We start from the raw sequence: 72089 nt of genomic DNA, 5'->3' as shown, positions 1-72089 counted from the left end.
TTTTTAAGTGACAATTTGTATTATATATAATTGAATCTTTTTTCCCAGTGACAGCCTGTATAATAAATTGTATTAGTTGCATTTTTCGCTGGCCATTTGCATTACAAATTGTAGCATTTACAATGTCTACGTTATAAGTAATATTGATCCTATTTTACTGCTGCCATCTGCATTACAAATTGTATAATATCTACTTTCCAGTGATGATTTGCATAAAAAAAGATGGCCTCTAAGGCCCACTGGTTAAGGTCGCTGACTTTGAATCACTTCCTTCTCACTGACGTGTGTTTGAAACCTCTTTTGAGGCGTATATCGAATTCTTCATGCGAGGCTGCTATCAAGCTGGTTTACTGAATATAATGACTCTATCCACCAAGGGTGGCACATGGGGTCTTATTCCGCCGTCAAAAGCTAGAAGAGTTGCCGTATGACCTAAATTATGTCTCTGTGACATTTAACTTAACAACAATGTTTTATTAATTGTATAAAATCTATTTGCTATTGACAATCTTTATTTTGTATTACATAATGTCTTTTTTTCCAGTGACAATCTGTATAAGAAAGTGTATTCATTCTACGTTCCAGTGGCAGATTGTTTTAACAATTGTATACATATTATGTCTATTTTTACACTAGTAATTAGTGTATTGTTTCTATTTTCCAGTGACTATTTGTATTATAAATTGTTATGATACGTCTGGCGCTGCGTTCGTTCAGGTGTTTTTCACAGCGGCCAAACTTCTTGCTATTGGCATAATTATTATAGGGGGCTTCGTCAAACTTGGCCAAGGTAAAGTTTACCTTTATAGTAGAACAACTAATTGTTTGACATGTTTAAAACTTCTGGTAAAAAAAAGTAATTTGACTTCTCGAGCATTTGAGTCATGTTAAGATTCTACTAAAGTAATAACCTAGTGTCTAAGGAGTCGGCCTCTCAACCCTGAGGTCATGTGGTCGATCACCACTGGTTGACGACCATTGCTTGTCATATGAGATCATTGTCTTATTGTACATGTTATACTCTCAAACCCGAGGGCGTTGGCTCGCGCTCCTCTGGGGTAACGTTCAAACTCACCTGCGACACCAGCACTGTTTTCCTTGAAGCGGACTCGAGAGTGATTAAAAAAAGCTGCAGCTTTCATCACATTTGAGTAATTAAATCACCTAACTTAAATAACTAAATTTAAGATATTTACAATTTTTATTAACCTAGTTAAGATGGAATTTCAAAACTTGTTCCGAGGCTTGTAATGAATTTGATGATAGTCTGTGTACATTTTCAATTAATTTACTTAAACAGACATTTTGCAACATCTAATTAGAAGTACAATGTTGACGTGTATGCAGTTTTCTTCCAGTTTTTTTTTATCCGTATATCATTTTCATCATTTTCTTTTTTTGTACATACAGGAGGCGACAAGGAGTTGCAAGATGGGTTCAAAGGAACAACAGATTCACCATCAAAGATAGCACTTTCATTTTATGATGCAATGTGGGCATACGACGGCTGGCAAGTTGTTACATAATTTATTATTTTCTTATCTTGAACTTTTATGTAAACAAGGTTTTGTGCCTTCACTGTAAAGCAGCTAAGCATGGATGCTGACTTCGGACCATTTGCCATTCGTCGGTGTTTCTTGGATCAGATGTATTATGTGACGGTATTCAGAAGTTCGATAGCCTGTGGTGTTTTCTGCCCTTTGTGAAAAAGGCCCTCCTCGATATTACCTTAAATTCATCAACATCAAGCTAAACATTGATCCTGTATTACGGGTACATCGGTCTCGTGCGAACATCAATTGCTACACCACACAGACAGCGCATGGTACACATTTGAACAATCGTCGCTTCAGAGTTTTTTACGTCTACTTGATAACTCTGTATCATTTTCATGCTCATATCAATTTGACAAATCTTGATATTTTTAAACACGAAATACTAATCTTAGGTTTGACGATTTGTAAATTATAGGTTACGGTTAAGGTCGTTTTATCAGTTTTTCTTATTATAGTCTCCTTAAGTTCAAGGGCATCATATTTCATTCTTATGAATAATGCGATATTTTCTTCCTGGAACAGAAAACAAAATTTATGCGTCTTCGTTGCATTGTATTTGATTCAAGGCCGGCGGAGCGCATTGTGTGTTATTTATTTATCAGTGCGTCATGGCAATACAATGTCACTTTTAAAGTGACTTTTGCCTTGCCTTGTTATCTAAAATGTAAACAAAATCATGATAATGCATATTATTTAAGACAGTTATAGCTTCAAGACTACAGTGTACAAAATTGAAGAATAACCATCGTATGGAACGCAGGTGCATTATGGAAGGCCGGTGCGCCCAGGCTAATTGCGAAATGCTAAATGACAAATATTTAATGCTAAATGCCAATTACTTTATGCTAAATGTCATATATTTAATGCAGAATTGCTAAATGCTACTTACCAAATGCTCTACGCCATATACTTGATGATAAATGTCAAATGCTAAATGTCAGATAGCTAATGCTAATAATAAAATGATAAATGCTAATCATCACATTCTTTAACGTATTGACCTGAATCTCTTAAACTAATGACTGTAACTTTTAATTATGTCAAAACATATAATGTTCTACAAATCTAAATTGAAGCAATAACTTGTTCCACATATGGTGAGAACATGGGACCGAGACCTTTTACTCTAAAATATTTAGAAACAAGTTTTTAACAGATACAAAGTAATGTAACGAAGGTCAATGACTTCTAAATAATTCATTCATTCACTGATATATTTAGCTCTTTATTTGAATAAGCATTTAGCAATAAGTGTGTGTCATATATTGCTAAACAATTAGCATTTATCAGATGACAATTGCCGTTTGACAGTCAAAATTTGACATTAAGCATCAATGCTAATAGCATACTCATATACTTTACTGAGTAACATACTTAGAAACTAGAAAGAAGCTTAACAAAATGTTCATAACTGGGTCACGGTGAGGATGCGTACACCGGATATTGCCATTTAGTGATAAGGTATTTTTCGAAAACGTGTTTATTTTTCGTCAACAAGGTAAGTAAAACACCTATTTACTATTGTATTATACGGTTATGGAAGAAAAGAGCATTAATCTTTATAACTAGATTCTGTGCATATGCTCTCACAAGCGTAAAATGAGCCAATCTTATGAAGAAACGCTAAAATTTGTGATAAAATGGCAACTTTATCATCTGATAAATGCAGGTCGGGGACACATTTCTCCCGATATCGTCACTTATTGTCTTGTGATAAAAATTCTGAATCATATGATTTATTTAGTTACATACAAAGAAAACATGTGCAAAATTTCAGCTTTGTAAATGTTCAAATGACAGAGAAATCGATGATAAATGAGCGTCGTTGGTGTACTGTGTATTGCAAATATATGTACTGTGTATTGACCTGTATCACATTTTACTGTACTGTGTATTGTTTACATTATCGCTGAGTTTTATAGAATGAATCTTACAAAATGTACATTATCATTTCCTTTTCAAAGTACAAAACAGTAATTTCTTTAGCCCTGAAGACTCGTGATGTTTTACATTGATATTTATAGCGTTTACTCTGTTGTCATTCATGTAATAAGCTCTAAACGTAACTCACAGTCTACACCATACTGTAGTGCAACAGTGGGCAATATTTTTTGTTATGCTTACCAGTTGTAAATGTATAGATATATTCTATTCTTCCATTGAGCATTGTTTAAGTTGGTATTAAATGAATTATCTCAAAAACAGTGAAAGGTATATTTTAAAATTTTGCATTGGTATGCCACTTAGCCTTACTCTCAATATCTTGCTGAAAGCCCGGTCCTACTAATAAATACTATATTGTGATTTTTTTTTTCGTTGCAGATTCAACTTGTGTATGTGTGTTTATGACTGGCTCGACGAACAAATTTAAGGACATTGTATGTCATTTTGTTGAACACCACCCAGATGACGAGAATATATTCGTATGCTAACGACCAAAACCGCAAAAAAGTAAATTACAAGATAGCACCAGACATATGCAGAGAAAAAAAAAGCAGAAAAAAGTACTGTTGATTCAGAAAATATTAACATACATGTTTTAAAAAGGAACCCGATTACAAACGGGACCAATTTGCAACAGAAAGAAACCTTTGATTTGGGCAAATAGTGAGGAGCCTGTTCACTGACTGTAGTGGAAATGTATGCTACCTACCACGCCATCTAGCTCAATATTTACACAATGCTTCCAGTACAAAAATATAACCTAGAGACACATATACGGCGGTGTACATGGAACTTTCAATGTTACACAGGGTGCAATTCCTTGGACAGACAAGGTTTTCGGACAGTATTGTTACACAGTCTATGAAAGAATGTGACAAAATAGATGAATGAATAAATAGCCTTTAATCAGTTTGTTTGCCAAGAAACGTTTTCTTTAACTGATTTTATAGTTTCCTATATTTTTTGACGTCGCAAAATGTTTTCATCGACAACTTGGTTAATATGAGGTATAGTGAAGACTGCAAGTTGTTTTGAAGTACAGGCTTATAACTCTTCCAATGAAATTACAATTATACAACAGCTTGCATAACAGAGACCGCATTTCTGCCGCTAAATTAAGAGGAAAGAGAAAAGCAAACAGACAAATACTTATTGACATTAAAAGAAGTAGCTAGTAACTGCATAAATGTGATGAGTGTACATTACTTCCACATAAGACTGGGCATTGATACTGAAATAGGTTCTGTTGTAACAGATTTATTTTACCAAACATTATTCGACAAGCAATATTGTAAAAGCCATGTTTTACTTTGATAAAGAACAAATAGTCATGTACAATGAAATATTTATTAAACAAACTTGAAACCTGGACACACTTTCTTTCTAATCCTTTCCGCCAACTTTACTTGTAATGTTAGTATATAAATATAGTTATGTATATTGTTGGGAATAAATATGTTTAAACTAAAGATCACAAACATTTTACATTCAACAGTTTGAATACATTAAAAAAAACGAAATGATCTTCAAGTCAGTTCCCGATCGTTTGTTATAGTTCGAAGTTGACCTTGACAACAAATATACTATTTTGGTTAACAGGGAAGTTGATCACATAACAATGATAACGAACTGTTTGCATAGGAATGACATATATCTTGCAAATGAAGTGTGCAAGAATAACACATGGCACTGTTTCCTCCTACTTCTAAAACAAATTGCTCAGTGCATATGGCACCCATTTTGTTTCGTATGGAGCAAATGGTGAGCTAATTACCTTTCAGAACAATACAATGCATTTAAAGCAATAAAAATAGCTCTGACTATATTATTTTAATAACATTTCAAGTGAAACTAGTTCGAGGGTTCTACGTCAAATGAATCTAAGGTTATTGAGAAGAAACCACTTTAAAAGTTCAAAGCCCCTACGACCTTGACCTATTGACACCATAATCGATAAAGGTCGTCTATTGACCAAGGCTTGTGTCTCTTTGTAGTATGAAGGCAAAAGGATAACATATTTTCATGTTTGCTCTTCTTATAAGGAGAAAACTTTTCCACTCTTATCGTCATCATATCCTGATACATTATTATAAAACTTCACGGCTGAACTTGTGGCTGCGCCTTTTATCGGCAATGGCTAGTCTTTAGACAGTTTCTCGGAGTGACTATTGGCATGCCGCTGTAATTGTAAGTTGTAATATCAGTGTTCAAACTGGTGCTTGTTATTTTCGCTGTGAAGTCTAATGTCATCTGCAAACAGAAAAAGAAATTCCATCATTTGTGCCAATGGAATTACATGCTTTGTCTATCTCATGACCATAAATGCTGAAAATATGCACGTTTTTCAATATCAATACTCAGTACACCAAACTGCAATACACAGTACAAATATTACTTTGAAAACTCAATACACAGTACACCATCTACGATCATTTATCACCGATTTCTCCGTGATTTGAACATGTACAAAGCTGAAATTTTACACATTTTTTCTTTGTATGTAACTAAATAAATCGTACGATTCAGATTTTCCCCACAATGCAAATAGGTTATGGTATCGGGACAAATGTGTTTACGGCATGCATTTATCAAATGATAAACTTGTCATTTTATCACAAATTTTAGCATTTCTACTTATGACTGATTCATTTTACGCTTGTAAGAGCATATACACAGTATCTAGCTATGAAAAGTAATGCTCTTTTCTTCTGTAGTAGTATAATACAATAGTAAATCGGGGTTTTACTTACCTTGTTGACGAAAAATAATCACGTTTTCGGAAAATACCTTATCACTTAATGGCAATATCCGGTGTACGCATCCTCGCCGTGTGGGTGTGGGTGTTGGCGCGTTTGAGTATTCTGATATTGTTGTGGATTAGTAAATGGCAGAAGACAAAAAAAGAGCCGTAGTTTAACTGATCATACACATGTTTTCATCTTAAGCTGAAAGTATGTTACTTTCGGGCAATAAATATGTAAAAACGATTAAATAATGTTGACATATGATACAGTTAGATGGATGTCTTTGGCAACAATGGCTTTTGTTATTGTCATTTTGATGATGATCGTACCATTAGCCTTTTTTCATAAAATTCTGCATATTGTAACATTTTTATTCAGGGATACATGTGTAACTCTGCTGGATTAAAGGTCATGTCATGATGACTTTATATAAAAATAGATTGTTTCCTGCAAAGTTTTACCAGGTGATATAGATTTTCAAGCTATTGTATTACTTTTCAAAAAAAAAAACTTTACAAGCTTCAGTTTTCATCTGTATCGCTGTCCTAGTTATGTGCATATGACTGCACATATTTGAAAATCTTGAACTGAAGATCAAATTTGTCCCGCGTGTTTCTGTCTGGAGCATAAATAACTTAATTTCTTGCGCCTTGGTATTCCGTCACCGCTTCCGCACACAGCCCTCCCATCCCTCACCCATTGCTACCCCTCATCCCGACATACGCACAAAAAATCTTAAAATGTTACTTCCTCTTCTTCTAAAATAACAATAGAATAAAAACTTTGGGCGTTTATTGTCCCGCTCGAAATATTAATGTTTGAGGTATTTAACATTATACTTACTGTAAAGTTTTTATTTCGTGCATTGTAATATGATATATGGTGCATTTTGTAAACATGAATTCAAGTAAATATGGCTTAATACAATACAAATATTTATATATCTTCCTTAATAACATAATCACGTAAGTAATAGTTAATCGTAGTTTTCATCTTTGTTAAACAAACTGCCATGAGGTGTGTTTTTAATAAAAACAAATCATGTGTACATGTATATACCTAGAAATATTTTCAGTGACTTGATCTTTTTAAAAATTTCCTAAAACCACTCATATAGGGATAAAGCCAAACCGATTAAAATCATCATTTTTATAATAAAATTGAGTACAGATTAATCCTTCTTTGGCGGAAGATGTCGATCATAAAATTTCATGTTAATATGCGTCATCAAAGAAATTTAAGTAATCCTAAAAGATTTATCATATACATGTATAGAATTTATGATAAGTTAAGCATTCAATATATTTTTTATTAACTTGACGCTTACTGTAATAATCTGCACCTGCGCCAACAAGTACGTTATTAAATGCAAAAAATTAAGGCATTTCTATGGGAAAATGAACCAATAAAATTGCATATCATGTAAGTTAGGGTTTTTATAACTTAAATTAGGGCATTAATTTCTGTGTCATCTGAAATTGTAAGAATGAGATTATCTCCTAATAATATAACCAGATATAGTAATCTTGAGAGACAATAGAGTACATCTACTGCTTTTTGGGTTTGAAATGAAAAACACATCGTTGGATACAAATGGGAGACAAACTTAGCTACTTTTATACAACGAAGCGCAGCAGAATAAGTCTTCCTTGAATATTCATATACATGTATTCTCAGACGATAGCCATTTGATTAAATTTTATACATACGCCATAAAATCTGCCGCTCCGAGGAACCCATACAGTGATACGTTTTTGTTATATTTATATTGTAAACTTTTTACAATAGCTTTAGATGCATTGATAATACCATGTCATACATACCAAATACATTACCATTTCATTCTAAGGTGGACTCCAATATTCTGTGCCACACATGCAATTGAAGATCGAGGGTGGTTGGTCATATTTTAAATACAGGCCGGAAACTTTTACATTTTGGTTGAAGCTGTCATATTTGTTTCCAAGCATAATGAAGCCCACTGGTTTGAAAGGTCACCATTTCTACTTTTTTAAGTTTCCTTTGGTGAAGTCCCCAATAGCTGAACCGTTTTTACGCTAACCCCTGCTGCATCTGTTTCTAACGTTTTTATCACACTAGGCGTACGTTTAATTTTTGTACAGTTGACGTTTTGTCTCCATTTTGACATAAGCACGAAGATATCCTTTTCACTTTGAGTTCATTTCCTGTAAAACAAACTGGTGAAACAAGCATTTGAAATATATGTGCTTTCCTATTTTAGTTTATGACATAAAGTCCATGTATTATTTTACGAACACTGTGTTTCAGGAATACGTTGAACTATTTAACAGAAGAATTAAAAGATCCGTATAGGTAAGACCTTTAATGTTTTATGTTAAAGGTAATGAAATCTTGGATTTTTTGGTTTAATAATAATTTTGATGAACCAACTTTTACAAACAAATCGAAACACAGGTTACAGTATATGCAAAGAAGTACTGAAAGTCGACGCAAAAAAAAACCTCTAAACCGTTATACCTTGTCTTTGCCTTAATACTCGGGATATCAAAAGTAAATTGGGAGCATTTAACAAAATCAACACAAGTAAAAAGCAAACACAATACACTTTGCACTTTCTAGCTAACTTGAGGCGAAGGCTTTGGCCCATCCGGGCTCCCTGTTACCGTTGAGGATAAATTAGACCAAAATTTATATTTGAAAATATGAAATTTGCTTCAAAGTATCTATCTAAGCATAAGATCAATATTTTCCTCTTTGATTGTGTTTGATGGAACAGGCGGAGAACTCTATGAACGACATTTCTTAAAATTCCACCAGGACTGAACTGTTTTGATATCTGTCTTATGACCTATATCATCGGGCTGTTAAGAGTGTTTCTGTTGATGCTCTGTCTTCTGCAAAGACAGTGAGAACATGCATTTTTAGTTCTTCATGTTTGCTTTTTATACAGATTTGAAAGAGCATTTTAGTGGTTTACATGCCATACCTTCTGTTGCCATTGTGTATATTAGGAATTCATCTTGTGGGGTGTGGGTGTAACTTTTATTTACACTGTCTTGTGATTTGGAACATTGTAGGGGTATGAGTGAGGTTAAGTGCACACCATAAACCAGTTTAAGTTTTCCAGTGGTGGTTTTGCCATATGCTCTTCCAAGGTACTGCCACCTAATGTTTTTTTGTCTGCGTGTCTTTGCTTTGTGTGTGTGTGTGTGTGTGTGTGTGTGTTGTGTGTTAGTCTTGTCCGTGTCCTCGCGCTATCGGTTGCATTTTGGGACGCTGTGTTTGTTTTTTAATGTGTTATTACCTGCTGGATATTGTTCCTTGTGATTATTTAATAAATGACTGTTATACATGATGTTTAATTGCGAACATAACTCTTCAAATAAAGTTTATATATGTAGTAAAATTAAATTCATTTGATGATGATTTCCCACATCTAAAGTTGATATCTAAAAATAACCTGTTACAGGGAAAGATGTGCGCTGGATATTCATAAACAATCCATCTAAAATGTCTATACATTTGTGTATAAAGTAAGTCTAGGCTTAAAACTAACCAACACAAAATCTGGTAAAATATGTAGCGATGTTTAGTGATATTAAGGAAGAGAAATGGAAGCTAGAAGAATCGTTCAAACATCTTGATTGTTAAAACCTGTATGACTCGCGTGTTACTTCAACTGTAGTAGTGGTCTTATTCTTACTTTTATAATCTTCTGTCATGTAATTTAAGAATTCGTATAAACAACTTTTACGTTTCCAGAAACTTGCCAAGAGCCAATATCATTGGCGTGTTACTTGTAACAGTGGTCTATCTATTTACGAACATATCTTACCTCGCTGTACTCGGCAAGGAAGGACTTCTCGCTTCGGATGCTGTTGCTGTGGTACTGTAACATCTATCTTCATTTTCACATTTACCTGTAATGAATCACAAACTTTCTTTTTAATATTTAGGCGCATGTTATATGCCTTTAAGTAGTTTCTTTCAAATTATTCCGTTGAAATAAGCAGCATATTCCTGTGGCGAATATATGGGCCTTCATCTAAAGCACAGACCATAATTGTTTCTTTGATTTTAAGATTAAATGTTTAATTGTTGATACTTCTTATATTATTAATTATTGGGTTTGTTACTGATCCTCTACGGAAATATATAGGGTCAGTATGCTTTATAGAGGGCGAGGCGAAGCCGAGCTCTCTATAAAGCATACTGACCCTACATATTTCCGTAGAGGGTCAGTAACAAACTCAATAATTGATTTGTTTTATCGACCACTTAATTATTTCTCGAAAGGTCTGTGAAGGTGGTAGTAGGATCCTTTTGAATTTTTAAAATAATAATAATAATTTTATGGTCAACATCACGCAATTTTGAATTGCAATTCTCATGTAGAGTCACCCACTGACCCTCTATAGAAATATAGAGGGCAACCACGTGACACTACTCAACCAATGTAAGGGCTAGAATCTGATGGGAGGTAAAACAAAAGAGTTTGGAAGATTAAAAAGGTGAAGGCTTAATTTTGTATGAACATTTACATGTACATGCTTCATAAAAGATCAGTAATAGAAACTTGTTGCGCCAAGGTTAATATACTGTCATAAATGTGTGTCAGCAAGGGGTTTCCATGAACATTTAGAACCTTGGTGAATTCTGTCCTTCGGCGTTTAACGTAGTAGTCTTATATTGCAGGACTGGGGCAAGGAAATGCTAGGAAGTGCATACATTATAATGCCAATTGCTGTCCTTTTCTCAACTTTCGGCGCGGCAAATGGGTTTTGTTTTTCATCCTCAAGGTAAGTGATTCCGGCCTGTTTCAACGGGTGAGTATTAGGATATGACTTTTTTTGTCTGAAAACAGAAAAAGACCAAAGCTCTCAAATGCTATAGAGTTTTTATATCTTGCTTTCTTCGCAAGTCATTAGTAAACGGAAAACCAGAAACCTGTTGCAGAAAGCCAAAAGAGACTGTATGAAATGAAAAATGTTATCAATTGCGGAATGTATCTATGTGCACAACTAATATCAAAAGTTTCGGCACGGATTATACATTTACCAGTCTTAAAAGGTAAATTTAAATTATCATCAGGCTAGATCTTGTAAAAAGTACTTTTTGTCCGAGTGTGTTGGGGTATTAGAGCTACTCACCTTTTACGTAATTCTCATATGCTGCTTTGGAATGCTTCGATATTAACAGAAAATAGTTTTCATAACAACTGAAAAATGCCAAAATCGCACACGAAGACTACGAAATCGATCGGAGGACGCCGATTGTCATACTACGAGCCTACTACTTAAACTTCTTTTTTCTTGCTTTTATTTACAGTTTTTAATAAAACAAAGTTAACGCATAAACTATGATTTCATGTACCGTCAAACACCTCTTTGTCATAGGTTTTATTTGTGAGTTTAAAGTCGGGCCTATTCAATGCATGTCATATAGCATCTGTCTAGATTTCAAGGCGATGGAAGATCCTCAGATACTCCTGACATATTTTAGGCCAATTCGCGCACGTAGTAGGAACTACTTACCTTCGGTAAGCCAACATAACATAAATAATTGCTATACACTAGAAGAGTTTGAGCCGTCTCCAATGAGAAGTAAGTGATTTCACCACTCAAGAACGCCCTTGCTTTATGAAACATGACCCTGAGCACAGACATCGAGAAAGCAGTTATCATGAAAGAAAAAATAGCACATACATAAATTAAACTGAAATCATCTGTTTCAGAATGGTATATGCTGCTGCACGAGAAGAACATTTACCAGAGGTTTTGTCATATGTGCACGTGAAACGTTATACTCCATTGCTGTCTGTGACTGTAACGGTAAATATGCTTTTTAGAGATATTTAATTTTAGAACCTTCAAGACTTCAGCTGCGTTTACTTATTAACTCTTACCCTGCTAAATTTCTGTAATGAACTTGTCCATCTTTCAATTTAGACAGTACCATTTACAGTTACTGTTAGAAAGTGTGCTTAACTGACTGAATGGCGTACAGTGCAGATCATAATCAGACAGCACGGATGTGCAGGCTGATTATGGTCTACACTGGTCGCAAAGGCCGAATCGATCGTATTTAGCATGATAAGGGTTTAAAAACTATTTCTGTGTAGCACTTCGAAATTCAGTTGCACACCACTGCTTTTGCTAGGAGCATTAACTGCGAAACGGGAAAAAAGTAATTATTGGTTATTTCTACAAAAGTGATACAAAATAAAAGTATTCATCACAATTTTTGTAATATTTTACTGAATTTTGATATGGTAATGGGGCCAATCAAACTTTTTGATTTTTCCGTTCTATAAAATTCAACGAATATGAAACGCCGTTGAAGGGATGAGCCAAGTTCTGAATGTAAGACAAAAGTTATATGTCTACATTAAGTGGTGTATAAACCATGTAAAGTCACAACACTTCACTGTCTTATGTAGGTTAATTTAAGATTACCATGTCAAAGTGGGACGTTAACTAATCAAACAAAGTAACTTTTACGGAATTGAAAAATCATCTGCTCCCGAAACATCTGAACGAAAAATATGACGGCCAAGTTGAACTCAACTTATACTATGTTTAGTGTTTGAAATTATTTTTTGTCCAATGGCATTGCAGTACTTTTCAAATTAACGTGATAAAAAAATCAGACAAATTTCATAGTAGTTGCATAATAGATTATCATTTCTGCCGCTTACTACAAAATAGAATTGCATATGTTTGGTATTGGATACAAATATAGTTCATAAAGAAAACGGCTCATAAGAAGCAAATGGGACATTTCGTTTTACTAGAAAATAACGAATTGACTATCAGTTCTTTCAGCACTTAAAGCATAAGTTTTGAGATTTCAGTATTACTACAACTGTAAAACAAGTCAAATATTCACAATTATCTTTGCACTTACGAACTTCTTTTTCTGGGCGTCGATATTATCACAATATTATCACAATACCAGATATTACGTAATAAAGTAACGGTTCGGTGATACAAATATAACATACATATCACCCTTTTTCATTTCAGGGTATCATTTCAATTCTTATGGTAATTCCATCCGACATTGGATCCTTGATTGATTTCTTTAGTTTTGCTGCCTGGATGTTTTACGGTCTTGCAGTATTCTGTGTAGTCATTTTGAGATTTAGGCAGCCGCATGCTGATAGGCCTATAAAGGTAACATGCTCTTAAACTATTCGAATGTATTATTTACATGGTTTAGCGTTAACATTTTCAACAGTGGAAAATATATGAATTTGAAGATTTTAAAAATGTTTTCCTTTATTTTTCAATTTGTTTTTAAATACCAAGTTTTATGTATGTCTGATTTATTGTGGTAACACATACAGATATTCATACATTCTGTGCTATATTTTGAGCAAAATAATAAACTCATGACATTCTAATTATGGATTGGGTTTGTCTTTCTCGTAATGCCGGTCATTACGGACCTGTCAAATAACGCGCAAACTCGAATAATAATACACGGGCTCGACTGGCCGTGATGAACCTATTTTTTGTAATAGTGTTATTGAACGGTTTTTGTTTAATGACCATAACTATTTTCACTGTTTAATAATGATTTATTTTGAAGTATTCATATAAAATTCAGGTGAGATACTCAACTAAGAACGAAAATATACAACAATACGAGGGATGTTCGAAATGAATTGCTTATTTCTATCTGGAGACTTCAAATTTCAAGTTAGCGCAAAAGGGCTCATTTCATGCCCTCGAAGTACTCCCCGTGGCTAGAAATGAAATGTTTCAGCCGATGTATCCACTTCTTGAAGGCGTCACGGTACGCTGATTTGGGCACAGTAATAAGGTACTGATGAATGGCAGATCCAAGTGCCTGTCGGGACTGGTATTTCCGCCCAGCAAGGAATGATTTCAGTTTCGGAAACAAAAAGAAATCACATGGGACAAGGTCTGGGGAATACGGAGGGTGAGGCAAAACAGTTACTTTTTTTTCTTCAAACACGCCGTAACTATTGCGGAGGTATGAGCGGGGGCATTGTCATGTAGAAGACGGACATGTTTAAAACCAGTGGCAGGGCGTCGTTTCTGATAATACTTTTTCAGTTTCTTCAGTACTACGTCTTTGTAGTACTTTCCGGTGATGCTTTTGCCCTTTTTCACCGGCACTTTTATTGCGACTCCTTCACCAGAGAAGAAGAGATTGCATACAAAACCTTCTTTGCACTCAAAGAACGTTTGGCAATTATTGGGCGTTTGCTGTGTTTAGTGGCCCGGATCTTATTGCTAACCTTTCTGACGGGCTCAAAATAATAGACCCAGGTTTCATCACCTGTGACGACATTGGCAAACTGCTTTTTGTCATATTTTGGAAACATTTGAAGCAGCTTTTTGGCCACTTTAACCCGTTGCCTCTTTTGCTCATCAGTCAACAGATGTGGCACCCATCTAGCAGAAATCTTTCTGACTTTCAAATGCTTCTTCAAAATAAGGTGAACCGTTGATAGTGATATGCCTACCTTTCGTGCAATATCACGAACTGTAAATCTGGCATCTCCTTCAATGATTTCCTTTATTTTGGAAACGATTTCTTTACGAGATGCAGATTTTGGCCTACCTGATTTCGGTGCATTTTTGACTGACTCTACACCAGACTCAAATTTTTTTTCCACTGCCTAACTGTGTCATAAGACACACAAGAAGGTCCATAAGCAGTAGAAAGTTCAGTCATCAGCTGCTTCAAAGAACAACCAAGTTTTGAGAGAGCTTTGATGTAAGCCCGTATTTCATCTTTCTTGTCGACGCTTCTACCAACCATTTTTACTACAGTGGTCAGTGATTGCGTGTATTCAAATGGCAAATTTTATGTCTTACACTTAGTCTAACACGTACATTTATACACCATTGTGTAGGTATTGAATAACCCTATACAGGTAGGTATTGGTTTTTATCGTGCCCCAGGTGGATATCGAGCTAGAGGACAATAAGCAATTCATATCGAACACTCCTCGTATGTAAATTCTAAACATGATAATATGTCTAAGCATTTGTTAGAAAATCACCTTCAAAAGGGAAGCAGTGTTAGTAGAGTAGATAGTTATGTTACTAATAAACTAGTTCAGACTAGTTCTTACTTACCAAATAGTTGATCTAGAAGAATCACCGTCTACCCGTTCTTTCCATACCCGGTATTACAATGTATTATATAATAATTTTACTATTACATTTTCAGGTGTTTATCCTCATCCCTATCATATTCACATTATGTTCCATCTACCTTGTCATAGCACCGATCATCCAGGATCCCAGGCTTGAGTTTCTCTGGGCTTTCCTGTTCATAGTCGGAGGGTTGTTGTTCTACTTTCCATTTGTTGTCTTTAAACTTGATAAAGGTTGCTTTGGTAAGTCTTACAAAAGTCATATTATTTCTCACGTACATTTTCCTCTATGAAACTATAATTATATTATAATGCAGCGATTGAACAAAAAATATCATCTCTTAAGTAGCCCATTAACTAAACTGGATAAATTGAATAAGGGTCTTGGAATAATGGAACATGGATCAACGTATCATTTATCACCTTGATCAATATATATTACACACCAATACTGTTACTGTGTAATTTGTATCAAGAATAATTATCTGTCACTGGTTGTATTTTCGAATACCTTTCCAGTCAAAAATAGATTAAAGTGTTTGCTAGGGGCCTCCGTGGCCGAGTGGTTAAGGTCGCTGACTTCAAATCACTTGCCCCTCATCGATGTGGGTTCGAGCCTCACTCGGGGCGTTGAATTCTTCATGTGCGGAAGCCATCCAGCTGGCTTACGGAAGGTCGGTGGTTATACCCAGGTGCCCGCTCGTGATGAAATAATGCACGGAGGGGCACCTGGGATCTTCCTCCACCATCAAAGCTGGAAAGTCGCCATATGACCTAAAATTGTGTCGGTGCGACGTTTAACCCAACAAAAAAAATAAATAAAAAAATAAAGTTGCTATTTTCTAGCTTATTTGATCTGTAATATTACATATTATTGTGCCCACTTCATTTTTCGGTAAAATAAATATTACAAGCAATTAAAACAAATAGTTTCGCCTGAGTTGACAGAATATTTCAGTGGTTTCTTGTTCACTCTCACGTAGATGTGATATATTTCACGTGTTGTCGCAAAAACAATTATTCACTTTTCTTCTTGATTAAAAAAATCGTAAAATAATGCGTTCATAAATAAGGTTTCCGTGGATTAAAGACTGATAAACGCTTCAGCGGAACAGTTACTCGTACATTTAATTTGTCAATATTTATTTTTTTATAATTTTATCAATTTATTTTTCAGATAAAGTGACCATGTTCATTCAATTACTCTGTGAGGTTGCACCAAGTCCGTACATTATGGAAGATCTCTCTGGAAAAACAGATAATGAACGCGAGAAACGTGACAATTAAAAAATTGTGACTGATTAAAAGAATTATGTATGCAAAAATATAAGTTCCTGAACAGAGAAACTACTAAATATTGAAGAGTGTTTTAATATTTGAATCGAGTCATTGAACAAAGTAATAATCTGACGAATGAACTATACTAACAAGATAGCTTTAGCAGTGTAGCATAACTACGATAACAAAGTGCTCGCTAATGAACTAACTAGTAATAAATATAATATAGTGTACATACAACTACAATATATTTAGAAAGAATACTTTGCAATGAAAATGCAGTAGGAGGTATTACTTGAAAAATACCTGCCGTACAACTCTGATCAATGCTCAAGACAGAGTCAGTTATGTGATCGAATAGTTTTTACATTAAACACCAGACAAAATAGTTCATTTGAATAATTATAGCATTTTCAACGTCAAAAATAAAGTTATATCATATGCAAGTGATTCTTCTTAAACAACTTTCAGCAAACCCACATCTGATTGGTAAAATCCATCACACACTGTTATTTCTTAATACACATGTATCATGTAAAGTCTTCACTAAAACACCATTCTTTTGACAGACCACAGCCTAAAACCCAAGTCGGAGTGTTTTAGGGTTTGGATCATAAGTACTTTTCTATACATATAATATACGCTACAACCATTTAAAGAGGCATCACAAAATAACCCTATTCTTATGTATTTTCAAGATGGTAATTATACATGATTTGCATGAAAAAATGTGAGATATACAAGAATTTAGTTTAAAATTGACAGTAACATATATTAGGCCAAGACAATGCGTTTAATGTCTTAACATTTTATTGAATAAATGAAGACTTTGACATTAGAAAAAAAGTGGGTTGGGTGTGATAAAATTTACCTTAAAAAAAGTACAAAGTTTTGGTACATGAAATGGATACTGTTTCAACTGTTATAAGTACTCAAAGGATTGCTCACTAAAATAAAAATGAAAAAAACTAAAACAAGAAAGTAATTGTTGAATTACATACGACTTATTGTGTACATTCAAAGTCAACAATTAATAGTTTTTTTGTGCGAAAATAATAGCGCTTTACCTGTCCAAACATTCATCACTATCCTACAGATTCTAATTTAAAGAAAAAAGTGAAATAACTTCACTGTTTTTATTTTCATTTTGCATATGTTAGCTAAAACACAGTTTGTTTACAAAGTAGTGCATATGACGATATGGTGGACAAGGAATGCCACATTCCAAAACTAAAAAAGTATATTCCCTTTAATGCATTAAACATTTATTGTTACAGAAGTCGAGTGGCTTGCAATAAGGGCCTAGACATGGTTCCATTATTGAGTTTCAACTTGGTATTCATGAGCTACAATGCAATTAAATATCAAAACACATTCAACAAACTTTTGAAAATGTATTGTGTTAAAATGTTAAAAATTTCTAGAATAAGGTATGAAATTTGGTTGAGAGGTCAATGTGTATATGTACCAAAAGTAACTTTCATATCGCATTCACAAAACTTACTAATACACCGCAGGAATGTCAATGATCAAATCTCGAGGAATAGGCGATTGTCCTCACATTAATACCTTTATAATGTGTCCTTGAATTCTCCACCATACTTTTCATAATTCTGTTTGCACGAGTTGCCAAGACTGCTGTCATTCACGTAAAAAACGGGGTCAGTCTCAGACAAATTGTAAATGCAATATCATCTAAACGTAATTAATTGATAATGTAGTTCTAGAAAAACATTATCTCATAACGTAATGAACAAGTATAAACGGAAGTGCCTCACAACTGAAAGCAGAAATGAGTTCGATTCGCAAAATAATCCACTGCAGTAATACTTTTTGATAAATGTCCATAGAAAGTAATAGTTTTCAGATATTAAAGACGAATTTCTGAATAGGATTCGTTTTTGATAAGAAATTATGAACATCAACAGGTTTTTTTAAAAAAAATCATACACGTGCTGACACCAAAGTTGTCTCCCGTTAATTATTAGGGTTACCGTTCGTCCGGCGCAATAATACTTTTTGTAGTGAATCGCCGAGAAGTCGTGGGAAAATTAAAAACAATGTAAATAAACTAAAAGTAACCGCTTTTTAAAGATCGATTTTAAGTGATCAACGTTATGCATTTAACCCACCAGACCTGTGTATCATCTTAGATATCTATACTAACGTATTCATTGTGTAGAATGTCATGTTATGCGCTTGCAATGCTAATCCCACTCTGATTTGTTTGTTTACATTTTTATCAATGAGAAATATGGCGTCCATCCCGAGTTGAGATGACGTGGTGTTAAATTTTTATATATTTATTATTATTTTTTTGTTTAAATTAAGCAAACCTGGTGCATTAGAAAGAAATCTCATCCCTACAACATTATTTGTTACACTGGTATTGTAAAAAACCTGTTCTTTCCTTATACAAAAGCTTAATATTTTGTGTTGAATGTACTTTCACCTTTGACCATTGTTTTCCTATCACATTCATAGTACCACATCCTTATCCTCAAAATAATGAATATGACAAGCGTCCATCAATATTCTATCAATTTAGGAATATGTTTTTTTATCTTCCTACCATCGATTTCTTGAATATGCAGCCCTTCCTCATTTCTGTATGAACTGTGAATGTAGCAATATGCGTCCCCTTACAGCTACTTTCCATAAAAAATAGATTTCCTTACAGATAAATAAAAATGTTCTACTTGCATGCGGTTAAATAATTTTGTTTTCGAACCACGGCACGTGCACATAAACCTTTTCCGGATAGAAACAATGTCATTATGTCAACAGAGACAGAAATGATTAACGATTATGTGGACAAATAATTGATACTTCGTAAACCAAAACATTCAACTGTTGACTGTTTACATGCAGGTTTTTTTGACGTATGAGAAACCCGACAAGAACACTTTATTTTCAAGTCCACGTTCTAAAAATAGTGTTCTGTTCCGGTGATTATAAAGTAACAAAGTGCAGTCGCTTTATGCATAGACTGATATAATATATAAATGCCTGTAATCCCATTGAAGGTATATTTAAGTCTGACTTGACATTCAAAAACAATTTCAGTTTCAGATACGGGAAAGTGAGGTAAGCCTATGTACATCTCATATCCTGCAATTTCAAGCGGCGGCTTTTTTTCGTAATTATGTCATTAGACTACTCTCTTCGGCATGCATATGAATGTTTGCAACACCAATCAAGATAGTCACTCGCAAGTCGATGGGCAAGCGATAACTCAGTTTTTTTCTAAGACCTTAAGACTAATTAGGTGTACTTCATCCTATATTAGTTACCGTTACGTATTGAATTTTATACTTATGTTTAGTGTTAAGTGTTTCGTACAAAGCCTGTCGAGCCTGGTTAGTTAGAAATCTACGCCACTGCCTTCCTCTTATTCCGCCATGAAGTGCGCTTTAATCAGCTTCATTAGACTACAGGGCCTTCCCAAGAGACCTTTCCTTTACAAATAAATGGAACTGAAAATCAAAAGCGCAATGTTATTTGATAGACATGATGCTAACCTTTCATACTGCAAGTCTACTCATAAAATTATTTCAACTTCTTCCGGCTATTATTTACTGTAAATTATTTATTATCCAAGAAGTTTCACAAATAATGAAAGAAATGTCAGTTTTGGGAATTTTTCCCAGTAAAAAGGGCAGATAATTTTGTCAAAACAAGTCAGATCTATGAGATCTGGTAAGTGGACTTGTCTTACAATCCTTCAAATATAGTATACTTTTCATCTTGATATATGTACCAGTTATATAGAAGATCCTAGACGGGACGGGATAAAGCGATACCTTTATCATCCCTCCACTCATTTCCAAAAGCGGGTATAATCTAGTCAAGTCAAAGTAAAACACATAAAATGGAACTTGACCTGTGGTTTGTATTATTGCATTATGATTCCGCATTCGCCATTGGTAAATGCGCAAACCAATTCCCGCTGGAAATACGCTTAAAATGGGCTGCGCTTCTTCCGGTGCTGGTGTTGCGCATCCAGATATACAATCTGGAGGTGGGTGAATATTATGAATGTTTGCGGAATAAAAGGCAAAATGCTATTCGACGCAGAAATGAATAAAGATCGTATGTTTGAAATATCTGCTTTGTAATTGAAGAATCGACTGTGTTGTCGCGACAAAAACAGACAAAAAAGGATGGAATCATGAAAATAACCAGTTGCCAAACACGCGTGTGCCTAGGTTCTGTAAATATGACGTTTCTAACGACCAAACACGTGTATTACTGTACTGAATATAACATACACTTACTAAACAAAGTGTTATTTAAGGGGAAAGGATTAGCAAAAAATCATCTGGAATGAAGATACATCCGGGAATGGAGTTGCTCGTCTACATTATACAGTCGAACTTCGATCGCTTGAACTTGAGGGTCCCGTGGAAATGAGTTCGAGTTTTCCGTTTTTTAAGCCATCCAAATGGCGGCCGTTTTGAATTTAGAAATTCGAGGGCATGATGTGTTACAAACCTTACATCGTAATATATTTTCATATTGTACCTAAATGTGTTTATGATACGATGATATATAAAACACGAACGCTGAAATGTTCTTTATTATTCATTTTCAAACGAAATAAAAACACAGATGAAACATTAATATAATTGCAAGAATTAGTGAAGACAGCATCAAACCGAAAAACATGAATAGCAAACCTCCATGAATCATAGTCCAGTATTGCATGTCAAACTTTGCTAAATTTTGCATGTATGTTATTATTATTGTATGTTTGTTATTGTTATTTAATGCCGTGTCACTTATATTCTAAAATTTGTTGTTGTTATTCTATATTTCGTTATTGTTATTGTACCTTTGATAATGTTATTCAATGTGAGTCATTCATATTCTAAGTCTTACCGTTGTTATTCTACAATAATAATAACATACATACATATATAATTTAGCAACGTTTGACATGCCATAGTCCAGTTCAAACACTATCAAATATAAACATGTTAAAACAATTAATTCGCGGACATGTATGCAGAAATATTTAAGAACAGTACTAAATGACGTCACATATAGACATAGGCTATAAATAGACACATGAAATCAATACACAACATTAATGAGCATACGTCAGTTTATTTACAATATCAGTGAGTCATGCACAGTATACAGTTTTAGTTTATTTTTTGAAGAAATCCTTGATGGAGGACTGAACCGCCAAACGCAAGTTGAACTCTAATTTGGAGAGAGATTTGTACATAGAACACATGAGACTGAGTTCGTGATTGGAATTGTCTGACACTCGAAGAACTGGGTGTTTCACACGCTTTCATAGCGTCAGACAGAGACGGTGACGGTGTTGGTGATGGCTCGTCGTCGTCGATTTCTGGTTCACTAACATCACGGTTTCTTGCTATAGTCAAATCATTCACAATGTCACTATCAGTTACCTCAGCGCACACTGGAATGTCTAGATCTATGTCGATGTATTAGTCCATCTCATCCTGCTGGTTCTTGTAGAGTTCCACTAGAGTTGGTAGCGGAACGTCGTCATCATCGTCGTCGTCGTCGACCACGGAAACGGCTGGTGGAGTGATTTCACTCAGTCGGAGCCCGGCGTTAGAACAGCGGTTGACGATTGTTTCTTGTTTCACTTGGGATCACGCTCGTCGGAGATACCGTAAAGCGTCTAGCACCGTCGCTGTGAATTCGGTGTTGTTGTCCATGGATCGAATTTGTTTTTTGATAATCATTTTTCGATACTTAACTTTCAGATTCTTGATTACACCCTGGTCCATCGGTTGTGTCACACTTGTTGTACTGGGAGCAAGAAACACTAGCTCAATGTTCCGTTGACTCTTGACCACTTTTGGGTGTGCCGGACAATTGTCAACAACCATCGCGATTTTACGTTTCTGGATTTGAAATTGTTTATCAAGCTCAAGGAGCCAGTCACTGAAGATATCACCCGTCATCCATGTCTTGGTATTGAAGTCGTATTACCATGGGAGAGTTTTAACGTTTTTGAAACAAAAAAGGTTTTTTGATTTACCTATCACAAACAATGGAACTTTGTCTTCACCTGTCACTGTAATCCGCTCTTTGCTACGTTTACCACCTACACATTTCACATTCTTAAATTATAGAGTATTATCTGGTGTGAGTTTGAAGATCAAGCCTGTTTCGTCGGCATTATAGATGTCACGAGGCTCGTACTGACTGAGAACAGACTTTAATGTCACTTACCACTTGTCAACCTCATTCTGATCAACAGATTTCGCTGCACCACCAACAGTCTTAAATATAATGTTTTTTCGCTCCTTGATCCTATCGAGCCACCCTGTAGATTGTTTGAAGTTGTCGATACCTAGTTGTTAGGCGAAGAAGCTGGCTTTCTGAAGTGGGATCGACCCCGTAATGCTGATATCGCGGTCACGAACCTGAGTGAACCAACGTAACAATGCTGACTAATTCTTCGTAGTTGCCCTGAAAATATAAAAAATATCACATGATTATCAATGATCGTGAAATAATTTGATTCTTGGTATCAACTATACTCCGAGAAATGCAGTGAAACTTTACAAGTTGCACTTCGCAACCATGAAATATTAGATTTGTGCGGCATCTAATCAAGTCCAGAATTACAAACGTTGTCCATTTGTTTGTCTGCATTTTTAGTTTTTCGAAAAATTTAGAACTGTGCCATACTGAGCAAAGGTAAAACTTCAACTGCATAAATTTCGTCGCGCAATCCATTTTAAGCGTACATATATTCCCAGCTGGAATAGCACTGTCGTGGTATTGTGTGAAGATGTATAGATTTTATAAATAGTGAATAGCAGATAAGACATTTTCAAAGGTTAAAGGTGGCAATAATCTTGTTTAAATAAAACGCAGAATTATAGACCTATGTACATGAACTTACCTTATGATCCTTGCAACCCGTTTTGAAGTTCAGCGCAATACCTTCATTTGCATCAAAAATTCCTTAAATTAATAAAAACATCTTGCAATATTTTCTCAATAAAAATGACGAATAGTCAAAAGTTAGATTTATGACTGTTGATAAATCAACTCACAAAAGGATCTTTAAGGTTTATATGAAGCTTCCCTTAAATGTGTAAATAGCTTTATGAATAATAGAAAATTAATGTGAATTTGAGATGTACAATGAAAACATCAATTTTGTCATTTTTCTGAATAAAAAAACATGCATAAAAAGCTTCAAGATATGTTGAAAGAAATCTAATTTTGGGAAATTTTTCGACTGAAAAGGGCAAATGATTTTGTTAAAACAAAACTCAGACTTGTAGGACCTGTTATGTGAACTTGTCTTATGATCCTACAAATATGGTATACGTTTCAACTTGACATTGTTACTAGTTACCTAGAAGGGACGGGACGGACATGAAGAAGGGAAAAAGTGAAGCAAAGTTTGATGGAGGTATAAAACTTAGTATGTAAACTTACATTATAATCTCAAACGTTTGTGTGAAAATTACCGGATAGCGGGATAATTCTGTGGGTTTTTATTTCTGCTAAATCTGCGGGTCTAGGCTGTCACGCAGAAATAAATTTCGCACATTTAAACTATCAGCATCAAATGCATCCGTAGGATTCAAAAATATTGAAAAAATGTCGATTTGGGGGAATTTTTCAAGTAAAAATAGCAGATAACCTTGTCCAAAGGAAAGTCGAAATTGTGTTCCCTAGTATGTGAACTTCTCTATCGATGCCACAAATATGTTGCGAGTTTCAACATGATAACAGTAATGGTTCACTAGATTGGACTGGACGGTACGGGAAAGAAGGATGTTACAGGGACGGGACAAATGAAAATGATTCTTTTACATAACTCCACAACCCAAACAGCGTTTGGTTTGGGCTTGAGATCCTCAGTCTCAGGTTTTTGTACACCAATATAATCAACGACTTGTCTAAAGTAAGATCACCAAAGAGCAGAACTTTTAAAGGCACATAACAAAACTCTGCATAGAGAACCAGATGTAAAGTGAGTCTGGTGACCAATTTAGTGATAGCAGAAACGTTCTTTGATATTAGTGCCTTTCAGTTAGACTTGCTTTCTGTCGAGGTATTGCCATTATCGGAGGAAGAAACCGTGGAAGTCGATATTTGTTTATGAATATGTATGCTTCTTTATCGTCAAATTGAAGAACCCAATTTGTCTGCAACCACATTTAGATGTCGTTGATAAAAAGAAGGAAACACCTAATTACAATTGTTATAAAGGAGTCAGGAAGGTTAATTTATATGCAGAGTTTGAAGGATTGTCATGTGCGAAGTTAAGACAGGGATGATATTGCATTATAATGGCAAAAAATGTTGTAGGAGCAATAAATGTTGTTTCATAGAAAGCGTGGAAAGGCGTCGCACATTGTAGTACTGCATCAATGCAATATGGCTGTTCAATGGATATTGGACACTGTGACTGCGCACGGTTCTGAAAAGCCTTTGATGGAAACGGAAAGGTAAATGCGTACAGTGCAACCTCTGTAGATCAACATCCTTTGGGAGATGCAAATATTGACTGTTATGTAGAGTTTGTTGTTCTGAAAAGGTAAATTTGATAGTGTATTTCAGCTCAGGAAAATTTTGATGATGTTGTTAATAATATAGAGAAGTTTTTAGAGTGGGCCGCTCTGGAAAGGTTGTACTGTACAAATAAATAAGTAGAAATAAATAAATTGCGCTCTGATATCGTTTCAAATATATATTTTAAGGACGGCTTAACATAAATTATTGCAATTTCAGGCTCAAATGAGGCTTCTGCAAATTAAAACACTTGCACTTCAATGATCCTTTTGCAAACAAAATATTTACAATTTGAAGCTTCAATGAATCTTCTGCAGATCCAACTTTGCGTTAAATTGTAGTTCTTTTAATAAGCTCATGCGATTTAAAGTGATTCAGTCTAATCTTGGAAAATCATACAAAAATCAAGTGTTTAACTCGTATTAGGATCATTATAAGAATGACTGGTAAGTTAGATATGAAATACTTACATCGTTACAAATTAATGTTCGCAAAATATAAGAAAAAAGTTTGTGTCTATATTTGGTGAACTGCGTTCTGTAAAGGAATATTATTTTTTCTCTCTCTCATCCGGTAAAGTGAAGCTCCTGTAGCAAGTACCCTGATAACATTCTGCTTCATTACTGTATAATATGTGCCAGTAAAGGAATTTTACCAGAAATAAATGTCATATTTTTTACGCTCGGTCAAATCATTAATTCTGCAAATATTTTAGTTTCGATCTTTTCAGAGCTTTTTTGTTGTTGTTATGTTTTATTAATTATTTCATGCGATACAGCAACCAGAATATCTTTGCTTTCTTGTAAAACGAGAAATTTGGCAAACTTCATTATCATTTCTAGCTGGATTCAAAAGACCGGATTTAGCAAAAATAATAACTTAGGTGTCAAAAAAAGCAAAAATTGAAAGCCCCGTACCTTTTTTCTATGTAGATATCTAAAATATCGATTAAAACCCGTTGATTGAATTAGAAAATTCCAATCGGTTCTTCGAAAAGTCCAGTTTGACTTTTGTCCCATGTGTTTGCATACTGGACTTTTTTTTCGGATAGATAAGGTTAGACTTTTTAATAGCAAAATAAGCGCCATATCTGTCTTAAATTTGTGTTCTACATATTTTTTGTCTCGTTTTAAGATCAGTAAAATCGTAAATGAAAAAATATGTATTTTAAAAATCCGGGAATGTACAAGTTGGTGTTTTGAAAAAAAAACATTTTGAAATAATATTTGTTCAGTTAAAAAAAGTAATAAAAGTACTTTTACGCATATAAGTTTTTGATTGATATAACATATGTCCATATGCCCTATTCTTATGACACTGATCAAATTGATATAAACTTGCATAAGAGAACAGAAATATGAAGAACATATCTTACAAAATGATTCGTTTGATAATGGCCGCGGGTTTTATTTGTCACGTGCAATATTTGGCAAAAACGCCTATAGAGCTAGTTTGTCCCACCTAATTTTGGACCTCAACTTTGGGCTGATATGAAGAAATGAAACGGGATCAAAGAACATAAAACAAATTTTTGTGAACAAAACAAAAGTCACCCTCGAGAATTTCAATGATTTTTGAAACAATCGTCTGGTTTTCCCGTGCGACTAGATTTCAGTTTCTCTATGGGAATTCGCTGTTGTTTATTTCTGGTCGCCATTGCCAAATATTCTCTATTTTGGAGATTTTCGGGAAATTTCACGTGTTATTCCTTGGGGACGTTTCATACTTATTTTTTACACTTAGTTATTTTTCCTCCCGTAAGAAACAGAATGGGTTTGAAATAGAATTTACAATTTAGTATACAAACGAAATTTTGAAAAATGTAAAAATGAAAAAGAGAAAAAGAATTTACTTTGCACGAAAGAATCCGGCCATTAAGTAAAGTAATACTGTATTCAGTTATAAATTCCTTTAATCATTATTCCATTTATCCTTAAATCCTTCCAAACTATGTCCAGTTCAATGCACAATTTTCAAAGTCAGACGTTTTACACTGCAAATCCATCATCCGAAAATTGATCCAGTCAATCTGGGGCAGTCTTTCGAAGAATTTCAGGCAAATAACTGAAATATACATTTGAAACAATATCTTTAATCACAGTATTTTCCATATGCATAATCCAGGAAGAACCTGTACGATACAAAGACATCAACTGCTTCAGCTTCCTTAGACTATAGCCTTCTACATATTTAAGAAGCTCGCCATGACACATTAACTTTTCAAACGCTAAAATTAATTCCAATTATGTCATACAATATATGACGTCACTAAATATCTCGAGCGATCAAGTGCATAGACGGCACATGTTGGCTCTCTCACGCATAGCTACCTCAACCATAATTAATTAAGTAAATATTGAAGCTAACTGAGTCCCGAATTTAATGAGGATAAAGCAAATTAATTTAGCTATCGACTGTGCCAGTCTGACTATGTGGATAAAATTTAAATCAAAGGCGGAAATGGTTCAGTTTGCTTTAAGTTTGAGCCCAGACCTAAATCTTAGAAAAATAGTTAATTTGTTTCCGTTATAACATATCGATACAGCTACTTTAAAAGAAAACGTGTAAAAAAGGATTTTTCTATCACCGACAAAAACAAACAACCTTGACTTTACCGGTTACGGAAGGTGCGTTATATTTATAAATTTGAAATTTTGACTTCTTACCTGTAAAGTGTACAGCTGATTGTTGGCTGGATAGACGAGCAGCATAACCAGGAGCCAACAGCGATTCTGCGAGTGTGGGGTAGTTGAGAGAGAGAGAGAGAGAGAGTATATTTTCAAACAGTGTCAAAATATTAATTATAAGTCCGAGCGCTTTTAGCTTAAAAAAGCCCTTTCCAAGAGTAGCATAAATGAAACCAATACAATAATGGCGTAAATTCCGCTTGTATAGTTAAATATATATAAAAGCTTACACCAGAATTCCGTAAGATCTGGTTGCCAAGCATCTTTTTGGTCATTGGTAGTAGTTATCTAAAAAAGCACGCGTTTGACTTGTTATCGCCAATTTTACCAGAAAAGTAACATGCGGACGGTACATTTGTGTATTTTTGAAAGTTATAAAGACAGAGCGCGTTTTGTTGGTTTCCCAGCGGGAAAAAATGTATGATATGGTGTTAATTAAAAACTATGTTCTATTATCTGATAATGATTAATTAAGATATATATATCATCTTAAAATGAAATAGAAAGGGGCCGTCGGAGAATGTATTATTTCAAAAATATCATTTGTTCACTAGTTTACAAAGGCCAGTGTTTACTAAAACATTTAATATTTAATATATTTTAACATTTTAATTGATATCAATACATTTCAGTTCAAAAGTGATGTGTAAATAATTTAATTGAGTACTTGAACGTTTCCACTAAATTAATGAACCAGACTATGTTTTCTTCAGGGTGAGCTGCAGCACATTGAACTGCTTAGTCATTGGTTGCGTTGCAGTAAAAACGAATAGTGAAAAATGAATATAATACGTCGTAGAATAACCCATACATTTGATCTTTACTTAATTAATGCGCATCTTGTTAGCAATCACTTAGTGCAAAAAAAAAATAAAAAAAAAAAAATAAATAAAATAAAACTGGAAATATTAAAACATTTAGTATAGCTCAGAAAAGTATACTATTTCCTTCTGTATTAGCATACATGAGTCGTGCCATGGGAAAACCAACATAGTGGGTTTGCGACCAGCATGGATCCAGACCAGCCAGCGCATCCGCGCAGTCTGGTCAGGATCCATGCTGTTGGCTTTTAAAGCCTATTGGAACTGGAGAAACTGTACGCAAACAGCATGGATCCTGACCAGACTGCGCGGATGCGCAGGCTGGCCTGGATCCATGCTGGTCGCAAACCCACTATATTGGTTTTCTCATGGCGCGGCTCACATAGTCTTTGTCTTCTTACATTCAGTGTCGTCTAATTATTATATAATAACAAATCGAACATTAATGATGTGTTGAGACAAAAAATAAGAGGGCATGTTTATGTTGGGTTAAACGACATTTTGCAACAGTATTTCAGTTACATGTATGTAATGGCGGGCAGTTAACCTAACCAGTGTTCCTGGATTCTGTACCAGTACAAACCTGTTCTCCGCAAGTAACTTCAAACTTCCCCAAATATATCAGAGGTGGAGGACGAATGGTTTCAGACAAGATGTCTTTTATCGAATCGTCACGAAGAACATTCGGCCCGTCCGAGGATCGAACTCATGACCCCGTGATCCGTAGATCAGCGTTCTCCCTTTTTTTAGTAAGGCGGGCGGGTTCTAACTTCTTAATGTTGTTCTCGAGAGAAAAGTCAAGTTATAAAGTAATAAGTGCTTTACTGAAATCTAATTTAAAGTGGTGTAAATCGTACCATGAATAGCAAAAAGGTCGAAGACAAGAACAAAAGAAAACGAGTAAATGAGAACTTTCATTAAATGATAATATGGAGAGGCATCTAACAATTTTGGCTAGAAAATTTACATTTTCTTGCATAAACACGCACCCGCAATGTCGGCTAGGCACACGGTTTGCATATACGGAGTAACGACAGCTTCAGATAGTTCTCGGGTCTTTGCTTTGCAGAGCATTTCTTTCCATAACTCTATTGCATTTAGTTTTGCTGACATCGTATGTCATGTATTTGCTTAACATTTTTGGTAGCATTTTCATTGTGAAACAATTGCACAAAAAGGTTGTCTTGGATAGTTAGACAACTATGATAAGATATCTTATTTCTGAGCTGATACTACAACGCTTTTGTTTAACTGAACACATTTGCCTAAAATGTCCATTTGTTATTGCGTACCATAGCTGTGTTATGCCAGTATGATGAGGATGACTTTCGCGAAGTTCATGCACTAGGAAAATGTAGTTCGCTAGAGTGCAATGGGTTTGCGAGGTATGTGTTATTGCACCTCTTATTTCGTTGATGTATACAGGTGCATCAATGATCAAATGCAGTGTTTCGGTTCAAGTCCCCATTAAAACAAAATTAAAGGCAATAAAGTTTACTGATATTTTAAAATTACATGTACAAGATACAATTAAAGACAGAATTTACATATTGAATGCAATAAAACAAATAGAGCATTTTTGATTTACGAAATAATGTGCATACATACTCTTGACTAAAATAGTAAGATTTTATCTGAAAGGTCTACAATAATTACATACATAATAACATACGTTTTTCACAATATAATCATCATATATATCATTTTGATAGTGCATCATATGCAATACAGCAAGATAATTTTGTTGGATGATGTAGGCCTTTTTCAGTTAATGTGTTTTCACAACTTTGCCTGCGAACTAACTTTAGTATGCTTTTAAAAACATAGATAAATAACATATACGCTGCAGAAAAGTCTTGTCTTAACTAACTGACACATTAACTCAATAAATTGTTTAGCCATTAAACACATATTTTTAGCCTAACAAATTTTGCAAACAATAACATTTAAGGTAGTTCATATTTTGTCACACTATGATGTTTCACAAAGAAAATGAACATTATTTCAACCTATTATGAAACTTTTCTGTGAACTTTTATTAATTGAGTTTATGCCTTTTATAGTCTGTTTGAAATGACTTCAGGGGCAATTTTGCAATTTGTATGTTTAGCATATTCTATTGTTGCGGAAATAAAACAAATATTTTCGCCTTTATATCAAGTTTTTATGAAATCTCTCTCTGTGCACTGCTTATAATTGAGTTTATGACATCTTTTAATTCTGATTGCAATGGCTTTAGTAAAAAGATAAAAAAAAAATCGAAATTTAATTGACTTACGGGCACCAGTTTCTCAATATTTGCAAACTTGTGTTGGTGTTTGGTAAGAAGGAAATGATACTCTGTATTTTAATATCGGACCAAAGTACTTTATAAAAGTCTACAGAAAATTTGTGGCACCAGAACCTGGACATTTATTTTTATTTCACTGAAGGTTCCAAAACATTCAACCTCAATTAATAATATTTCATTAAATTTGATTTTCGTTTTCATCTATTTTTAATATTTTCCCACTATAGAAGTTTTTGATTTGGCCTTTAAGGTTATTTCAGTTTTGTTTATTTTTAATCAGATTCCTTTTCTAAGTTATCAAGCTGCTAAGTATTTATTTTTTTCACTTCCCTCTATATTTAGTCTGGTAGCCTTTGTTCTGACTAAAATTTAATTAATTTGATTGGCAACGATTTCCATTCATTCTTCTTGGTTTGTTAGTCTAATTCTGATCTTATGGTATTTATATTCGTATCTCCATTAGCTCTATTTATGTCTGATTGTACTATAACTTTATTCAATTCCTACTAAAAATTGTTTTCTTCTCGTTTATGGTAGTGCATTTTACTTCTTCTGGGGTGGGGCCTCTGTGGCCGAGTGGTTAAGGTCGGTAAAATCACTTGCCTCTCGTCGATATGGGTTCGGGCCTTACTCGATGCGTTGGAAGCCATCCGGCTGGCTTACGAAAGGTCGGTGGTTCTACCCAGGTGTCCGCCCGTGATAAAATAATGTACGGAGGGGCATCTGGGATCTTTCTCCACCATTAAAGCTGGAAAGTCGCCATATGGCCTATAACTGTGTCGGTGTGACTTTAAACCTACCTAACAAAATAAACAATTAAATCTACTGGGGCATCAGTCAGTTACAAACCTGTGTTCGTGTTTCATTATTTATTAGCTGCAACAATATATCTCTGATGCTATTTATAATCTTTGTTTGATACTTTTTCAATTAAAATGCTGCTGGTAAACTTAAAGAATGTGTTCCATTGCTATTCGGTTTTCCACGTTCAGCTGTCTCCTGATGGGGACCAATTGTATTTACACTCTGATTATAGAGGAACATGGTATGGCTTCAAGAGTGAGGTTTGGTGCCAGTAAACTTTTAGTAGAAAAATCCCCAATGCTATTTTTGCCACTGACCGTTCCAAGGCGGTGCCCTACTGTGCTCTTTTTTATGCATGTTTTTCTGTACATTTGTTACTTCTTTATCATGAATGCGTTGGTTTGTATTACTTTGTAAATGGGTTTACTTACTTTGTGCATGTATACAGTTGCACATACACATATTTCCATGTGGAGTGCTGTATGAACGGCTGCGTCCTTTGAAATTGGCTTTCCTGTTAGACTTTTGTCTAATAATAAAACAAAAGATACAACAGACAAATATACATTATTTTCAGTCCTTCTTTCAGAACCGAAAGTATCACTTACTTAACGAGATCAAGAAATGCAGAAAAAAGTCCTATAATGTGACAGCAAATTTTTGAATAACTATAATGTTACCTGGTGTATATTGAGGTTCATGACATGAAGTATATTGAAACTGCCCCTCGAATGAATTTTAATCTTGTGTTTCAGGCCTTATGCATATAAAATGTACAAAATTCCTTTCATTTTATTAAACGATAACGATGAGCACTGTTTCCATTTCCACAATACACATACTAGTAATTTATGGTGAATTATATATCTTTAAGTAAATAATACAAGACCTTTTCTATTTTCACTATGAAAATAAATATTTACATGCACTTGTAACTTCAAAAACGTGTATCTTACTGCAAATTTAAATAGAATACATTTTGTAAGTTTACTTTTACACTGCAAGTATTTAGTATCATAATCATATTTTCATGATGAAATAGTGCATAACTTGTACTTCCCAGTGTATTACATAAATGTTCAGTTTAGTACAGTTTCTTTCCAAAAGTTACTGCCTCGTCATAAAATTATATTTGCTTTCTAAGTAGTGTAATACCTGGTAGGGTATTTGAAAGAGCTAAACATTGGTATAAAGATAGATGATAAAATTGTATGCATAATGTTATATGCTGTTGATGTTGTCCTACCGGCTAAATTGGAGAGAAGACCTGCAAATTTTACTTGATGGCCTTAGTATATGGTGTGATACAAATGCTATGTCTGTAAATTGTGGCAAGTCAAAGGTTATACATTTTAGAACTAAAGTACAGATTGGACGTCTTTTAGCTTTAAAATATGTAATCAAAATATTGATATAGTTCATAGCTACATATTTTGGGGTCTTATATTAAATGAGTTTATCGATTATGCTGAAATGGTACTGTCTGCTGGAAGAGCACTTAGTCTACTCATATCAAACAGTAAACAGGAAGGGAGTTTTCAATACACACCATTCTCGAAGCTGTACTGTTTGACCTATTTTAAACTATGGTGCTTCTATTTGGGGTGAATAATCCCTCTCTTGTATAAACGCTATTCATATCGAGTCATGCGGGATTTCATAGGGGTTGGAAAATATACACCAAAAGTGGCGGCAATTTTGGGAATGTGGTGGAAACCATCCATGGGGGTCAGTTGTACGACATTTTTATCAAATGTTGAATATGTATTTTGGAAGGCTTAACCAAAAGATATTTGTTTGTTCCAGACAGAGTGCTTCTCGGAGGTGTAAAAAAAGTATTTCCGAATATGTAAAATGTTCTAACATTAATTCTTTTATCTCTAACAGGACTTTTGTTTTACATAATGTATATTAAGTTATAAAACGTTTTTCTGTCGGTAAAAAGATTTGTATGTGATTATTTTTTAACTGGTTCTAATTAAAGTGTTTGTATCTTGTGTCTTGAGTTCAATGGAACAATTGTCAGCACTGTGAAGTTTTTCTCAAAAAAAAGAAAACCTATTAAAATATCCGTAATTACCATATACATGAACGTTGTATATATTGTGTCTCTGGTATATTTTACTAAAAATGCAAATACAGCAAAAAGAAAAGCACGTTTCATTAAAATGTACAAACCTGGCTAAAAAGCTCAAGATAACCTATGAGTAGCATAAAACCTTCCAACAAAAATCATTTTGTCTATTTTTCAGACATGAGGCAAAGAAATCCAAGTATAGAAATCGAATATGAAATTGAACCAGTGGTCAGATTAAAAAGAAACGTAGGGATTATCAGCGCTATATCGTTCATTGTGGGCACTATCATAGGTACAATTGAATGTATAAATCGTATAAGCTTTCTTTGCAGCACACAAGGTTTTCAATATCCAGAAAATTGATAACTCTCTCTCTCTCTCTCTCTCTCTCTCTCTTTCTCTCTCTCTGTTATTCAAGCTTCAAGCTTCAAGCTTCAAGCTTCAAACTTTTCCTGTATGTTTATTCAGCCTTGAAACAGTCAGTGCTGTATATTTTAGGAACAGACGTTGATACTTGTATTGATTAGTCATAAAAGACATGACTTTTATTAACTGCAACTCACATCAATTTCAAAGATCAACCATTTTCTTTGTCCTTTCTGTTTAACACTCTTTTGGTATGTTCCACATATTTTACGCCTCAATGGCGAGATTGGTCAAATTTAAGCGTGTATAAAAGCAGACGGTTTTGTTTATATACGTAAATATAATTTAAAGAAATATCATTCCACAGGGTCCGGGATTTTCATATCTCCTAAAGGCGTCCTAACAGAGACTGGTTCGATTGGTTTGAGCCTGACAGTATGGGTTTCCAGCGGAATCATTATGATACTAGGTATGTTAAATAAATATAAAAGGCATTGCCCATTTATTGTCTTTGATTGTAGTTCATAGGTTTTGTGATAACTCGATCAATATTAACTTCGAGAACACACACTCTCATACGTGTTAAGATACTCTTTCGAAATTAAAACAACCCTCTAAACGACCAACTTCCAAGAAAATCATGCATACAGCAAGACAGGCTTTCAATCTAGGTACATAAAAATAACATCATTTATTAATATCTGGAATTATTAAACGCTCTTTAGATATATCAAATGATTGGGTTTTTTATGTGATATTGTTTCGCTATAATATATACTACAATATTTAAAATCCAAATTCATTCTGATTCTAAAAAACTGACGATTTGAGTCGATCGTTCAATCCTGTGTGTTGATAGATCGAGCGGTTTTTGATTGATCACAATTAAGTGTTCTAATAGTTAAAGTCGCTATTTTTAAATCACTTGCTCCTCGTCGTTGCGGATTTAAGTCTCACTTGTGTTGTAGAATTTGTCATGTGTGGAAGCAATCTAGCTGGTTTACGGAAGGTCGGTGGTTCTACCAAGGTACCCATCTGTGATGAAATGATAGTCTGAAACGAAAGGTTGGAATGCCCTAAAACCAACTATTGTGGCAGTGTAACTGACACTTTAAGAAAAAATATCACGAGTTTTATTTGTATATAAAAAAAGGTACCTTATCGTATGGAGAGCTAGGCACAATGATACCAAAGTCTGGTGGTGAGTATCACTATTTGATGGAGGCCACTTTCCCTGTTGTTGCGTTCCTATTCAGCTGGAAACGTACCATTGTCTTGCAGGTACGTCACTTTTGCAAATATGTAAAGGGTTTTACAGATTTACTAAAATAAAAAAGGGGAAAATTACAGGTCGCACAACACGAAATAAATGAAAATATTGCAGACTTGATTTGATTCAGCCTTTTTATGGAAGATAGTGAAAATCGAAGTAGACAGTGATATATTTCATTTAGTTTTGTTTTATGCTTTAACATTTAAAACGTAGTGGATGGAGCCAGCCCAAAATCATAACGATACTCTTAAAATCATTTCGAGAATATTTTAGTTTTTTGACTCTAATGACAAAAGGAAAAAAAAACATTAAAAATTGAAAACAATATTGATTTGGTAATATTTTTATTATTAACGTATTTACTACTTTAAAGTTTCCAGTATATGTACGTTAATCTGTACGCTAAGGACATTACCATTACGGATGTTACGCGTCTAGCATGAGTTAAAGCAAGCTAACCTCGCAAACCGTAAATGTTAACAACATTGCCGTTCATAAAAGGGCTGAATCATCTCTACAGATTTTCATTTATGTCGTGTTGGGCGGCCCGTATTTTCCCACTTTTTATCTCTATCTCAGTAAATCTGTAAAACCCTTTGCATATTTGCAAACTTTTGAAACATGTTACACATGGTTTTCATTAAGGTAGTTCTGCACGTTTGTGAACCGGAAGTGATGGCGTAACGTCATTTCTCTGGAAAACGTAGAATAAAGACTGGATTCGGCGTACGGAAATGAAAATCATTTTATGAATTAATTGCAACATGTAAGTAAATTTATTACAATGACACTGTTTCTATATCCGAAAAGTCAAAATATGATATTAAAACATATCACACGTTATATAATTCAAAATAATGTCTTAAAATTGGCGTGAAATTACCGGTGTACTTTAATCATGGTCAAATATATAAAAAAAATAAGCGCTCGTCGTAAACATTTTATTTCATCAAATTATAGGTTATGTCCTTATTTACAACTGTGAGAAGTTTCAGCAAAATCTACATTATAGAAAAATTTCTATTCGCGAAAATTTTGCGAAAGTTATGATTTTCCCATAGACTCCCATTATGAAATATTGCGTGAGGTCCATTTTTTTCAAATCAGTTTGTCAAAATATCAAGCACACGATCCTACCATTTTTATTTGCTGAATTTTCTAGGTATGTTCTGAAATTTTGAAAAAAAAACAAAAAAACAGAAATCATTTTGATCAAAACGTGCAGAACTACGTAAACTTATTTTTAGTTGGAAGGTAAAACAAATCGTATAGAATTTTGTTATCTCAAAAGCTTATTAAACTTTTTACATCGCATACAATTGTTTAAATTACGGAATACGCCGATAACGACACTATACAAATAGACCTTTCTAACGTAAACGTAATTACGAAACGGAATACTGAATTCGTAAAATTTTAGGCTAATTTGTGGTCTAGGGGAGACAATTTCATCCAATAGTAATGCAATAGTATCTCCCTTACACCATTATTTGAAAATAATATTTACGAATTCAGTATTCCGTTTCCGATTTACGTTTACGTTAGAAAGATCTATTAATAAGAAGCTCAGTCTCAATTAAGTCACTTGCTTAGTTCAATGGAAAAAGCGCAGATTACGGATCACTGGGCCATGATTTCGATTCATGGGCATATTATGTGTTTTCCGGGACGATTTAACAATATAAGATTCTTTCACTGGTTATAGGTGCAGATGGGAATTTCCGGCCTCGAGGGTAACTGTTAAGGCGGTAACGAGGCTCCTACGGATATTCCCATCTGCACCTATAAGCAGTGACAGAATCTTTTTCTTGCATACTGATATCAAGATATAATAATAAAAATAAAATCAGTCGAACGGCTTTCTTTATAGAACTATTTCTTATGGCAGCGTATTTAAACAAAGCGCGGGAAATCAACGTCCGTAAACTGGAAAGACGTCATGACGTTTCAAAGACAAATAACAATGTTTAGTTCCGGTTTTGTTTTATCAGTTGCAGCGTAACGTTATGAATTTTTGATAAAATAACGTGTTTTGAATCGAGAAATATACTATCAGGAACAAAGGGGAACTGTCAAGGTATTGAATTCTTATTCCGTTTTTCGAAATAAAATATAAATAACTACATAAATCTTCTACATATATGTAGTTCGTAATACGTCACTTAAAGCACGAGAGTCATCTTACACCCAGTACCGGTAAAAAAAACCCGGAAATCCCCGTCTGGTATGCAAGAAAAGTTTGTCTGAGATAATTTTGTTCATCGTCTGTAATAAATTTGGAGAAGTTGGCAATTAGGTTAGTGTACTGGCTAGCGTACCTGCACGAAGAAACATAACTGTATTACGATTGCAACACGCCTTATCATTAAATGGGGGTAATATAAGACTATAATATCCAGGGAGAGCTCAACTGGAGACTTCCATGATGCAACTTTAGCATAGTTAATGTACACAATATTGTTAGAATTGATGGAAAATAGATACGTTAAGTTAAATGCGTGTACTTTGATTTTAGCCTTCGGCAGTTGCTTTCAATTGCTTGACGTTTGCGTCCTATGTAACAACATTCTTTGACTTAAATGCGTGTGCTTTGACTTCAGCTTTCGGCAGTCAATTGCTTGACGTTTGCGTCCTATGAAACAACATTCTTTTACTTAAATGCGTGTACTTTGATTTCAGCCTTCGGCAGTTGCTTTCAATTGCTTGACGTTTGCGTCCTATTAAACAACATCCTTTGACTTAAATGCGTGTGCTTTGATTTCAGCTTTCGGCAGTTGCTATCAACTGCTTGACGTTTGCGTCCTATATGACAACATTCTTTGACTCAAATGCGTGCGCTTTGATTTCAGCCTTCGGCAGTTTCTACCAATTGTTTGACGTTTGCGTCCTATATGACAACATTCTTTGACTAAAATGCGTATGCTTTGATTTCAGCCTTCGGCAGTTTCTACCAATTGTTTGACGTTTGCGTCCTATATGACAACATTCTTTGACTACTGTGGCTCCCCAGAACTGCATGAGAAGATGATTGCTATTCTGACAATATGTATGTCAATAAATTAATAATAACTTACTATGTTTCTAATCGATTTGCGTCTAACCGACTTACTTTCAATATGTACTAGTAAACAGAAGACTTGTTACGTGTTCAATGACTTGCGAAAGTCAGTAACTGCTAAATGCTTGCGGAATGACTCGAAATTTGTAAGTTAATTTTACATTTAGATCGTTAATTTGACTGTGGTGAATTTATGAAATTAAAAGGTAAGGGTAGATTTGCAGATTTTCCGGAAGAATTTTCAGGAGCTCAGATTATATTTAGTTATCCTCAAGAGTTAATGGAATTTATGTGGGTATTTAGTTCCTTGACCACAATACTTTATTGTTACGAATCAAGCTTTTCATTCATATTTGGCTAGCTATTTGTCCAAGGCTTGTCGTATTGACCCAAAGTTGACTGTTATGCACGTTCAAGTCAAAAAGTTTGTTTAGACATATTTGCGAAAGCATCATCACTGTAGCCAATACAACAGAAAGGGTTTTGAGAGATATTCTGATGCATTGACATGATCAGCAGTAAATGGAACTTACTACGTATTTATTTCTCTATTTAGTATCTTATAATTTTAGCTGTGATAGAAACTGCTTAAATGTCATTTCTTTGTAGATTGCAGGTATCGAGACACAAAGTTGTACACACATGTGTTGATCAGGATAATACAATTTTTACATTCCCATGCCTCAATCCATTCTTATCAATCCTATGAAAAATCGGTTGCGTTTTACAACTATCCAGTAGATATTGAATATTTTATGATGCACTTGCACTGCCATTTCGCATTTAACATTTAACAATTAGTATTCTTAACTAAGGAAGGACATGCGCCATGCTAATTGCCAAATGCTAAATGCAAAATAGGTATAGTAGTTAATATATAGTGAATGCAAAATAATATTTGCCAAACGCTTAATGTAAAATATTGGCTGCCAATTAGTAATGTGAAATAATAAATGCTAATTGTTAATAGCAAAATGCAAAATGCTAAATGTCAATTACTTAATGGTCTATACTTATTCAAATAACGAATATTCCTTTAAACAGTCATTGGCCTTCATTTATCTTTCTAACTGTTAATTTTGTTTTTGCTAACGGCATTTGGGATAAATAGTTTCGGTCCAATGCTCCCATAGTAGAGCATGTTATCGCTTCAAAAGTTCAATTACGACTGGCAGAAGACTGGCAGAAGTTTAAATGTTTTCAAATAATATCACATTCGTTATTGTTAGACATACTGATGTTTAACTGGTAGAGTTTAAGAAATTGACAATTAGTATCTCTCAGTTGGCAATAAGCACCTGCTGTTTGTCATTTAGCATTTAGTATCTGGTATATGGCATAAAGCATTTGCTATGTAGCATTAAGTAATTAGCATTTAGCATTAAGTAATTGACATTTAGCATTATATGATTGTTACTTAGCAGTTGAAAATAAGCATGGAACACCGTCCTTCCATACTTAAAATACATATGGGGATAAATAACAAGAGCGGTCATTAAAAGAGATCTGAATACGATCTGAATATGATAGTGAAATACAAACATGTAGAATTTCTCCAGTAATGGCCATTTCTGTTTCGACAAATGTTGAAAAGGTCATGTCGTCTCGTTAGCGCAAACATTAAATGCTTTGAGTGTCTCTGCTTTAAGAAACGTAACTTGTGCTCAATGGAAGATCACTTCAAGATATATGTACTTATTATCCATTTGCTGAACTGCCCCTTCAAAGTGAGATATACGCGGTTGAAATGTGCTGGTATATTTTCTCGTTCATCATCATCGTTCTCATAGCATAAGATGTGCAATTATATCATTGTCGTTCTCGTTTGGTGCCAGTAGTTTATCTTACAGTTACATAGGCAATTACATTATTTGATGAAAGTACAGTTTTATAGTGAAACACACCAGAAAGGCCATATTCTCCTTAAAATGAGTGAAATTTATGCCATTGTGGCGATCGAATGTAAAGAACCAGATTTGAAACAAAATCAAAATGGACCATATACCATGTATACATGTTTGTAGTGTTACCTACAGATTCTTATAATACGAGTTAGGGTATATTATTAGATTGCATCCACTTGAAATGAGAAAAACAAAACGATTTCTTTTATATAGTTCATTAGTTGGTCCACACTTCAAGAAAAGCATAAAGAATCTTATCTTATTAAATGTTGTTGTTTTTTTTTGTCAGGAATACGCTGAACTCTTTAACAGAAGAATTGAAAGATCCGGTAAGGTAAGATATGCTCTTTTCATATTTTATGATGGTTCAAAACTGGTTTTTAGTTTATTAATAAAATCATGTATATTTACAAACGAATCGGACAAATGGTTAATTGCAGTAATAAAAAGTAATAGTATAACTCAAAGAAACACTGATATTCTGGCCATTTCAAATTATGCAACCTATATTTCCGAAGAAAAGGCCAAAATATACCCAAATACACCTCGCATACAAGTTCAACATTCTAAGTCATAAGCATATTTGATGTTTAAATGACTGTATTTCACTGCATCTAGGTCCGCTAAAACTTGAAAAATATTTAAACATATTATCTAGTGAACCTCTTGGGTCTTTACTAAGATTAGCCTGTAGTATTCTTCGAAAAAAAAAATCCTTAAATTTGTTCAAATGATTTTGTTTGATTGTATTCAGGAGTATCTAGAGATAAATGAACAAATGAATATCTTCAAACAATTATTAGTCATGAACCACTTCATTGATTTTCACAAAAGTGAGCCTATATCATTCTTGTATTGACTTTTGTAAAGTTTGTTCAAATGGTTTCATTTGTCTGCAATTCAGAAGTCACAGAACATAAAAATAAGGATTCTTCTTACTAAATACTTTATGAATCTTCACACAGCCTGGTTTGTATAGCCTTTTGATTATTACATATAGCTTACACATTTACAGCAAAACTTTAAATGAAAAATGTAAGCTTCAAGATCAAGGTAACACAGCTCACTGGATGGATTTTATTTCCAGTCTAAGGAAAACCTTTTAACAACTACTCATAAATCACTGTACAGATTTTTCCTTTTACAGCCATGCTTGTGATGTTCTAAGGATTCCGCGTGACTACATTCCAATACATTCAAAGTTATGAAAATATCAAACCTTTAACATAACATTTTATAAACTGGTCAATATATCTCACTAAACTTAATCAGAAACAAGTTTTAAATTTAAAGACCTATTTTAAAGATTAAAATGTAAATATCTATTTGAGCCTCCTGTTTGAAAACTTACATCTACCCCCTTTTATTCACGGAATGTCTAATTTTAAAGCAAACTTAAAGCAAGGGAATTAAATCAACACTCAAAAAATTCCTGACCTTATATCCAAATATACCTTTTTTCAAAAGCTGTTGTAGTTGCGTTTACTTTCGGAATATCGAAAATATAGATAGAGATCGGGAAAGCATTGAAACAAAGTGAACACAAAAATACACCGTCAGCTTGAATATTTCTGTAATATTACAAGTTACCCGATTATTATGAGTAGACAATATATCTGAATTATATACAACAGCAGTGCATTCCGCGCAAAAACGTGCAAGTGCATGAATTAAGAAAAATACATAACATATTAATGATGAAATAAATTAAATAAGCAAATTACGTCAAGCACTCTCTTTAGTATTATGAAACTGCTTTTTTGAAGTAGAACCATAAGACAGTATTTGCCGAACTGAGCTCCATACCAAATTAAAATTCTATTTATTTAGTATAAAAAGGCGATAAATATTTATATTTTGTATGATATCGGTAGAAATGACCTTATTGTAGCATTTATGTTTTTCCTGGTAAAGTAATTACTCTAAGAGATTTGCAGGGGTGTTCAATCTATTTTGAAATATTATACTGCTATCAAATAAGTCATCGCAGCTGCAAGTATTACGTTTTCAAAAAAAAAATCTGAAAAGTAGATCCCTCGGAAGCACAGAAGTCGAACCTCAAGGTCAAACGTCTTGCAAAATCATATATACCGTAACAATGCCAGACAACAATGGAGTATAACGTTTGACGTGAACATATGACAAAACCTCGGGTAAATGTTGTTCGCGTGCAGTTGCATATACCATTCTGAAATAGATGAAAAACAGTTTAAATTAAGTTTGTTCCATGTTTACGTTCATGACAACTTCTTACTTGCTGTCTGTGTTCAGAGTCATGTTTCACCAAGACTTTAAATTACTCTATGTCCGACTGGCTAATGTCACTGACTTTGAACCTCTACCCCTCATCGCAGTGGGCTAGTACACCTTTGCGTGGAATTAACTGACTGGAGGTCAGTAAACCAATCGGTTTGCAGGAACAGGCCAGAAATGATATCAGGGATATTTTTGGATCTTTCTCCGCCTTTAAAGCTGAAAAGATGCCATTTGACTTATACTGTATCAATGCGGTTAAAATTAAGTCCATCAAATCAAAATATAGGCAAAGAGATTATTCTACAGTTCATTCAAGCATTTTGATTATGCTCGTTCTGTTTTAAAGGGCAGGTAATGCCTGACAATAAGTTAATTTTATATGATAGCCATTCCCAAGCCTTTCATATCACCAATTTTTAAAATCGGACCACTATTGAAATGGATATGGCAGTTTGGATTTCAGTGAATGACTGATCATGGAGGCAGCCATTTTAGTGTGTTTATGACGTCATTTAAACACTGCTGAGGTCTTTATTTAGTAAATAACCTTTTACATAAATTAAGGTAGCTGCACGTTCGAGAAACCGGAAGTGATAGCGTAACGTCATTTATCCGGAAAACGTAGAATAAAGTCTGGATTCTGCGTACGGAAATGAAAATCAGTTTATGAATTAATGGTAACCTGTGAGTAAATTTATTACAACGGCACCTTAACTTTCTTTCTAAAGTTAAAATATGATATTAAAACATCTGACATGTTAGATAATTCAAAATGATGTCTTAAAATTAGCTTGAAATGTGCGGGTCACTTTAATCATGGTCAAATATCTCAAAAATAAGCACACGGACCTATACATTTTATTTCACCAAAATATATGCCAAATGTTTATTTACGACTGTGAGAAGTTTCATTAAAATCTACATTGTAGAAAAATGTCTATTCACGAAAAAGTTATGAAAGCTATGATTTTCCCACAGACTCCCATTATGAAAAATTGCGTGAGATCCGATTTTTTAAAATCAGTCTAGCACAAAATCAAGCACACGACTCTTTTTTATTTGCTGAATTCTCTAGGTATATTTCGAAGTTTTGAAAAATCAGTGTTTTACCAAATTCTACATTGTAGAAAATTTTTCGATCCAAACGTGCAGAACTACCTTAATTGCATACGTTATTTTAGTGTAAGATGTAAAACATAGTACTGTAGTTTCTTTCATTACAGCAGGAAGAGAAATTATTTCACAGAAATAACTAAATACAGTTTAATTATGTATGTAGAAATTTGATAAATCCACTATTTTGTTTCCTGTTGCCATGGAAACAAAATGGTCACCATTTCGATGAAATATTTAAATGCATGTATGAACTCATTTTCAAGCAGATTTTGAAAATCCTTTCACTTCTTTAAACACTTTTAGAAATCCTATCAGGCTGAGTTATTATTAAAACATCTCTATACACCACAAGAACAAAGAGATCAAATAAATGGTTTATGGGTTGTGCATCGGACGATGGGTTTTCAAAATTAAATCATGTACAGTTGATATATTACATATAATATATTTAAACTGATGATAAATGTTTACCAGAAAAAACTGTATTTCATTAATATATGGATAAGCGTATATTGTGAGAAAGAACAAGGGTTTGGTTTAGTATACATACTATTCTTCCAACCTTTTTATAATTTCAAGCCTACTTGTAATCAAAGAAAATCACTTTCCCCTATTGTTGTATAGATACACTACCTACCCAAAACACACCCGGAAAGAATGAACCAGCCTGATCTAAATCCTAGTTTCAGACCAGAACCTGTTTCGAGACATTTCATATCATTACATGTACTGCCATTTCAATATGCCATCGAAACATTCCTCAAATAACACTTTCTTTGAAATCTCTTAAGGCTAATTGCGATAGATACACTGCTTCTCAATTTAACACGGTCCTGCATAGAAAGTAAGGTTAAAAACTTCACTGCATTTGAAAACTTTGTTCATTTCATGTCTTTGCAACAAAAGACTTTAACGCAACATTAGGTTGAATTAAAGTACTTACCTTGAAGATGAAAAACAAAAACCATTTGCTGCGCCGAATGTTGAGAAAAGGACAGCAATCGGCATGATAATGTATGCACTTCCTAGCATTTTCTTGCCCCAGTCCTGGAAAATAAGGATACGTCCTTAAAGGTCCTTGGTCAGAATATGCCTAGGTTTTAATTGTGCCGATGTACTATCATGACGTTTCTTTCAGTGAACTGCTATTATGACACATAATTATATTTGCACATATAATTGCCTCCATTTTATGTGCTAATTTAAACCTCTATAATTGTCAAACTTATTCAAAATTTAAGATTTAAGCATAATTGTAAAGAAATATACATGATCTTTGCTCTTTGCCTACATACTCGTCCCAGCAAGGGCGTTTTCTACGTATAACAGTAGAATAATAGGAAACTAACTACTTCTTAAGTTTTCGGATACTAAATGTGCCCAAATATTTGAGGTATTAGACAAAATCCGTTTGTATACGTTCTTTTTCCGTATGAGATTTCGGCATTCTCTTAATGCTGTGAACAATTTTCTTGTGTTATGGCCAAAGAATTCCGAAACTGCATACGAAGAATACGTAATCTTACGAAAACCGTTAACTGTCATTATAAATCTGAAGATAAAGATCGTACCACAGCAACAGCCTCCGAAGCTAAAACTCCTTCCTTGCCTAGAACAGCAACGTAAGATATATTCATAAAGAGATAGACCACTGTTACAGGAAGCACGCCAATGATATTGGCTCTCGGCAAAGTTCTGAAAAGGTAAAAAATGTAAAAAAATATTTTGTATAAACGCATTTTCTAAATTACAATAAAATATACACTTGAGGAAATTGACAACTCTTACGAGTAACACGTCAGTGATATTGGCTCTGGGGATGTATCTTAAATTTGAAAAAGACTAAACGCTGATATTGTCTAAACAGTCATATATTTAAGAAATAATAAGCTCCCAAAGGTGGTTTACCGTAGAATGACATCGATTTTTTGAGTTCTTATGCGTAAAAATATATCACGAAGGCATTCGTAATATATTGTTTCGCATTAGAACGAAAAACTCGGGTTATTCTACGATAAATCACACCTGGGAACATATTATTTCGTTTCTAACACGACATACTAGTATCAAAAGTATTACAAAAAATGGTACCTACTTTTTACGACCGTGCTACGCACCTGGATCGGATGACGTCATTGCACGCGAGTGGTTTATTGCAGAATAACCCGAAATAGATTTTGCTCTACATGTATGTAGGTTAATTGCTGGTCGTGTTAGAATTCATTATGAAAACAAAAATGTCAGGAGTTAAACCAATTTTAAACCACAGTAACACATCGTTTTGAACCATTCAAGTACTTAAAACTAATTTTGTATAATAATAGCTAAAATGCATTAAGGTATTTATATAAATGAGGACAGTCAGTTTAACATGAGACACGCCGATAATAAAGCTGGTGTTGTATAAAGATCTGAAAGGCATAAAGAAAACTATAAAAAAAGATCTGGATTGTTATCTTAAAGTAATTTTTATTGCATTTAAAATCAGTGTATTAGTGAAAAGATGGACAACTGTTAAACTAACACTCCAATGATACTGGCTCATGGCAAGTTTCTGGAGAGATACTAGACTTAAATCTGGTTTTATCTGAAGTTCATCAAAGTGGAATAATCAAGTGATAATTATGCTTTGTATAAAGATAATTCTTTACTAACATGCCTATGATACAGGCCCTTTGCAAGCTTCTGAAAATGAACTACTTGGTTTTGTATGAAAATATTACAGTGTATTAAAGAATGGTACAAAGGCGAGGGAATAGTTAGAGAAAGGTTTTACTGCTATCAGTCTGTCAGCAAAATGTTTTCATTTCAAAATTCAAAATTTGTAAGAATGACCCAAGTTTTAAATGTATGTCAACGATGTATGTCTGAGTTCTGTTATGGCTTAACTATTTCTTTCATTTTATCTAAATTTATGTTTTATACGTTCATAGCAGTGTGGATTTACATACATATACATTACTTTTATTTTTCAAGTAGTACCTCATTAGGGACTGTTCTACAATGTTAGATCATTTGACGTCCTTAAAAGTAGATAATTTAACAATAAAAAATCAATCTACTGGCTCCACATAAAGCAAACTTTATAGATAAGTCGAAGAGTAGGGTACAAAAAAGAACCGGCCTCTTTCAGGCTTTCTATCCCACGCAACTTGATATATTGATTAAAATGCAACACCGTGTCATGCACTGAATCTTTGAAAACTATATTAGAACAACGTTATCAACGTATAGAAATGTAGAATGCACTGACAATACAAAATACTGTTTTCGAACGCAAATCAACTGTTTGCAATATGTAAATAGAAATTAGAATTTGTTAAATCCACTGCTGAATTCTGAGACATGAACAGCGATAATAAAATAGTAATATGAAAGTTATATTCTAGTCCCAATGTGTTTTACTGTTTGTGCCGGTATATAGGGAATCAATGAAGCATTCATTTTTATTAATGTGGCATTTGTAGTGTAATAGGCCGGTCCGACGGTAATAGCAAGACGCCTTCCAGTAACTTGCTATTAACCTTTGATTGCTTTATAAATTCACCCTTAGAGTGGAATTTCTTTAGTCTGGGTCAGTTCTTTTTAAAGCCACTGCTGAATTCTGAGACATGAGATAATAATATGTTTACAACAGTGATCGATCAACACATACATTTTGACCAGCCTCAAATGTCGTATTAACATACGTAATATCCTTTCTATGCAATAATAAACCTCTTTTTATAATATCACTATAACTGTAGAAATTTTTATATATGATTTCTTTTGAATTCTTAGAAATGGTCGTGTTATGTATTGCTTACTTCGAAATATTACGGGCGTCATTAATAAATTAATGCATCATTAATAACTTAATGCAGCGGTTATTGATATCATCAATATAATAGGTAAAACAGTCAGTAATATATGATAGTATACATAGTATTGTACCTGTGACCTGATATGTCCAGTAGTTCTCGGAAACTACATTCCAAATGCCATAACATAAATTAAATTTTACATTAATGTCTGACCGTTCCCGTTTATGAATTTAATTTATAACAAAATGATGTATCTAATTTTCCCTCTCGTAACACGCTAGTATTACAAATTAGCGCGCCAATTTGACAAATGAGTCTTTTTCATTCAAAATCTACGCTAAAGTCACAGTTGTCATCTTCGTGACCAAAAGAATTAAGCGTGTCTTTAAGTCTGGGGCGTTAGAACGACCACTGCAACTGTCTGCAACTGTTAATTTGGTAAGTCGGTCAAGCATCAATGTTCTAATGTACCAGAGCAAAACTCCTAACTTGTCGCATTGGAACCAACGCAAGAGGGACAAATATATCTTTTGACGTATAGCGGGTTGGCATGTTAGAAATCTTCACGCCAAAATGCTAGAATAATCTGACAGAAATCAGCCATCTGAGATACGGCTTGCTTTTGTTATTGTTTACATTTCTACTGAAAGATAAGTTATATATATATATATATATATATATATATATATATATATATATATATATATATATATATATATATATATATATATATATTATAAGACTGTAAATGTTTGGCATTGGAAAGTAGGTCGCAAGGGCAGATGCAAACGTTCATTTGTACAATTGTAAGATATGCCATGCACAATTCGTAAAATAATTTAGGTCAAGTCCATATATGAAAATCGGTGCTTTGATAAGAAAACAGTTTTACTACGTAAAAAACAACAACTTTCTTTCAACCTAGGGCATTTTCGTGTTTTTTTAGCGTCGATATTACCACCATATCAGATAAGTAATAAGTATTAATATAATATGTAACGTACCTGTGAGACAAACATACAATATACATGTATATATCGCTATTTTCCATTTCAGTGTACCATCTCAATTCTTCTAGTAATCCCATCTGACATTGGATCCTTGATTGATTTCTTTGGGTTTGCTGCCTGGATATTTTACGGTCTTGCAGTATTCTGTGTAGTCATTCTGAGATTTAGGCAGCCGCATGCTGATCGGCCTATAAAAGTAATATACCATTAAAGTATTTGATTCATGGTTGAAAATGATATTAATTCCATGGGTTAAAATAAAATGTATCAAGATAATACAAACTTTATGATTTGTTTGTAATTATGTCTCCCACCACACAGTGGTGTGGGAGACATTTTTGATTTACTCCAGTGTGTGTGTGTGTGTGTGTGTCTGTATGTCTGTCTGTCACAAAGCTTGTCCGCACTCTAAGTCAACCATTTCTCATCTGATCTAAACCAAACTTGAACTTGTGTTTGACTATGAGACCTCGGCCAAGTTCGATAACTAGCCAAATCCGCCCAGGCACTTTTGAATTATGGCCCTTGAATTGCTGATTGGATCCACTCATCACAGCCATCGAGAGAAACTAGACATTTTTCAAGCTTGTCCGCACTCTAAGTCGAACATTTCTCATCTGATCTTCACCAAACTTGAACAAAATGTGTTTGACCATGAGACCTCGGCTAAGTTCGATAACTAGCCAAATCCGCTCAAACACTTTTGAATTATGGCCCTTTAATTACTGATTGGATCCACTCATCACAGTCATCGAGAGAAACTAGACATTTTTTAAGCTTGTCCGCACTCTAAGTCAAACATTGCTCATCTGATCTTCACTAAACTTGAACAAAATGTGTTTGACCATGAGACCTCGGCCAAGTTCGATAACTAGCCAAATCCGCCCAGGCACTTTTGAATTATGGTCCTTGAATTACTAATTGGATCCACTCATCACAGCCATCGAGAGAAACTAGACATTTTTCAAGCTTGCTCGCACTCTAAGTCAAACATTTCTCATCTGATCCTTACCAAACTTGAACACAATGTGTTTGACCATAAGACCTTGGCCAAGTTCGATAACTAGCCAAATCCGCTCAGACACTTTTGAATTATGGCCCTTGAATTACTAATTGCATCCACTCATCACAGCCATCGAGAGAAACTAGACATTTTACAAGTTTGTCCGCACTCTAAGTCGAACATTTCTCATCTGATCTTCACCAAACTTGAACAAAATGAGTTTGACCATGAGACCTCGGCCAAATTCGATAACTAGTCAAATTCGCCCAGGCCTTTCTGCATTATGGCCCTTGAATTACTGATGGGATCCAATCATCACAGCCATTGAGAAAAACTAGACATTTTTCAATAGGGTCCACTCATCAAAGCCATCGAGAGAAACTAAACATTTTTCAATGTTGCAGTTGTGGGAGACATGCACTTTTCTCAAAAGCATCTCTAGTTTATATCTGTAATTTCATTCTTTATTGTTATCTAACATACTACGGTTTGTATGTATTTGATTTATGGCTGTGATACACAAACATTCATAGATCTACATTAAAAAAAGTTTCAAACATCCTTGAAAATATATTTGGTATCAACTAATAAACTGACGAATGACGAAGATTTCATTTACGCACTGCCTGTGTTTATAGACTTGAATTGATTATGTCGAAGAATACTTTTGTATCTTGGAATACATTAAAGACAAATATTTTTCTGATCATTCAAAAGAAATGTAAATATGATATGATTTTTATTTCCATTTTTCCAATGCAAGTGGGATAGTTTATTGAAATGTATTTAATTTAAGACACTTTAAGTACATACTCTCATACTGGGACGTCGGGATAATATGTCAAAGTTATCTATATATCTGCTACAACTCATCTGTATTATTATTATTGCTTTAATTAATAATCTTGGTAAAAGTAATAACAGGCATGTTTTAAATCAAATACATGCCAATCAAACAGTCTCGCCTGCTAAGAAATTATAAATCGTGATAAAATATATTTGTGTACGGTGGTATGTTTAGGACATGCATTTATTTTTTATGATCTTATCTCGAGTTTCTTTTTCGAACTGGCACATGTGCAATAAATCGGCATATTAAATAGAACACTGTTTGATAACCTATAACGCACGGGAATAATTTACTTTTAAAGGATCAATTTATTGTAATCGTGTAACATAACTTACCAAGGAACATCAACAGTCTACCGGCCCTTTCTCTTCCGTCGCTGTAATTGAACGTTTATGTAATATTTAACTATTTTATTTTTCAGGTGTTTATCCTTATACCTATCGTATTTACAGCGTGTTCCCTGTTCCTTGTCATAGCACCATTCATTCGGGATCCTAGGCTTGAGTTTCTCTGGGCTTCCCTTTTCATAGCCGGAGGATTGTTATTTTATTTTCCATTTGTTGTCTTCAAACTTGATAATGGTTGCTTGGGTAAGTTTTACAAACATAGTATGGTTTCATACGTTCATTTTCTTTAATTAATGGATAGATTTCCACCAGGCCTTACAGGAACGACCATTGCAAAGCTATCGGCATTTCCGGTTCGAAGATTTTCGACAGAGTTATGGCCTTTGATTCTTCTGTTTGTATGATATTGTTGGCTTCGCTCTTGTATTATTGAGCGGATTTCCACCAAACCTTACAGCAATTATCAGTGCCAAGCTTAGTTATACCTTTTGTCGACATGTTCAAGTTCAGTGATTTTCAACGAAGATATGGGCCTTCTGTATTTTACATTGTTCGTTCAATTGTTTCAATACAACTGGGAGGAATTCCACTAAACTTTTAAATCGGTGATCACTGCCTAGCCTAACTGTGCATAACATGGCCATTCCGGATGTGTGCTTTTCAGCTATGGTCCTTGATTCATCATATTTTAGTATCTTTTAGCCACTTCTCGTATATTATCGGACGGAGTCTTGTAAAACATTATATAAGTGATCAGAACGAAGTCTTATTATGCATTTATATATGGTCTGGTTCAGTGGAATTTAGGGGGTTAGTTATGCCCTTTTATTTGTGGAATTTATATATATAATATCTTGGCAGCTTCCCTCGCACCGTTTTGCAGATTTCTACCAAACCATACAAGAGTTATCAGCGCCAAGCCTACTTAGGCCGGCTACAGCACACTATATAGATGTTCTTCTATATTCTATATCAAGTTGATATATTTCCAATGGCCGCAGCACACATCATGATCCATTTTAAATGTCCTTAATTTACACTTTCTTTAAGAATATTAACAGTGCTGAATAGCTTCCTTTTAAAAAGTGGGGGTCATGTTTGATGCAAGTATAATATTTTCAGTCAAACATACAAAATAGTATATACTAATTTGTTTTAACTCGATTGTGAAGAAAGCTTCACGCTTACAGGAACCACTCTCGAGCCCGCTTCCTGGAAAAACCAGTACTGGTGTCATATGAGAAGTCATGATCGTGACCCTAGTGGGGCTCGTATTGTAGTGGTGGTGTATGATCAAAGTTTCCAAGAAAATAATCTGTAATGTTGTTATTTCATTATGAACATGATACATACATGTCTAAAGATAATAGTAAGGGCAGATTTCTCGGAAGCATAGAGCACCAAAAACACAGCCCCAGAGCCATGCATTTGCATAGTAGGCCATCAACAAAAAGAAGCTGTCATGGAAAAATATTTCAAACAGGTTGCTTCAAACACTCAACAAGTACATATTAATTCATGCTAAATATTGATAGAGGGGAAGGAAATGGTAAAGGGCGAAATGGGGTCGGGATTGGGGGAGGAACTCGAAGGGGAAAGTTGAAGAAGGACGAATATACAAGGGAATGCCATGTTCTTTAAAAACAGTCTCACTACAACGTAAACCACAATAGCGCAGACACTCATGTACCAAAGATAAACATACAACTACGATCACCTGAATAACATAGAAAAAATGAACAAGCAACACATAACGAAACAGTAGGGCACCGTTATAGACTCACAAACATAAAAACGCACCCACACAAGTAGGAAAAACATTCAAGTACTGTCTTAAATTCGGCTGCCAAAACAAAGGGGAGCCACGAAAACTTCTAAAAGTAAAATGGATGGGATGCAAAAAAGTAGCGTAAATGCAAGGGAAATGAGCATAGATCTGTCGTGTGATTTTAGCAAAAAATAATGCAAATAATAACGAAAATAGTTCTACAGAGCAAAAAAAAAAAAAAAAAAAAAAAAAAAAAATAAGAGCTAAGGACTATTTGTATTCGCCATTATGCGACTACCACTTTTTCGCGCCATTTTCCTATTTAGTGTCTGTATGCCATATACATTATTGACACATTCTCCATCAGTGATTTTCGGTAGAGTAATGGTCTTTGATTTGTCATATTTAACAATGTTTGCAATACTTGATAAACGTCAAGTAGGCTGTATTTCAATAAACCTCACTGTTGGTTAGTGGGAAGCGTAGTCCTGTACTGATTAAATGATTTTCAGCGGAGTCATGACGCTTGGACTCTCCCATACCACTGGTTTGATTTCAACTAAAGAGTTACCACCTCCAAGCCTAGTTGTGTACATCGTTGGATTGTCATGTTTCATTGATATTTCCTTGAGTTATGGTCTTAATTTGTGGCATTTTGCAATTTCTGCGTGTTGACTAGTTAACTACGTTTGTTGTGAAAAACAGTCCGTAGTTTTTACTGAATTGATGCTAAGATAGTATGTTCCTAAATTATGTACATAAAAATAAGACTGTCACGTCAGTAGTTACTCAAATGCCCAGTTTTGTTAATATCTTATTTTTATAATCATTGTTAAAGTTATTTTTATTTTTTTCAGATAAAGTGACCATGTTCCTTCAATTAATCTGTCAGGTTGCACCAAGTCCGTACACTGCGGAAGATCATCCTGGGAAAACAAATAACGAACGTGAAAAATGTGAAACAAATGAAACTGCTGAAGACGAGAATTAAAAGAAATGAGAAAAGTGTCCTTAAAAGACCTGAATCGAGCCATTGAGAAAAGTAATAATTTTACAAAATGGCCATACACTTATAATATAGCTTTAGCAATGAAGTATAATTGCATGGAGTACAGCCAAACTTCGTTTGCTCGAACTCTGATAGTTTTAGCAAACTCATTGTCGAATCCAAGCAAAATCCCTGTTCAATGTGTATTGTTCGATGACACGAATTACTGATAACTCGAACAAATTTTACCGATCCCGTCAGTTCTGGCGAACGAACTTTGACTGTCCATTTGCTTAATTCCGTTTGCTTAAACTAAGTAAATCGATTTGTTTGAACACTTTTTATACAAAATATGATATGAAACAGGTGTAAGAAGCTATTATTTAAGAAAAAACGATTTATTAATGTTTACAAATAAAGGTTACATTATGAATCAGAAAACCGCCATAGATATGATAACATTACCTTGAAATACCCAATCCTGTAGTCCATGGTATTGACTTTACACTAGTAGAAATGTATACTTTTAAAGTCAAGCAAAGTATAACAAGAGTACAATTCTCGCAGTTAAATGACTAAAATACTTAACAAACTGAACAACAGCCAAACTAATTAATAATCATAAACGTAAGATATAGAACTGCAATGTATTTAAGGAGGTAGGTTACCTTGTTACAAGGGTAAATTCAAATTAGTTGAACCGCAGCAACGTTTTGTATTTCGTGTAATATGAAGTTTTAACTGCTAAAATCTCAGTTTCGTTTGTCTCTGTCCCTTCAAGTTCAATTTTTTTCCAGGTTTGAAGAGCATGACCCTCCAAAGGTATTTCATATTGAAAGAAGAAGGAAAATACGGATATTTAACACTTTTCAGTGTATTTTAGTTTCATTGATATCCGTAGAAGTCAGCATAATATATAATTTAACTAGTATGCACATTAGCTTTCTAATATAAGCTTAAAATGTATATGTCGCGGGCCTCATGTTTCCATGGTAACGCATTTTCTCTCATTTTTAAACAACTATGTATAAAAACAGGGGTTTTCGACGGCTTCAGTGCCATTTTGTTAATGACTAACATGGAATATTTGGGTAATATTATTAGCAAAATACCAAGCACTATACATGGTACCCTGTTTTTCTTAAAGTTTAAAGTAACCATGGCAACAGAGATGTTTAAAATGGCTTATATCTTGCTTTTTGTTGTAATTTCTTATAAAATAATATTGAATAAGATTATCTTTCTAGTTGATGTAGCTTTAAAACATATTATTTCTAACGTAAGTTATATTTTCGTGTTATCTGCATTTATTCAAACAAATTTCTAAGCTTAGAATACTTACAGCAGTACCCCTCGTCTGGCATTTTTCATGGAAAACTCGTTCAGCATGCTACTATTATTCTCCTGGATATTGTTGAAATGAAAATAAAAAGCCGAAGCTGTGTTTCTTAAATAGACTAGTGTCAACGCTTTTGAAATTTACATTTAGATACATAGGTCACGGGCTTCGTTTCCATGGTAACATCAATTCAGTTCAAGAAACCACAATTTTCTACTGAAATTTGAACAATTTTAGATCTTAGTTTTAGTATATAAGTAACAAATTATCAACGGAACCTGAAAAATAGGTATTACAAATCAAACTGCTAGATTTTTTATTTGAAAATGACCGTAACAAGTAACCTCTCACCCAACTATATTCCAAATAACATTGGTTACCATCATCCATTTTCTTACATTCCGCATAACATTTCAATATAACTACATAAAAGAAGCAAAATATTGATTATTATTCAGAGCAAAAGACGCATAAAAAATATCTCAGCAAATAATGGTTATTTGAAAATAGTTTGAATAAAGAAAATGCACAGAATTACGTACTTTCAAGATAAAAGCTATTAATTTTGCGCGGTAACTGACACGTAACGTCATGACGTCAATGACGTCATTTTAAAGCAACATTGTTTTGAAGCGTTTCTGCGGCAATTTATTCATTATTTCTGCATTTAAAAACCATAAAGCGTCAGATCGAAGACAGGTCTATGATTTGTTTTCAGAAGAATGAATATACAAACACATTTAGAATGTCGTAAACGTCGTCGTAAATCGTCACGTTAGCTTCCGGTTGGACATGCGCACATACAAATATAAAGGTAACCTACCTCCTTAAGAAAGAATATGCAGAAGTATTGTGCCTTTCAACACCTCTACAATCGTCATCATAGTTACACTATCATAGGTGAATTATTCTGGTCGGTATTGTTCTTTGCGTTGTGTCTCAGTGGTACTCAAGGTCCACTGGTGATTCAAGAAGAGATTGGAAAAACACAATAGCTCTACAGTCATATTTTATATCAAATATGTTCCTTTAATGAATGATATGATAGACAAGTGCGAGTCTCTACGTATAAGTTAAATAGCATAAAATGTTAATGATTAAACAGTCTTATTAAAAACATGTTCCGTAATACTAAATGTATTTAGCATACCCTGACACGAATTGGTGACAATAGTCATGAAGACCTAGATATGATAAGCCACCGTCTTGGTAAACGTTATATATAGTTCAATAGCATACCATCTTGATCGGCTCAACTACATCATGTGGTGTGTGTATATATGTTTGATCTGGTTAACAGACCACAGACAATCGATTAAGGTATTATATATATATATATATATATATATATATATATATATATATATATATATATATATATATATATATATATATATTATAGCGGAAAAAAAGATGAATCAAGATGCCTTGAAATTTTTTACATATTTAATTATAGTAAATTATATAAAATAATGTAACTCAACCGGTTTCACCCGTTTACGGGATCTTCAGGAGTAATACTGTACTGTTGACGTTAGCAACGTCGCTTGGTAACGACGTCATTTTATTGTAATAAGGGACGTTGCTCTTCGGAGTTTTTCAAGGGACGTCACTTTGTAATTATTAATGTGTTATTTTGCATTTAGTTCTGGACAAAAAGTATTAATTAATAATGTTTCTTTTCTCCTTCTTTTAAATCTGTCTGTTTCTTGTAATTTATAAATTGGCATTATTTTAAATTTTTGAAGTAAATCTTTTGAGCATTCTGCAATGTGGCGACTGACTGGTAGAAGAGCGTTTTCCGGATTCCTTATATTTTGATTATGAAGAGTTACTCGATTTCATAAATTAGACGTTTAAACAGAAAAAGTATGAAACATGATATCAAGGTAATAAATCATTCATCAAAACCTCTAACGGAATCGAAAATTGCAATTTTCAGTAAAGGGGTTAAATTCACACCAACACCTTCTAAGGAAAATGTGGAAGAAATTAATAATGACATCGACAACTTCACCAGAAGACTAAGATTATCAGAATATTTTAATGGGGAGGACGATAATGATATATCCATAGTAAGAAACAAAAGCGATTTTACACCACCGAAATACAGGAATTCTTCATTAGAAAAATTTATTGATAATCTAACAACTACCCAAAGAATTTAACCAACAAAGAAATAATAAAGTCTAATATTTCTAGAAACGAGAGAAAGGCTATCGAGGAATTAACATCTGATCCTGACATTATTATAAAAGAGGCTGATAAAGGTGGAGCAGTAGTCATCATGGATTCTTCACATTATAAACAGATGATTGAATCTCAACTAAACGACTCTGCATATTATGAACTACTGACCACAGACCCAAAAAGTAAGGATTCCTTAAGTTATCACAAATTAATAGACGGCTTTAAAAAAAATGCTTTACTCAAAAAGAGTATGACTACCTTAAAAACTTTGAGGTGAAACAACGGAATTTCTATGGTTTACCAAAAGTTCATAAACGTCACCAGATAAATCACGCTTGCTCTATGCAAAATTCAGAGGTGGTGATAATTACGAATGTCAAAGATTTGAAAATACGCCCAATAGTTGCGGGACCAAGCTGCCAAACTCACAGATTAAGGTTTTAGATCACTAATAGAGAACCTCCTTTTTGAAGAGTATTTAATTCCTACCATAACCCTACTTTTACTGCAATTCTTAGGGGTCGTAGGTTCAAGCCCTACTGGGACCAATTTTTTTTTCTTTATTTTCCTTTTTTACTAGTAAGTTTTTACTTCTTTCAAGACTTATTATTGATGTTTTGTACAAAAATGGAAAAAGATGAATCTTATAAGCGATTTTTTGGTGTTCAAAGAGAATTTACTACTTAAACAGAAGGGGTAGAGTTACACATCTTTAAAAATATTGAGTTACGCACGGTGAAAGTTCTCTATTTTGCTTTCACTCTTAGATTATATATTGTGGAAGAAATTTAGGTAGGTTTTACGTCTTCCCTAAGGTTATTTTTAAATGGAGTAAGCAAAAATCAAAACAGAAACTCATCATTCGACCTTATTTTTTCAATGTTGAAGTATGAATTCTGTCTCATTAAATCCGTTTACTGGAGGCACCATAGAAAAAAATGATATTAACATTTTTATTTTGTGTTTTATAATTGGTTACCAATAGTTTGTTTCTTCGATTGAAATTAATGGTAAAATGAGTTCTCTGCAAACGTTTTTGATAGTGGCTATCACTTTGAAATTTGTCTCTACTTGAGCTTGAGGAGATACCATAAGTTATTCAAAATTTATAAAAAAACGGCACGGTAAAAGTTGTTTAAAATTTGCAAAATAGTGAAAAACACGGTTACCTTTCAGAATATACCAAGCAAAGGCCATTTTGTAAACATTACTATTAGTGACCTAATACCTTAAGTAATATGTTAGACATTCTACTACGTCCATTGACGAAATACGTACAAAGCAATATCAGAGACAGTACGGATTTTCTTAACACACTACCACAAAAAGCTAATCAGCAATTTATTGTAACAACATTTGATGTTGAATCACTGTATTCAAATATTTCTCACACACTAGGAATAAAAGCAGTGGAAAGTTGGATAAATAAATACCCTGAAACAATTCCGTCAAGATTTACAAAAACATTTATACTTTCTGCAACAGAATTTATATTGAAAAACAACACATTCCATTTTAATGAGAAATTTTATAGGCAAATTAAAGGCACTGCCATGGGTACGAAGTTTGCACCGGTGTATGCCACATTAGTTATTGGTTATTTAGTAGAACTATTATACAAGGAAGTAGAAGAAAACTGTGGAACTGAGTTCAAAGAGTATTTTATACATAACTGGAAAAGGTTTTTAGATGACATTTTTATTTTATGGCTAAAATCGAGAGAGGATTTAAACATCTTCAACATAATACTAAATAAACTCCATGAAGATTTAAAGTTCACCATGCAAATCAGTACATATGAACTGCCTTTTCTTGATATTTTAGTCAAACTAAAAGAAACGGAAATTGAAACAGATATATATTATAAACCAACAGACAGTAAACAGTATTTATTGTTCAATTCGTGTCATCCTAAACATACAAAGCAGAATATTCCATTTTCTCTCGCAAGACGCTTAAGTACAATTATTTCAAAGAAGGACACTTTACATTTACGATTAATGGAATTGAAAGAATTCCTGACATCTCAAAGATATCCTCTAAAACTAATTGAAAATGGAATACAGCAGGCATTATCAATTGATCAAGAAGAACTGAGAAAGACCAAAGAAAAACAAGATGAAAATATAATACCTTATGTATCAACACACAATCCGAAAAATTTGGAATTTTTTAACATAATAAGAGAAAATCTACCAATATTATATAACGATACTACAATGAAAGAAATTATTTCGCAAAATAAAATCATTAAAAGCAAGAGACAACCAGCCAACTTGAAGAAACTATTAACAAGAGCATCATTTACAGAATCGGCAAGGAAACCAGAAATAAAGCAATGTGGAAAGAAAAAATGTGGACTGTGTAAATTTCTGATAGCAGGAAATAAATACCACTTCAAAAATGGCCGACAATTCCATATAAAATTTTCCGGTACGCGTGAAGTACAAAATGTCATATATCCTTTCGACTACCGCTATCGTACACCGACGCACTACCTGAGACGCCAAATGCAGACAATATTTTTGGGGTTCTCCATTACCGCTACTGTTTTGCAGGCGGGCTACCGCAGACGACTAATACGTACCAGAAAAATGGGGGTGCTCATTTCCATAGCGCATAATGCAGTATTTGGGTAAAAATTGTATTTTTTCGCAATTGAAAATAGAAGGAATTAACAAAAATATACTACATTTTTATGCTGCGGTAATTTTTATGTAAAACGGTTGCTACGCTATGGTAGTTATGTCCATTGTGTGGTTATTGGTATAGCTACACTGTGGCACAACTTACAGTTTCTTGTTTCCTGCAATAGTCTACTATGGTATTTATATGCAGATAAAACAAACAGTTAATGTTATCTATTAAAAGTCACATATTTAAACGGCCACTGCATCACTGTGGCAGTACATGCTATTTTGTGTGAATATGTATTAATACGCTGCGGCACCCTTTTTGGTTTCGCATGCCCTGCATTAAACTACTGTGGTAATCGGGAGAATAAATAATGCCTGTAGGATAAGTTTTGATTACTAGTATAATCCTTTCGCAGGGTAACTTTCTCAGCACTGTGGAAGTGCACTTAATTTCATTTAATATGTATAACTACACTATGGCACTGCCTTAAAATTCAAGTTTCTCACAAAAGTCTACTATAGTTCTTAGTAACAGGACAAGTAAAACTACACTGCGGTACTACATTGAAATTCGTTCTTCCTGCAAACGTCTACTGTGGTAATTATTTGCAGAGTGGTTTGGTTGCTGTACCACTTCCTCCCTATGTCAGCCCCTCCCCCTCCCCAATCCCGTCTAACAAGACTATGCATCCCCACTCCTATACCTAGATCCTCACTCCCTGTAATTACTATAAGTACTCTTTTTTTCCAGGCACCATAGTGCTTTGGAATTCCCTTCCAGTATAACTTGTGCAAGCCCCAACCCTGAACCAGTTTAGGCAGGGTGTAACCAAACTTGCACACAATGGTTAACATGATAGACCTGTTTCTTTAAACTGCTTTTATCTGTAAATCCTTCTTGTTTTTAACACTATCAACTGTATTCGTGCTTGCAATACACATCGTGTATTACTTTTATTCTCCTGTCCATTCTACTTTTAAAATTCTTGTACAGGCGCGCAGCTGCACGTAATACTCGTAAAGAGGAGTGATGCAGTATAAAAAGATAAATAGGTAAACATTTAGTTAATAGTATGTATTAAAGAGAGGCTTTAAAATATTCGTTTTAGCAGATGCAGTTTCTGCATATCTTTGGAAGTTTAAGGTTTATATTAGAGGGGAAAAAAGAAGTAAAACTAACGAGGAAGGTTGTTGAACATCTGATTGAACCGTATAGTGCTTCTAGACACATCCCTTTGGCACAGGCGTTCCTTGTCAGCTCAACCCATCTTTGTGGGTCTTTTAATAAGGGCGAATATTCTTGCCATATGATTTGAAACCACAGAAATTAGTCCGACAGAAGGATGTTTCGGCAGGAATAATGTAATACGTGTAATACATTATAATTCCTGGTTTCGGTTAGTACAATGAACAAAGGACAGCATATGACACGTCAAATCAAAGATGGAAACATGGTAGCTAGAGTATGGAAGGTTACCGTTCAGGAATTAGGAAACCCAAACAAACGCAGGTAGTGATACCATTAACCGAGAGTTTGTAGACTCACATGAAATTATCTCAATGTCAGGGCGAACAAATGCTTGTCAGTTTTGCAGTATGAAGAAACTAAAGACCGCCGGTGGTCTCCGAACACCAACGTCATCATTTGGTTGTAAGCAGTGTAAAGACAATTTACACAGGTATAACAATACTCTTCTTATTAAAAAGTTATATTGATCTAATGAATAGTTTAAAAGATTTCATGGTATTATTGAGTCATTGCTATGTTACGTGAACGTACTTTCTTTTACTCCATCTATATAAATTGGGTCTGAGTCAACAAGCCGCTCAAATCCAAAAATGTACTCAAATTATCGCTCTAGGTCAAATTTCTCGAAATATTTAAGCATGTCAGAAGAGGAAAAGTCTGTTATTGCATTATATATTCGACTGCTCTTGAAAGGTTAATCTTCTTAGTACAGGATAAAATGTTTTGAGAAATCCAGCCCTTACGTACAAAAGCCAGTTCCAGAGAAGTTGTGCAATAATTGTAGTTGAAAATCAAAATGTCTTGCTTACATAAAAATATTTGTCATCTATTTTCAGGGTTAATCCCCGTGATCTTTTAAATAATACTTTCAGGGAATGCTTTCTTTCGTATCATGCGTCCAGAATTGGGATTGGCTAACTAAAGGACAAGTCCAAAAACTAATGGCAACAAGAGCAAAATTGGAAACTCCAGAAAATCGATTTTAGTATATATAACCATTGTAAATCACTACATGTTATAATTCGATACGTTTTATTATTGCTCATTATTACTACATTTTAATAAGAAATCCTTTCCTTCAATTTAATTACATAACGGTTGCAAAAAATCACCCAGGAAGGTACATATTAAAATAGAAACACCCCGTAAAATGCCAACAAAATTATCTTGGAAATCGACGAAGAAGAAATGACTGTCTGACTAGCGGACACTAAGCACAAACTGGAGAAAGAAACAGACAGTGTCTAAGATTAGTGACATTACATGGTGTACACATTTTTACTATGTGTCGTGTGTATATGTACGTTATGTTTTTAGTACGAATGAGAAAGTTTGATTGATTCATCTTTTGATAATTAATTTTCACATGCATTATACTTTTCAAATATGTCTCAAGGGAAAAGGTGTTTAGAGTTAAAGTTTTGAAATTCAAGAAAAACATGTTTCATAAAGTTTGGCTTCTTGTGAATTTTTGATACATTGTAATATAGTATAGAAATAATAATCATACGACCGGGCATATTAAATATAGACACATAACTAACTTATTAAACAGTTCTACCGATGACATGTTTATCACAGTGAATTTTGGACATTTTATCTTTCTATGCGTAATTAACAATGCTAATTACCCTACCCCCCACCCCCTTGCCTTTAGACGGCTATTCAAAAATACAGGTATATATAGATTAACGGTTATTGTTGTAAGTTGTTGACAAAATTGTTTCATTCTTACTCAGTTTAAACGGACTACAGTACAAATTCAACAAAAAAAACAGGAATTATTCCATGACTTTCAGTGAACTTTTTGTGTAACATTACATATGCTCTATGTTACCTTTTGCGATGATTTGTAAGTAATAAATGATCTTCATCTGTTATAGCTTTTACAACTTGCTTTCGTTTAAATATAATTTTTAGTTCGACTATACGAAGTATAAGGAGAGCTATCCTACTCGCCCCGGCTTCGGCGTCAGCGTCGGCGTCTTTCCGCGTCCCCACCTTGGTTAAAGTTTGTTTACACTTTCTCTTTTTTCAACTTATCTCTGTAATTACTTGACGGATTTGATTCAAACTTGAAATACTTATTCCTCATTATCCTCCACAATCTGACATAAGGGCCATCTATATTTCATGAATTATCCCCCCTTTTCACTTAGATTTTCAGGTTAAAGTTTTGATGCACTTTCACTCTATCTCTGTTATTACTGAATGGATTTGATTCAAACTTAAAATAGTTGTTCAACATCATCACCCACATCATATGACACAACGTGCATAACTCTGGCACAATTTTTCATTAATTATTCCCCTTTTTACTTAGAATTTCAGGTTTAAATTTTATGCACTTTCACTCTGTCTCTGTTACTACTGAATGGATTTGATTCAAACTTAAAATAGTTGTTCTACATCATCACCCACACCATATGACACGAGGTGCATAACTCTGGCACCACTTTTTCATTAATTATTCCCCCTTTTTACTTAGAATTTTAGGTTAAAGTTTTGATACACTTTCACTCTGTCTCTTATTATTACTGAATGGATTTGATTCAAACTTAGTTGTTCAGCATCATCACCCACACTATATGACACAAGCTGCATAACTCTGGCACCAATATTTAATGAAGTATGCCCCTTTTTGCTTAGGATATACTTATATAGCGTTTTGATACATTTTATCTTTACCTCTCTTATTACTTTAAGTTGATATTTTTGACATAGACTCAGGCTGTTGTGCAATATCTTCATTCCACAACTGGAGTCATTAAACACTTCAGTGACAGCTCTAGTTTTCTCAGATGTGCCCAGTTTCACTACCCAGCATCGAAATAGTCGAGCGCGCTGTCTCCTGTGTCAGCACTTGTTTTTATTTTCTGTCAAATGTTTTTGTTTGCTTTTAATGTTTTACTTTTAGTCTCCTATCCGTTTCTCCGGATCGGACTATAAGTAGACTGTCTATCATGAAATTTAGTCCAAAATACGTTGTTCAGGTTGTGTAGCATTTGATATATGATTCTTCTTATACTCGTTCATAGGAGATTGCCTGTACTGTAGTGTTTTCATTCAGTTGTTAATTTTATTATTTTATCTTATTGTTTTCTGTTATAAAAATGTTTTTGTTGCATTTTACTTTAGTCACCTACCAGTTATGTCAGCGGATCGGACCATGTAAACGCATCAACTATACGTTATTAAGGTTCATTTAAATTTATTCATATTCATAATATGTTTTTGTGGTGTATATGATGCAAGTGCCAAAACAAAACTCAAAAGTGTCGAATGACACTTCGTGGTAAAACTTATAATAGTAGCTAAAAGTGTCTTTTTCTTAGTTTGTTATGCCTTACTGACTTTCAAACAGATTCTAAAATAACTGAATTTATTAATAGCATTATATCTAAATTAGAGCGTATCCCAGTTGCGAGCTGTATTCCGTTGATACTTTTCTTTAAAGTCCCAATTAAGGTATCAATTGTTTAATCATATAATGAAGAATTGTAAGATCTCATTTCACCGAAAGCACATTCATGTACGGTTTTGGAAACAGATCATTTTAGAGTCGGTTTTTGTACGGCCATTTTCAACATTATTCCAGTTATATCAGGCAGCCAGTTGAACTAACCATCGTTCCTGGGAAAGACCAGTACTAGACGCCAAAGTCCGTAAGCAACTGCCTACTTTCTCACATTAAAAATCCTAGTCGGTATCACAGCTCGAACCTGCGACCCTCCGTCAGTGAGAGGATTCAGAGATTACAAGTGCGCGAATGTATCTCCTAATCTCATTAATATAATGAGTATACAAAGGCACATGTGAAATACTGAATACTGTACCATTTATAAAGCATTCCAGAGTATCCATGCATTATAGTGCATAATGCATGGAGCTCAAAGGCAAAATTACCATTGTGTACTTTGGGACAATTTAAATGCATTCTCACCTAAAGTCTGAGTTTTAAATTTGAAAAGTACAATTCTTCCATAGTGGACAAATTTACACACGTCTGGTATGCAATTGGAAGAAGCGATGTATGCATATATATTACCGTTGCGGCGTAAAAACGATGAAGAGTTCTGTAGAGAATTACCACAGTGTATATATGTATGTTCCATGTACAATAACAATTTAAAATATTACTGCCGTAGTGTATAAATGTACACTATTTCTGATTACCACAGTGAAATGTTGTATTTCATGGGGAAAGGTTCAGAACTACCGTAGTGCCACTGTGAAAGTAACTGATGAAAAGTCTACAAAACGCATCAGTGGCAGACCTGTGGTTTTCAGACTTCTAGAATGCCGGAGCCGCATAATGCAGACGTAGTAAAATAGCTTTCAATACCGTAGCGTAGAAATGAGTAATTAATTAAGTTTTAAAAACTGAGTTCGGTAATTACCGCGACGAGCAACCATCAAAACTAATGGGTATTTTTGGAGAGTAATGATCCCTTAATTGTCTGAAAAGGATTTTCTAATCAACAAATTGCGATAACAATGATTTTAGAACATTATTGCGCACGAGACGTTTGGTTTTGTTTTTAAATTTTATGGAGACCTGTAATTTGTTGCGTAATATTATTTAGTATGTCATATGAATGATTTAACTTATTAGTTTAACTGATTCTATACCGTTTTGTTAATAACATAAATGAAAGTTTACACTTCAGATCAAATTCTGCAATAAATTAAAAGTTTCCGGTAGTCCTACGCTGTACGATGTCGGTAATCTGGACCCTCGTTTTGATGGTACGTTTTAGGCGTCTGCGGTAGTCAGTCGGTGTATGATAGCGGTAATAGCGACCCCAGTTTTTATGGTAGGTATTAGTCTGCTATGGTAGCCGAAAGGATATGCAATGAAATGTTCCGGATGTTCAAAAGACTATATTGGAGAAACGTCTAATTTACGAAATCGAGTAACTCTTCATAATCAACATATAAGGAATCCGGAAAACGCTCTTCTACCAGTCAGTCGCCACATTGCAGAATGCTCAAAAAATTTACTTCAAAAATTTAAAATAATGCCAATTTATAAATTACAAGAAACAGACAGATTTAAAAGAAGGAGAAAAGAAACATTATTAATTAATACTTTTTGTCCAGAACTAAATGCAAAATAACACATTAATAATTACAAAGTGACGTCCCTTGAAAAACTCCGAAGAGCAACGTCCCTTATTACAATAAAACGACGTCGTTACCAAGCGACGTTGCTAACGTCAACAGTACAGTATTACTCCTGAAGATCCCGTAAACGGGTGAAACCGGTTGAGTTACATTATTTTATATAATTTACTTGGATTAGCATAATTAAATATGTAAAAAATTTCAAGGCATCTTGATTCATCTTTTTTTCCGCTATTGAATATCCGTATTGCCAATCAATACATTTTGGATATATATATATAAACTAAATTAAACAAATATACATGAAGGGCACAGAGTTGAAAACTGATAATAACGATTAACCCTCACCCTGCTAAATTTCTAAAATGAACTTGTCCGTCTTTCAATTTGGACAGTACCATTAACTGTTAAAAGGGGTGCTAACCAAAAAGATACTGACTGAATGGTGAATAGTGCAGACCATGTTCATTCTGCGCGGATGTTCAGGCTGATCTTGGTCTGCACTTGTCGCAAAGGCAGAATCGCTTGCCGTCAGCAGGCTTAGGGTTAAGGACAAGATCTTATATCGTTACAATCATAATCCCGTACCTCCCGCAGGAGCTGTTGTATTTGGTTTAGTTTTTCAATAAATTTCTTAATTTTATTGGGAACCATTCGCTGTTTTTTCATGGAATTGCACTCTGTGAAGCATTGAAGGTTTAAGATGTACAGCCATATACATGCATCTGCAGGTGTCTCTTAATTATATTCCGTACTTGAAACTTGTACAAAACGTTGAGTTCTGCTCAACCCGGTGCAAGATGGCACGGACAGTAGCTTTTTTTTTTATTTCTATTTTATAAATAAAACAAGGTTTTTTAGACCGTGTGGTGGCCGTAAAAGGTTTCCCCGCCATACTTCCAGACAATGCTTCAATTCGTTCATCATGACATTTATGTTTATTTTAGTGTAGATCTACTGTTTGATTTTTCAGCTTGAACATTTCGCCTTGGATAGTTCCAGTATATTATAGCTTTGGTTTTTGTTCAAAGACACCTTGGATATGGTGCCTGCATTTCAATGTTGTGTTTTGGAAGTTTCTGTCATATACATGCTCTATAAACTCAGATCTACGCTTAATATTCCAATTCATTTAATTCTGCCGAGTATTTTCCTCGTTACGGGCAAATACATTAAATGTTCTCCATTTTACATAGAATTGCACTATTGTATCATAAATGGTTTCATGAGCACCGCAGCGGGTGCTTCAAAAGTTTGATACATGTAATGTGTATAAAAGAATATGATTCCCTGGGCTAGGCGACTTTCGACAACAATACGTAAACAGGCTCAATTGAACAAAGCCTGATTCATTTCACATATGTCGTGTTGGGCGACCTGTGTTTTTCCCCGTCTTCTTTCTGTTAATATATCTTTTTGAAATCATGTAATTTAATACAAGTAACATTATCTTATAATTACTACTCAATGTAGTGGACTAAAGCACAGCTATTAACTAGTCAAAGATCAGCGTTTGGAAAAGAAGGAGCCTTGATGAGGATTTTATTTGTACTAAAACGTCCCTGTTGACAATATAAATATAGATCTATTTTGGAAAATTACCTGTAATTTCACGTGTTATGATTCGAAAAAAGAACACACTTAGTCTTCGAGGACATTTCACACTTAATTTTTTTCACTTGGCTTTTTTCTTTCCGCAAAAAAAACATACTGAATTTGAAACATATTCTGCAAAAATGTACAAACAAATATATTTTCAAAAATACAAAAATGAGAATTAAAGAAAGATTTAGATTGTATTTTGCATACTGCCATTAATTATTCACTTTTATAAATTCTATTAATCATAATTCCTGTGATCTTAAATCGTTCAGACTGATGTCTGTTTCGAGTCAGAACCATCATCCTTCATGATCCGAAAATTGATCCAGTCAATCAGCGACAATGTTTTGAAGAAATTTAGGTAAATAACTGAACTGGATATATGCATAATGTAACAGTATCTACATTACAGTACTTGTTCAAGCCAAGGAAATACATATGCATCATCTGAAAAATATTATATTGCTCAACCAGAACTTGATGTGCATTTGAAAAATACACTGGAGGCAAGCTCTGTGAACTCTACTCAAATAACGTCGGATCCCAGTAGTGAACAGACACTTGTGTCGGAAATGGCACAAGAAACAAACGCGACCAAACCTATGCAGACGTTATAATAATTACTGAATTATTTAAAGATGGAAATCATATAATTACTGAAGTATTTAAAAATGAAAATCTAAAAAAAATGCCGTTAAAAATAGAATTTAAGTTAGTTACCGCCTCGGTAGCCTAATGGTAGAGCGTCCGCTTCGAGTGCGGGAGGTCGTGGGTCCGATCCCCGGCCGCGTCATACCAAAGACGTAAAAAATGGTACTAGTAGCTTCCTCGTTTGGCGCTCAGCATTAAGAGGGTAGTGCTAGGACTGATCAGCCCGGTGTCAGTATAATGTAAATGGGTGGGGTATCATGATACGTGTCTACGGCATGATATTCCAGTGAGGCAGCACTATATAGTTGGGCATTGTGCTCACTGCTACACGTAGACATCGTCATTTATACATGTATGACTGAAAAAATGTTGAAAAGGACGTTAAACCCGAACACACAGAGTGAATAAATGGCTCTGAAATTCTATGATAAAATATTACTATTAGATTATACTAAAACTGTATGTTATGTAACCTTATGTTGTAAAATTCCAACTTTTAAACAATATGCAGTATAATACGGAAGCATGGAGGGGACATCGGATTTTTTTAATTTTAAATTATGTCGTGGCCACGAGATATAACTAAGAAAAAAACAGAAAACGATTTTTTTGCTAATTCGTGGCCACGAAATATAACTTAATGTTAATTTAGGGATTACCGTGCAAGAAAATCCTACAGACTTTGCATAAAGTTTGTTTTATTTTTTCATGTCTGCAATTCAAAAATAGGTTCATGACTTTAAATCAAAAATCACTAAAAATGAGAAAACCCTCAAATAACGTTTGTATGAAAGTTGCTACCTTGGAATATTACAGAGTAAGTCCATGAGGAAAGTCTTTCACGTCATTTTGCTTTTTTCTCAAACATTTGATACACTTGCCTAGAGAGTTTTACATTCTGATTTCAACGATGCGAATTTTGACAATTTTACATACCGTGTAATAAATTAGCAAACGGTAGGTAATAAACACTGAACACAGAGCTGTTATAGAAACGGTTGTTTCCCTTATGTTAAGGATTTTATATCCTATGTTCAATTATATTTATTTCAGCCGCGCCATGAGAAAACAACATGATGCGTTTGCGACCAGCATGACACCAGACCAGCCTGCGCGTCTGGGGCCGTATTCATAAAGCATCTTAAGTATAAGTTTTGACTTAAGTTTAAGATTTTACTTAAGTTTGTAGTGATTTCAACTTAAAGTAAAAGTAAAAAAAAAAGTAAAGTAAAAACTTAAGTTCTAGTCATAAAACAGCTAAAACTTAAGATACGTAAGAAATGACTTAAGTCAGAAAATAAAATAGCGTGGTTAGTACGATTAAAGTGTTGTTTTCAGATAAAAGCACTTTAAACATAATTGTGCATGTTGTATCTGTCTAAAATTAATGTTTTTTTTAATGTTTTCGTCCACAATAAAAAACAATAATTACTTATTAAGTTGTTTTATGAATAACAAATATACTTAATAAAATAAAAATCTGACCTAAGTAATACTTAAGTAAATAATCAATTTCTTATACTTATACTTAATACTTTATGAATACGGCCCCTGGACTGGATCCAGCAAAGGCACTGTGTTGGTTTGCTCATGGTGCGGCACATTTATTGATCATTCGTTACATATGTTTAGAGAGGTTTCTTAGATAAGAAGTCTGCATATTAAATAAGCAAGATACATTTGGTTTTTGCAATGTATGTAAAAATGCCTCTTCACCCTAACTAATGAATAAAAATGTGGTTTAAAATGAGGCTGCAGAATATTTCTCCTGTTACAGCATTCATTCCAACCAGTACATTACGTAAAACTAATATATGTTGTTTTTTTCATATTAATTTTGATAATAGATACTCCTGTTTCAAAAAAATTGATATTTTGCAAGTTCGATTGTATGTATGCACTATGAAGTAGATAACTAACCTCAGATGTATAATAATAATATACTAGACGAAGTAGATAATAAATATTTCAATACTGGCTGTAGTTAAAAGAGCATACTAAAACAGGCGCGACATACACTAGATCATTTCTTTATTTCTATACTTGATATATAATACCGTGCGATGTTTTCACAAGTATGGTAGAACAGATAGAGTTTATGAGAGTTTATTAATTTATGCATTTGACCATAAGTCCAAGTTACAAATGTCAAGCATCAATTGTTTGTACATATCCCAAATATCAGTACAATATTAATATCAAAACTGTTTTACCACATGTTTGACGTCTCGGGAGTGAAATAAAATTGATGATACACTTGCGTAACAAAGCTTTGACGTCGACGTCGTTTAAAGTATAGCAGTCGTTCGTCGAATTGACTCGTTTATTATTGTTAAAGGAAGTATATTTTTTATGTTTCGACAAGAGAAGCTAACATGTGATAAAAAATCTTCACATTTGTGACTTTCCATATTGAGTTTAATAAACTCTTTGAATAAAATTGATCAAATGCTCGGCGGAACCTCGCATTTTATTATTTAATTCAACCCGTAAAGACTTAAAACTTAAATAAATAGATTCAGTATGAAAGGACACTCATGCAATATCCTCTGTATATTATATCTTATACATATTTATTCATACAAATGTATATTATGTATCATTTACAGCGTGAGAAAAGAGAGGGTTATGATCAATTAGAATAATAACAGTACTGATTTCTATTGTCAAAAGCTTAGTGCATGTAGTAGATGTACATCGCTAAGTTCTTATTAATATTACTCTTGTCTGAAGTCATTAGTTCAATAAATCTTGGTATATTTAGTCATGCCCAGTAATATTTACTTTTTTTTAAATCATTATTTAGTGGGCATTTTAAACCAAAATTAACTATCCTCTAAGTTATTACAATAGTGACATTTTCTTTCAGTGTAAGTAATTGGGAAACGTTTATGCCACCTGCCTATTTCAATTTCTAGAGATTTGTAACTGTCTATATCTGATATAGCGTAAAGTATATGTTGGTATAACAATTAAGCGCAGTAGATATTAATATTTTCGTATTGACTATACTGGAAAAGCATGCGATGATATGAAAATTTAAGTATAAAATAGCATGCAGGCGCATCAGATGCAGGTACTAACATATATCATATGTTAGGGGGAGGTGGGGGCGGTGATTTAGTGGTTAAGATATCGGCCGCTCAATCCAGGGGTCGTGGATTCGAGCCCTACTGGGATCACGACCATGATTTCTCATATAGGCCGTGAGCCAAGACCCCAAATTTAAGAAATTGGTACCAATCAGACTGGCAAAAAGTTCTAGAGTTTTTTGGATAGATACATGTCTTTAGTCTTTGAAAAAGTTTGGGGGCCTCTCTATGGCACAGCTTACTGACCGAGTTTTATGTGTTTCTATGACAACCATAATTTTGTTAAAATATTGAGAAAAATATCTATCATATTTTGGATGTAAAAGTTCTATATAATTTTGTAAATATTAGGTATATATATTATCATATATCACTTACTTAGATGCAAAAAGCTCTTGCAAAGTAAAAATGTCAAGTAGAGTCAAAATGTTACACATTTTTTGTAATTTACGTGACTAAACATATAACGTTACTTATACAATAGAAACTGTGGTTGAAGTTTATGTTCAAAGCAATGTTTTAATTTTCAGCTGTACTTGCATCGTTTATTTTATAATAATTCACTTCATCATATCCTATCAACAAAATTGCATGAGTAAACAAATACTTAATACCT

At 34.0% G+C, this 72089-nt stretch overlaps 2 protein-coding genes and 1 long non-coding RNA gene across 3 annotated transcripts in view; all 3 read left to right on the top strand.

The window, feature by feature from the left end:
* The window catches only part of LOC123548407 (b(0,+)-type amino acid transporter 1-like), a 23960-nt gene extending 6874 nt beyond the window's left edge, over positions 1 to 17086 (top strand). The window contains exons 6-14 of the mRNA XM_045335627.2: positions 665 to 790; positions 1411 to 1510; positions 8534 to 8578; positions 9989 to 10112; positions 10922 to 11025; positions 11961 to 12057; positions 13252 to 13401; positions 15437 to 15605; positions 16540 to 17086. Coding sequence (XP_045191562.2) covers positions 665 to 790; positions 1411 to 1510; positions 8534 to 8578; positions 9989 to 10112; positions 10922 to 11025; positions 11961 to 12057; positions 13252 to 13401; positions 15437 to 15605; positions 16540 to 16649 — 1025 coding nt within the window. The 3' untranslated portion in view covers positions 16650 to 17086. The remainder of the gene's footprint in view (positions 1 to 664; positions 791 to 1410; positions 1511 to 8533; positions 8579 to 9988; positions 10113 to 10921; positions 11026 to 11960; positions 12058 to 13251; positions 13402 to 15436; positions 15606 to 16539) is intronic.
* LOC128557887 (uncharacterized) lies at positions 1533 to 4871 on the top strand. The gene is made up of 2 exons (XR_008371466.1): positions 1533 to 3054; positions 3879 to 4871. It is a non-coding gene; the product is annotated as an uncharacterized LOC128557887 (long non-coding RNA).
* A 12960-nt stretch (positions 17087 to 30046) lies between the features above and the next one.
* LOC123549911 (b(0,+)-type amino acid transporter 1-like) lies at positions 30047 to 53590 on the top strand. Its single transcript, XM_053546932.1, has 8 exons — positions 30047 to 30059; positions 34021 to 34137; positions 34579 to 34680; positions 35365 to 35492; positions 38419 to 38530; positions 43049 to 43053; positions 50906 to 51074; positions 53457 to 53590. Exons 1-8 carry the CDS (start codon positions 30047 to 30049, stop codon positions 53588 to 53590), a joined length of 780 nt encoding a protein of 259 aa, XP_053402907.1.
* Positions 53591 to 72089: the final 18499 nt, after the last annotated feature.

This window comes from Mercenaria mercenaria, chromosome 6 (genome assembly GCF_021730395.1).
Source record: "Mercenaria mercenaria strain notata chromosome 6, MADL_Memer_1, whole genome shotgun sequence".
In the NCBI taxonomy this organism is placed as follows: Eukaryota; Metazoa; Mollusca; class Bivalvia; order Venerida; family Veneridae; genus Mercenaria; species Mercenaria mercenaria.
The sequence above is the reverse complement of the archived record's forward strand: the minus strand, read 5'-3'. Positions and strand labels throughout refer to the sequence as shown.

Coding starts and splice junctions, on each gene's coding strand:
- LOC123549911 (XM_053546932.1), top strand. Junction 34,138..34,578: donor CATTGTGGGCACTATCATAG/GTACAATTGAAT, acceptor ATCATTCCACAG/GGTCCGGGATTTTCATATCT. Junction 35,493..38,418: donor AACGTACCATTGTCTTGCAG/GTACGTCACTTT, acceptor CTTTGATTTCAG/CCTTCGGCAGTTTCTACCAA.